The sequence below is a fragment of the Dromaius novaehollandiae genome, chromosome 2 (assembly GCF_036370855.1).
Source record: "Dromaius novaehollandiae isolate bDroNov1 chromosome 2, bDroNov1.hap1, whole genome shotgun sequence".
Classification (NCBI taxonomy): domain Eukaryota; kingdom Metazoa; phylum Chordata; class Aves; order Casuariiformes; family Dromaiidae; genus Dromaius; species Dromaius novaehollandiae.
Window position 1 is genome coordinate 93,263,893 of NC_088099.1, and position 72,089 is coordinate 93,335,981.

The window sequence follows — 72,089 nt, forward strand, 5'->3', positions numbered from 1 at the left end:
TTTAGCTTGAAATCTAGCAAGGACTGAGAGGGAAACAGCATCCTAGTTTTCACACCAGCAACAGCTGCTTTGGTTAGGCAATACACTAAATATAGTAATTTGCCATGTAGCCAACAACAGTGATAGCACATCAAAAAGAGATTCTGTGACATAGCAGGGATCCCTAATGTGCTAGGGATGATAGATGGGCTGTTCATGCACCTCACAGAATGATGCTGCTTTTCAGAATGGAAAGCGGCGTGTGTGACCATCAATATCTTACACTGAATTATTGGCTTCTGTCATGATGCCTGTATTTTAGCCAACTCGTGTGGTGGAAAATTATTTTATTCTAGTGACATTTCTGATAAAAGAGCTATCAGTAAATATTATCCCTGAGAAATGTGTTCTAAAAGTTTACAGGTATTGGCAACAGTCTTTTGAAGAGCCATCTGTGACTGATAATAAGTAAAATAAAAACATAATTGAACAAAGATTGAAACATGAATATGCTTGTGTTTAGTGAGTCTCTTGCACAAGCGTTTTATTTGCCAAGTGTCAAGATGGATGGCTGTTGTACCTGTGTAGTATGCTGCCTGACTAAATGTTACTGTTGCCTTCTGTGCCTTTATTATTGGTGGGAATAAAGTGCCTCCAACTAACAAAGGTGATAAGATAAAATACTGCTGTTCCTGTCCTTCAACCCAAGTTGCCAAGAAGATCTGGCCATCATTGCTGCATCAGCCTGTGTGGGTTTTAATGAAACCCCAGCTGACACGACAGCAGCCATGGCAGTAAGCAGGCTTGCATCTCCATAAGCTAGTGAGGAAGTTAAAAATACATTGAGCCTGGGCATTGCTTTATTCTGTCTCTCTTCTTGTACTATCAAGTGCTGTAATACCTGAGGTGCTTTCCAGAATTCATTATGATCGCACAGAATCACAGAATGGTTGAGGTTGGAAGGGGCCTCTGGAGATTATCTAGTCCAACCCCCCTGCTCAAGCGGGGTCACCTAGAGCACGTTGCACAGGATCACGTCCAGGCAGGTTTTGAATATCTCCAGAGAAGGAGACTCCACAACCTCTCAGGGCAACCTGTTCCAGTGCTCTGTCACCCTCACAGTAAAGAGGCTTTTCCTCATGTTCAGAGGGAACTTCCTATGTTTCAGTTTGTGCCCGTTGCCTCCTGTCCTGTCGCTGGGCACCACTGAAGATAGACTGGCCCCATCCTCTTGACACCCTCCCTTTAGATATTTGTATCCATTGATAAGATCCCCTCTCAGTCTTCTCTTCTCCAGGCTAACCAGGCCCAGCTCTCTCAGCCTTTCCTCATGAGAGAGATGCTCCAGTCCCCTAATCATCTTCGTAGCCCTCCACCGGACTCTCTCCAGTAGTGCCATGCCTCTCTTGTACTGGGGAGCCCAGAACTGGACACCATACTTGGGATGTCGCCTCACCAGGGCTGAGAAGAGGGGGAGGATCACCTCCCTCGACCCTGCTGGCAACACTCTTTCTAATGCACCCCAGGATACCATTGGCCTTCTTGGCCACAAGGGCACATTGCTGGCTCCCGGTCAACTTGTTGTCCACCAGGACTCCCAGGTCCTTCTCCGCAGAGCTGCTTTCCAGCAGGTCAACCCCCAACCTGTAGTGGTGCATGGGGTTATTCCTCCCTAGGTGCAGGACCCTGCCCTTGCCTTTGTTGACCTTCATGAGGTTTCTCTCCACCCAACACTCCAGCCTGTCCAGGTCTCTGAATGGCAGCACAGCCTTCTGGTGTATCAGCCACTCCTGCCAGTTTTGTGTCATCAGCAGACTTGCTGAGGGGGCACTCTCTCCATTCAGGTCATTGATGAGTAAGTTGAACAAGACTGGACCCAGTACTGACCCCGTGGGGGACACCACTCACTACACGCCTCCGCCGCTGATCACAACCCTCTGAACTCTGCCATTCAGCCAGTTCTCAGTCCACCTCACTGTCCACTCATCTCACCCATGCTCCCTGAGCTTACCTATGAGGATGTATGGGAGACAGTGTCGAAAGCCTTGCTGTAGTCAAGGTAGACAACATCCACTGCTCTCCCTTCATCTACCCAGCCAGTCATTCCATCAGAGAAGGCTGTCAGATTCGTTAAGCGTGATTTCCCCTTGGTGAATCCATGCTGACTATTCCTGATCACCTTCTTTTCCTTCACGTGCTAAGAGATGACATCCAGGATGAGCTGTTCCATCATCTTTCCAGGGATGGGGGTGAGGCTGAGTGGCCTGCAGTTTCCTGGGTCCTCCTTCTTGCCCTTTTTGAAGGCTGGAGTGACACTGGCTTTCTTCCAGCCCTCAGGCACCAATCCTGTTCTCCAGGACCTTTCAAAGATGATTGAGAGTGGCCTAGCAATAACATCCACCAGCTCCCTCAGCACTCATGGGTGCATCCCTTTGGGGCTCATGGATTTGTGGGTGTCAGGTTTGCCTGAATGATCGCTAAGCCGATGCTGCTCAACCAAGGGAAAGTCTTCCTTTCTCCAGACTTTCTCTCTTGCCTCCAGGGTCTGGGATTTCTGAGGGCTGGCCTTAGCAGTAAAGACTGAAGTAAAAAAAAGGTATTCAGTAACTCTGCCTTCTCTCTGTCCTTCATCACCAGGGCACCTACCCCATTCAGCAGCGGGCCCACATTTTCCCTAGTCTTCCTTTTGCTACAGATGTATTTGAAGAAGCCCTTCTTGTTGTCCTTGACATCCCTTGCCAGATTTAATTCCAAATGGGCCTTAGCCTTCCTCATCGCATCCCTGCATACTCTGAGAATGTTCCTGTGTTCCTCCCAAGTGTCCCCCTTTCTGCATTCTGTATACTTCCTTCTTCTGTTTGAGTTTCACCAGGAGCTTATTGCTTATCCATGCAGGTCTTCTGCTCCCTTTGCTTGACTTCTTACTCATAGGGATGCACCGATCTTGAGCTTGGAGGAAGTGATCCTTGAATATTAACCAGCTCTCTTGGACCCCCCTTCCTTCTAGGGCCCTAAACCATGGGATTCCTCCAAGCAGGTCCCTGAAGAGGCCGAAGTTTGCTCTCCAGGGTTGCGATCCTACTTATTGCCCTGTTCCCTCCTCACAGGATCCTGAGCTCCACCATCTCATGGTCACTGCAGCCAAGGCTGCCCCCAACCTTCACATCTCCAACCAGTCCTTCTTTGTTTCTTAGTGCAAGGTCCAGCAGCACACCTCTCCTTGTTGGCTCCTCCACCCCTGTGTCAAAAAGTTATCATCAGTGCTCTGCAGGAACCTCTTGGACCGTTTGCGCCTCACTGTGTTGTCTTTCCAGTAGATATCAGGGAGGTTGAAGTCCCACATGAGAACCGGGGCCTGTGATCGTGAGGCTACTTCCAGCTGTCTGTAGAAGGCCTCATCAACTTCCTCTTCCTGCTCAGGTGGCCTGTAGTAAACACCCACAACAGTGTCACCCATGTTAGCCTGCCCTTTAGTCCTTACCTATAAGCTCTCAACTCGCTGTTCATCCACCCTTAGGCAGAGCACAATATGTTCCAGTTGCTCTCTCACATAAAGAGCAACTCCAACATCTCACCTTCCTGGCCTGTCCTTCCTAAAAAGCACGTAGCCATCCAAGGCAGCATTCCAGTCATGTGAACTATCCCACTATGTCTCTGTAATTGCAATGACATTATGGCCCTGCAATGGCACATAGATCTCTAATTCTTCCCATTTATTGCCCATGCTGTGTGCATTGGTATATAGGCATTTCAGAGAGATAATCAAGCATGCAGGTTTGCCAGGAGGGGTGCAAGAGGATCCTCCATAGACGTCCCATACGCACTTCCCTGTCTGCTTGCATGCACCCACTGGAGGCATCCCGACCTGAGCCATGTTTTGCTGACTACCCTTTCTCCATAACTCTTCCCTTCTCCCATCTTTCCTAGTTTAAAGCCCTCCTTACCAGGCTGCCAACCTCTTGGCAAAGACACGCGTGCCCTGCTCAGGTAGGTGGATCCCATCTCTCCCCATCAGTTGTCAGTCTTCAAACAGGGTCCCATGGTTGTAGAAACCAAAACCCTGTTGCCAACACCAGTGGTGCAGCTAGTTGTTAACTTGGAAAATCTGTCTAGTCTTCCTCCCATCCTTCCCCCTCACTGGCAGGATTGAGGAGAAAATGAACTGGGCTCCCAGACCCTTGACCACCATCCACAGAGCTCTGAAATCCTATTTGATGGTTTCCAGTTTGCCTTTGGTATCATTAGTGCCCACATGGAAGAGCAGCAGAGGGTAATAGTCTGACACGTGGACAAGTCTTGGCAGTCTTTCCATGACATCTCATATTCGAGCCCCTGGCAGGCAACAAACCTCTCTAGACAAGAGGTCAGGTTGGCAGATAGGTGCCTCTGTCCCCTGCAGCAGGGAGTTACCCACAACAATCACTCGCCGCTTCTTCCGGATGTTACCGCATGGCACAGGGTCTGTTGGCCCAATTGCTTCCGTTGAAGCCATGCCCCGCTCATTCTCAGCCTGGAGGGCACTAAACCAGTTCCTCAATTGCAAGTCTTCAGGAGGAGTAAGAGCCTTTCTCCTCCTACAAGAAGTGACCAGTTTCCAGCCTTCTACTACAGTGTTATGGTGTACCATTTCACACAGCACAGAGCCCTCCGGCAACTTCACTGCTGTGGGGGGTTGGGACTCCTGGAGCTGTATGGTCTCTGAGAACACCCTGTCTCTCTCTTGCTCATCTTCTCGGACACTGTACAGCCTGCTTACTTCCTCCCATAACTCCTTTACCTGATGACACAACTCATCAACAACAGCACACCTTCTGTAGAGCTGACTGTCAGCCCAGGCCTCACGGAGAGGCCCCAAGCACTCCCTGCAGCCTGAGACCTGTAGAGCTGCATCTGCTGTCAGAGGGTCTGTCTGGGTCGAAGCCTCTGACACAGCTGATGCAGCGACTACAGCAGCTACTGGGGAATGTGTGCTCTGCGGCATGTCATGACCACACCTGAGGAAGCGTACACTACTAGGATTGGAAATGAAGGTGCCTTCTTGTGCCCTTCTGCGTGAACTGCTGCGCAAACTGCTGCATCTGTTCGCCGCCTCTGTTAGTTGCGCTCAGTTCTTCAGCTATATAAAATGTAGTATACAGATCTCAGGCTGGTCCAGTAAACCACATCAGTGTTTGCCATGAGGCCAGCTGGACACTATATGTAACTGCCTATACATATCTGTGGTGTGGAGGGAAGATGGTGCAAAACTGAGGCCTGTATGCTGTTTGGCTCAAATCAAAGCTTAGAGGACAGGAGTACAGGATGAAATTTATTCAGAGCGAGTTTAACTTCTTGTTCCTTCAGTTACATTCCAGTATTGGCTTATACTAGCAAATTTGTTTCAGATCAATTATATTGTGATCTTTTCATCTGCTATTCTGCCCTGGCTCTATACCTTCTTCACAGAGATCAGTTCCTCCTGCTCCTTTTCCCTTTGGTGTCCCCCACTGGTAGTAGGCTTTGCAAAGTAATCCCTAGCATTGGGCCATTCTGCAAAGTAACTGCCATTGATAAATAGATTCTGATGCAGCATTGTCTTCTTGTCCTTCCCTTACATTCAGGACTCTAAGCTTAACCTCAGCTGGCAGGGTTGCCAGCCTTCCTGAAACAGTTGCTCTACCAGATGATGAGTATCCATGCCACATATCTGCATCATGAATAAACAAGCTACATGTCATATAGCAGGCAAGCTAAGGAAGCAGACTTGCCTGTGCTCCAGAAGAGAGTAGTGCCTCCGTTGTTCCCAGGTAACGTGCTCTGAGGCAAATGTGCCTATAAAAGTAGGGGGTTTTTTTCTTTGTGTGGACTGTCATGGAATATAGTGGGCACTGTGTCACAGGTTTTATGCAACAAACCGTATTTTGAATGAACTGGCTGCTCTCTCATCTTAAAAACAATAAAACCTCAAAATCTTAGCATTAACTGTTAGAATATTTGGAATTCAAATGAACTTTTGCAGTTTAGAACTCTGAATATTTCACATTGCAAGACACAACAGTACTGGGACTTGTAGGTATGCTCATTTCTGCATGGTTTTTGGTATTTTGGGGGAGGGTTAAGAAGAAAATGGCATTGTGTCTTTGAAATTGGACCATTTTCATAAACTTGCAACAAGATCCAAAATGGTTGCATCTTTCAGTATTTTTAATTTCACTGTAAATAGTTTGGCAAGCACTATTAAAGATCAGCAACTACTACAATCGATAGAGAGAGGTATCTGTCAGCACAGCAGGGATGGCCCAATTTAACAGAGCACATTTCTTCTTTTTTTCTTTTTTTTTTTTTAATTTTGCAGTTTCACAAGCACAAGAGAAACAGCAAATTAAACATAAAAAGCATAAAAAGTGTACTACAAGTAACTTTGTGTTGTATGTTTCTGGGTTTTTATATTTTCATGAACAATTATTAATTATATGAACAATAGTCTTTTAGTTTCGCCTGCAAATTTTTCACTGTGAGCCTCCCTCCTATTGAGCTTAGGTATTTTCCTTTGGCTTATAGGTCTAGAGAATCATGAATAGTGACAGTAAAGTGCAGACCTGCCTGGCCACGTATTCTTTAATAGTAGCAAAAGCTTATACTTATCAGCCTCCTGTCAATGTCCCTTTTGAACTGGACATGGAGGATGACCCTAGAGATTTCTAAAAACTGGTGACTCTGGAGATTTCTGTCCTTTCATCCTAAAACAGATTTTATTCTTTCCTCCTTTGGGTTTGCAATTACCAGTCCACCTTTTCCAGCTGAGGATCTTTGAAAATAACATCACTTCAGAAATTATCTCCCCCATTTAACACAGGTTCTTCTTGAACCTGTTTCTCAGATGTTACTCCTTTTTTAAGAAAAAATCAGCAGAATACAAAGAGCTTATGCCCCTTCATGTAGAAAATCTTCTCAGGAGACAAGGAAATTCATCTTCAGCCTTGCAGACTCAGTATGCCTGTTCCCTTTGGGAAGAAGAGTAAGGTAGCCCTGGGGGATGGACAGGGTTTGCTGGCTAAAACTATGCCACTAAGCCAAAATACTTGAAAAGAAACTCAGGTACATGCTAAGGCATCTGAACAAGGTAATATTTTCTTTGGTGATGGCCTCACTTCCCCTTGGGATGCACTGCTTGCCCTAAAGCTTTCTGTGTCTTGGGAACTGATATGGTCAAAGAACAGAGGCAGTACTAGGGAGTTTCACGAGGACAATTGCAGACCAAATAGTAAAGGTGTGAAGTAATCATTGCCTGTCTGTCATGAAGTTCAAAATTATCAGAAAGCCATATTGAATACTTGTACCCTCTGAATTGGTTCATAAAAAAAATCAGAATTCATATGTTTTAGGCTAGTTCAGCAAAAATAAAGCCTTAATTCATTAGACAAATAATTCACTGTTCTTCATTACTTCTAATAATTAATTGTGCATGCATGTTGAGGGCACTAGACACACATAGCACTCTCTTCGCTGAATTAGCTTCTGATGAAGGGCTCAACTCAGTTTGAGTTGGAGGTATCAAAATCCACTCTCAAACACGTTTTACATAAACCAGTGTGTTTCCCCTAAAATACAGCTAGTAGTGAGATTTTTACAGAATCATTACACAGGGAAGAGGATATGATTGTGATTAAAACATAGCTGATGAAACTCCATGCGTAAAATTTCAACATCCAAAGAATTAGTGCCTGACAATCCTGCTGTGACCATAGCTGCTTATGCCATCCATGACTGTCTCGGTAATGCTTTGTTTTTTTCCTTTTTGGTTGCATCAACCTATTAGGCTGTTGTTATTCAGCTAGCTAGTAGTAAGTTCTTTGGGGACAAGGGTGTTTTTTCCATGTGTACATATAGTGTTTGCTATAGTGGATACAAAATACATGGTCAGGCCTATCATATACTTAAGCTGCTGATTCACATTCAAAAGCGTTTTGTTGGCTTGAGTGGTGTTACATCTACCGGTGTCTTGTTTTCTTTACCTACAGAATGTTTGTCAAGACCCAAACATTCAGAAGTAGTGAGGCCTTTCAAAACTACAAGGCTGGAGTAAAAACAATAAAATTTGGAAAAATGAATACATTTGCTTGTTTATTCTAGTATTTGCCTTCTTGCATTCACTTTTAGGACTCCCATTTTCCAAGTGCATTTCCGTAATAAATCTGCAAAGCTACTAAAGATGGAACAAAATAGAGCTTTTCATGTGTTTCCCATAACTAAGGCTATTGAAAAAATGTCAAATATTGCAAAATTTATGATTTTATCGTAGGGATTGGCAGTAGATCAGCTTTCCTCTTTCATCTGAATCTCAAACACTATTACTATTTCTATGCATTTATGTTCCCCTTTCAATATCTTATATGTAACTGAATGAGTCATGATTGTCTTATTTCAATTATGCTGAAATAAAAATTACATTGATAGCACTGGTGGGTGCACTTGACAATGCTGCCCCCCACAGCTCCTCTGTCTTTTTCTACAGACCGAGAAAACAACTCAGCTGCAAAAGTCCCAAACATGTGCTCTTACTTTGGCTAAATTAAGCCCATTGCCTCCCTCTGAAATTCAAGGCTGCATAAAAGAAGCAAGTAAATCAAAACTTATGTTACAGCATTTAGCCATCCTTCAGCACTGCAAACCATTGCTTGCTTACCTGCTTAAAAAAGGTAACTACTTTTATTCCTAGTGTGCACCAATTCAGGTTGCCCTCCCCTGGAATATTTAGTAAATCCCTAACTACAGCATTGCAACTTGTGGTAAATGGAGTTCAGCATGGGACAAGACAGGTGTATAATTACTTACTTCTAAAAATCTTGGAGCAAATCACAGCACTGTGGTGCTGAGTAGCCAGCCGTGTCATTTGCCGTACAAATGCTTTCCAGATACTGCACTATCTATGTTCCAGTTTTCACTAGTATTAGCAGGTTCTCCTTTTCTCTCCACTGCTTCATCTCTGAACAGGAATTCCTAGGTGGTGTGCTCTCTTTAGTTTGATTATGGGGTTTTTTTTTTGTTTGTTTGTTTTTTTAACAAGGGACAGGTAAGAGATACAAAAAGAGTTTAATTACATTCTTTTTTTAAGTAATCAGATGCTTTACTAGAAAAGTAATTTGTTTCTTTTTGTCTAGAATGGACTTATGATTTCATTTCAGGTTATTTAGTATTATTTGACAAAATCAAGTATTTTGAAGTATTTTGGTGATGCCTGAAAATTCAGTGTTAAGTGCTGTACTAGCATGAAGATGAAAAGTTGGACTGCATCCTAAAGCACGTGTGGCTTAGGTAATGAAAAGTAAGTTTATTTTGGAAGATGATTTGCTTCTGAGAGGCAGACATTCCATACCAGTTGTTTCCATTAGTGGTACTCCTGTAAACCAGTGACTGGTATTCTTCTGCTGTTTCAGGCCCTGTTACCATGTAGTTCGAGTGTAGGAAAAGTGCAGGCTTTAGGACAACTTGTGCTATACGGGATTGCATTCAGAGAGACTTGGTGGACTGATGCAGTGAAGGCTGCCTTTTCTGTCTCAGTTTTACCTTTGCAAGACCTGAAAAAGTAAAGATGGCAAAAGTACAGAACAAATTGCTTGCACCTTTGGAAATGGAATGGAAATGGTTAGTCTACAAGAATGCACTAATATTTCATTTGTCTTTAAAAAAAGAAAAAAATCTGTACTGATATCCATTAAGTGACTTCAGGAAACGTAGAAGGGCGCTAACAATGATGTTGAGTCCATAACAGAAATAACTTACCCGAATAACACACTTGAAGTTAACTTTATAGAGAGAGAAAAATACGAAGTATGTAACAGCCTGCAATAGCACACATTCTCTCTGTCTCTCTCCTGCCTTTCCCCTCCCCCTTTTTAAAGCTTGTTAATTCAGATCAATCCTTCAGTAGTAATATTGCCTTTGGGTTACATGCCAGCCTATGGAATTATGTTTGAACACAGGGCCAAACTAGCAGTTATTCCCTTGCCACTAAAGGTGAAAAGGTTCCCAGTAAATCAGGTTACTTTTCCACAGGGTAAGCGGTGTTAAATACAGTCTCTCTGGGTCTACTTCATCAATATGATTAACCTATTGGCATTATAGTTATCAAATTACAGTATGAAAAGTCATACAGTTAAAAATAAATCTGTTTTCCATTGAGAAAATCTATGTATGTGGAGACTGCTATATTAAAAGCTTACAGAGTGTATATATAATAGAATCATAGTTCATGGGGAATCATTACCACGATGGAGGTTTTAAAAATTAAGCTTCCAAGAATGTCTTACAGATAAGTAAAAAGCTCTCAAGGGACTCAAGGTACATACCATATAAGACCATCATCTTATTAGTGTTGTACCACTAACTCTATTAGAAGTCCTCAAGCTGAGAAAGATTACAGCATGCGGGTTGTAGAGATATTTTGTAGACACTTTGCAACTCACCACAAAATGTTCACCTTGGGATCTGGGACCCTGTAGCTGAGTTAAATGGCTGCCCTAATTCCACAAACATGGCTGCGGCAGTCTCTTAATGTACCATAAATCCAGTCAAGTACTTTGACCTCTTTATTCATTGTCACTATAGCTCCTGAAATTGTCCATTCTAGCAAAGGGCCCGCAGGAGTTTGGTTCTTTTGACAAATGTGGGAGGGAAATCAAGTTGGTTTCCTGTAAAACGTGGCTGTGCTGTTACTGCAGAGAAAATAGAAACAGTGAGGAGGAACTGGGACACTAAGGCACATCCAATGAGATGGTTGTTACGGCCTTCTACAGGCAAATTATTCATATGGTTTAATTAATTACATTACAATGCATTAAGTATCTGACATTTCTGTTTACATAATCAGCGGTGCTTATGGATTCTGTTTTTCATTTATGGGAAGTGTTAGAATAAACAAGTGATGCAAAAAAAGTTACTCAGGATGAAAAAAACATGATGCTTGTGTAGATGTTTGTAAGCCTGCTTTATATATATCTAACGCGTTTTCAGGGAAATGTGGTTTTTGACTGTGGTATTTGTGGTGTATTTGTGTGTGGTTTAGTCTTTCACTAAAATACTTTTCAGACAATGGGGGAGCCTCAGATCACCTTTGCAATCAGAGTAGTGTTATTAAATTAATAATACTACTCTTAAACATAGGGGAAGAGGTGGGTTCCTAGCAGGACCTGATTTCATGCAATGAGTTACTGGTTAAACAGGTGCCAAAACCTATATATCAGGACCTGCAAATTTAATTGCTATTAAAAAGGACAAATTTAGCAATACATCTAAATATACTGGGAGATTAGACTCTTAGGGGTCTTTTCAGTCCCTTTAAAATGTATGTTGCATTGTACGATGACCCTTCATGTCTAGCATAGAGAAAAAAAAGAGTAATCTGTTCTCTGTTACGTTGGTGGATATCATTTGATGTCTAGAGTTGCCTGGATGTTTCTAAAAGAATATTTTTCTTTCTTAGCTTAAATTGTCAGAATTTATATTTAGCAACATGAAAATAGTATGTAGGACTATTCACATCTCCCTTCAAATGGCCATAATTGTTGCTGATTTAATGTCGCTAGATTTTTTTTACTGTTACATGCAAGCGTGCATTATAGTCTTGATTTCTGTGTGCATAATGTTTAAGATATGGTGTGATCCCAAACCATGTGCTTTCCCATACTAGTAAATACTGAATTTATGCAGGGAAATAAACAGTGACTTAGCTAAAAATACCTTTTCTCTTATTATGCATTAAAACAACATTCTCCTGTGCCACCAAAGTTCCAAGTCTCTGAATTATTTGCAGATGATTTTTCCATTCTTCCAGACACATGATGCTCCCACAGAAAACTTGCAAAAGTTGGGATTATATTTATTGGCTAAATTGCTTTTATCATCTAAAAATGTTCTTAAAAGCTGCTGGAGAAAATATTAGAAAATGGAAAGCTGTTCCATCATATTGTGAGAAGGACAAAAAAAGTGTGAGTTGAAGAAAAATCAACTAAATTGAAATTGCTCAATTAGTGATGTTAATGCAATGTTGAAATTACAAGACATGGTTCCGTACCAGAATAGAAAATTTGCCCATCTTATCTGTTGTCCTAGCTGTAGCTGATAACAGGTGCATACAAAGGAAACTGTTCACTCATCCTCTGTCAGATTGGTAGAAAGTATTGTGTGTCTCTTTATCTGAGGGGAATGCTTTTGCACTCCTTGAGTACTGTGGTTTAGGCACTGATGTTTTCCAGCATCTTGGAGCATTTGGTCAAACTTCCCAACTTTCTGGAGATCTCCATGTTAAAGTTATCCATTGCTGCTTCCAAATTGTCTTTGAACTGTTTTAAATTGCTTGCAGCCTTATTTTTATGGTAATAAATGTGCCACTGCATAGTGTTCTGTATAGAATAAAAATTTATATATGATCCCAAGAGCCACTCCAACTCTAATAATTAGGACCATTAGAAAACCAAGGAAGAACTAAAGTAATACTAGGTTTAACTTAACTGACTTATTCCCAAATCCCTGGACTATAAACTGCTCTGTTCTTCTGCTTGGATTTTGTAGTTGCCTTCTACTCTGTAGTATTCAATGACTCAGTACTCAGGCTAAGATATAAAAAGGTAAGATGACATTTACAGTATCTAGACTTTTGTAGCAGAATCTGAGGACTTTCCTCAATTAAACTCTTAGACATCCTTTTGCTGTGGGAATGGTGGAAATTATGTAACCTGAAATGGGCTTTGTAGAGAGTAGCACTCTGAAAACCTTGGTAACCTAGGAAGTGTGATCTCAAATGAAGTTTGGATGCCTTAGGCTACATCTACATTTACTGGTAAGGCACAATGGGAGCAGCTGGTACAAAGACATCCACCCTATGTGCATGTCAGGTGCCTTTTATAGCTCTGTTCTTTTCTCTCTGAATTTGCTCCCTCTGCCCCAATTTTTGGGGGGAGAACCTCCACAGGGAAGGATAACCTTGTGATTGGGAGAGTGGAGATTCGTGGTAATGGAAAGAAACTGAAAAAACTGACCATGTTTAGCCAGGCAAAACAAAGCTGAGCAAGGAAATGATTGTCTCTGTAAATGGATCAGAAAGGTAAACACTGGTAGGGGAAGAGTTCTTTAAGCTTAAAGGTAATGTTGACATACAACCAGTAGGCATATCCCACTTATGAATACATTTAAAATGGAAATTAGCAGGTGGCATAATTATCAGAGGAATGAGACTGTGAAACAGGTTTCCATTGGAGTAACGGGTACAAAGAATCACACTCGTTTAGTATCGACCTTCATGATCCTATGATGACATTTAGGACTGTATGATGTCATTATCTGAAAGGGTGACGCAGATGATCACTTAGTTTTATATGCATGGAAGTATGTCTTTAGTTCTGTATAATTCTGAATGATAGTTTGTGGAGAGAAAAAAACACTAGAGAAAATCCCCCTGACTCCTAACAAATGTAAGTCCCTGGTCTTACTCCTGCGATCCTTTTGTCATCTCAGTACTGGTGTGAGGAAGGCTCATTTGTCTGGTGCTTGCCTTGCATCCAGAATTTGACCCTTGTTTTGCTGCTTGTTTGCCACCAATTGCATTGAGATTGTTATTTCTTTTTGAAGTATTGCGTTCTAGAATTGAACTCCTGATCTGAATTCTGCAGTGCTGTTTCATTCTGCTGTTAGTAAAAGTGGATAATACGGCTTTTGGGTGGACTCGGTAGGAGTTGAAAATAATATAGTTGTTAACTATTGCATATCAAATTTTATGACACATGTGAATAGCTTTTTGTGTTATATACAACAGAGAGAAGAAATAATTATGGGCAAAAGAGATTTGAAAAAGCTGAGTTGTGAATATGTAGCGCATAAGATAAATATTACCTGAAATTGATTATCCTTTGATTATCCTATGAATCTGCTGGGGGGAGGAGGGGGAAGCAAGAGAATATTTAATGTGTTTATAAGCTACTGGCCAAATACCATATTTTATATTTTATGGCACAGATTACATATACTAGCGCTGAAGGTTCCAATAAAGATTTCTGCTACCCAGCCTGTAGTTTTCATCCATGATTATGCTTTTAGGTGCTGAAGTATTTTATAGAATAACTAAATACGGATGGAAAAAGTCAATAATGTCTTAGTATTTTCACTTTGCAGCAAGGTTAATTCTGCCTCTGTTTACTCAGTAAGGTGGAGAACCCTAAACCTTGACAGAGCAAGCAGAGCCAGAGCCGCATGCTACATCTGTGCTGCCCAGAAAGACTTCTCAGCACATTGGTGTGCTTTGCCGCTCATCCACGTGACAGCCTGGGAACGGTCCCTCTAAGCCCGCACGATACGCTGCTTCCATAGCACATGCATTTACAAGTTGGCTTCTTGCAGGCTCTGGAGAGCCCATCTACCAGCTCCCTGAGCCCATGCTTCCAGCCCATGTCTGCACGGCTGTCTGTGAGCAAGTGTTGGGACTTGCCATCTCCAGGCAGAATAGATCTAAGCGCTACAGCTATTCAGCTGAACAGTTTCTGTCCACTGCTTTTTTGGTAAGCTGGGCTGGGAAGAGGCAAAAAGGAAGAAGGAATTGGCCTTTTCCCATCTGCGAGATCCAATTGTAAAATCAGGAAACAGAATAATAATTTCTTTTGCTGTTTAATAGGGTTTATATATAACTCTAAAGTGAAGTTCCAAAAACACTTTGTAATGCATCATACCTCACTTGTGTTATACAAGTTTGGGAGAGAAAATTATTTTTAACAACGTTTGACCCAAAGGGATGGTTAGTATATAGCACCTGAGTCTGTGTGTCTGAGAGTGTAAAGAGCGCAGTTCAGTAAAGCTGTGGAGCTGCTTGGCACAGTGGGATGTGGATATATTCAGGGCCAGAAAGACAAGCTGCAATGGAAGAGCAATCCACCAAAGACTCCTGAACCAGTAGAAATTTCAGGTACTAAGTAGTCCTCAAAACTTCAAATGGTGGTGAGCTGGGAAGTGGAGGGGAGAAACAGCTGAGTGCTGCATGTATTTGCCTTGGGTTTGCATCCTTCCCCAGCAGCTGCTTTTGGCAGCTGCCAGAGATGGGATATCATGCTTGCTGGACCTTTAGTCCCACAGTCTCTCATGTTGTTGTTTAGCATCATTTAGGGAGAAAAGGGGGTGGCTCCAGACTTTCTTTTTTCATGGTATGTTCTTCAGTATGCCTGAAACTGTGAAGCAACTTGCAGAGGTTAATGAAGTGAGTTCAGAGCTAAGCATAGCAAAGTTTGTGACTTAGGCCCCACTCGCTGAAGATTTAAAAAAACTTATACCTAAATGTAAAGAATATGTAGGAAAAACAACAGATAAGAATTACATAGGTTACTTTCTCTTGCACTGAGATCCACTTTATGTGAAAGTGGGAAAAAAAGTGGCTTATTTAAAAAAAAAAAAAAAAAAAAAAGGCGGGGGAGTGTGTGGTGAAGAGGGATGGGAAGGGTTGTGATTTCCTTCCTGCACACTGACAGAATCACAGTAGTTATGCCACAAATGCCCTACAAACAAGTTGTGCTGATAACAATAAATATAGTGGCATGAGATTTATATGCACTAAAGACTGGCTCAGCTTTGCCTCACAGGCTTAGGCTCTGTGGGGTGGGTTTGTGGTGGGTAGTTGACCAACAAAAATATTGGTAGATTTGCCCCCTTTTTTTTTTCTTTTTTTCTCCCCTTACTTAACCAGATGAAGAGCAAGTAGGAGGTTTGTGTGCTTCTCCTCTTAAATTGTGCAAGGCTGGAAAACCTCAGAGTTCAATATTGTTCAAGTAAGACACCCAGATTTCCAGAAAGTTCTCTGACATCATCTGCATTCTCAAAGTCTCTTGAGACAGCTTTAACTAACTAAGTATAATTTTTTTTCCTCAAAGCCTTTTTATACCACCTTTCTAGTGGCATGAGGGTCTGTCCAGGCTCTTGAAATGGGGAGGAAATGGCAAGTAGCTGAAAGAAACTAAGGTTCGACTTGGACCCTGAGTGACAGTTCGGGTCAACATTTTGCTGCACATTTTGCCAATGGCTGTTAATCGTGTGCCAAAAAGGAACGATGTATTCGGATGGCTAAAGTTCACATGCCAGCTCTCTCTCCCTTAGAAAAAGCCAAGTGAGGTCAAGTGGTGGTTGAGTAATGTCTTCCTCCTAGCCGAAGTGGCCGTTTAGTATCATTTTTATTCTTATCTTACCTTAGGTCAGAGTAGAGAGCAGAGTCCAAGTAAAAAGAACTCGAGCCAAAATTCAGGCCACCTCCAGAAAGTCATTTGTGGAGAGAAGACAGCAAACCAATCAAAATGTCTCATCAGCAAAATTAGTATTTATGAAATTAGTGATGGAGCAGAACTGGCAGAGTGATTGCATTATAAACACTCAAAATGTAGGGGGAGGGAACAGGGATTTTGCTCATTTTCCCTCCCACTGCTAAAGCACTGTATTTAATTGACTTACAATTTTTCCCCTAATATATTTCTTTATGAAACCTGCCTTGAGCAACGGATACATGATTGTTCACTGAGGGTTGTGCCTCATTTGTTCCTGTAGATTGTGCCTAATTAACGCTAACTTGTCTGTACATAAAAAGTACAATAGGCTGTCCTTTCCAATTTAATTCCGACAGTTTAATCGAATCTGTATTCTTTCAAAAATAATTAGATCATTTACACTTCATTAACATGTAATGTAATGTTGAGGCATTCATCATAATGATTTCTTATTTTTCTTGTGCAATATTATCTCCTCTAATGAAACTGTTAACACCATGCATGTCTTAATTAGCTTTATCATATCACTGACAATTGCAGGGAGAGCTACATTTTTACAAATGAAATTAAATTAGTTCAGTAGGTATATTTGAAGAAGAATCTGTTCTATTAATACAGAAATATTAGAAACAGGCTTACCTTTATATACCATCTAGCAGTTTCTAGCCATCTTTTTTTTCCATCTCTGTCTCACCAGTGTGATGCCCAGTGTGCATGGATCACTTTTTTTCCTTCCTTGGCGCTAAACAAAGTGATACTAGACTTCTCTCAGATATGTTAAGCTGACATAGACAACACTGATGATAAGAATACAGAGACACTGGTGCACACTTACACCTCATAGTTGAATCCCTATGAGTCATGGAGGAGTTCATATGCAGATCTCAACTTCCTATCTCAGAACGCCTCCAAAAAATGTTGTTTGTGGATTAAAGCTGTTAAATAATTCTCTGGTCCACTTCATGGAGGATATATTCACTGTATCAGTGTTTGTAAACCTTTGCAAAAATGAGTGGTGCTGAGGTCTAATCCTGCATATTGCTAAGAAGCCACTACTCCCATGGGCCTGGAAACCTTTGTGTTAACACACATCTTTCAGCAAGTATTTACAAGCTATTCACATTCTGGAAACATTCTTACAGTCAAGATGTGTTTGTAAATGTGAATAGAAAGCAAACTGCCATGAAGCATCTCCTGAAAGATACTGAGTACTCGCAGCTTCAGAGGAAGCCAGTAAGTGTTACGCTCAGTATCTCATAAGAAGCATTCGGCACCTGTCTGGATTGAGCTTGTTACTAGCTGAGCATCCTAAAATGTTTTCAGAGACAGATAAGCTTCTTTCCCTCAGTGCTCTCAGTCTTGCCAATACAAGGAGTGTGCCATGTTCCTGTGTACTACAGCTGAGTGAATATTGCAAAATTCAAAAAACTGCAAACAATTGTTAGAATAAAATGCACAGATTTGTTCCTGTCAGTAGTCATGACCTCTTTAATTTTGTTCTGCATGAACACTTGAACATTGTTTTGTTCAAAGAATTTCTCCTGAGGTGTGAAAATCTTGCGAGTATGTGTGTAAAGCTTGAGAAAAGTCAGTAGTAGTATTTTTGAAATCTAGCTTCAACCATCCCATCGGAAATACCATGTTTCATGTGACCAATCCCATACAATGTCCATAAGTCACCAATGGCAGATAGTAACCATGGCAGAGCCGACAGGTGTGGTTCATAAACCATAGGTGGAACACTGAAGTAAAGTTTTTGTTGAACAATTTTGAATAAGAAACAATTCTATAAATATGAGTGTCTACCTAAGAACAATTTATAAGCAAACTAGAAGGCTAAATGAATAAAATTATTCACTATAAATAGATTCACCAGCACTAACTACTTCTACTCAGTTTGCAAACCAAAGCAGAGCTAATTGTATTCATTTCTCCTTATTTATGTACTGTCAAAGGCTGTTGTTCAAAGACTGTTGGAGCATTACTGATAAAATTAATAATGATAGTATCCTTTAGTCCCAGAGGTCTCATAAGCCATTTAAAAGAAAATGCTACAGATCACTTTTATTAAATGTTAACACACCTTACTAAAATCCATGGACATAATATAGATCAGAAGTCAAATTCTGACCCTTTGATGCTAAACTGCAATAGATTTTAATTTCTCTAGTCCTATTTTGCATTTTAAGGAGTTACAGAATGTACTGAACCCTTATAAAATATCATTGATTTTTTTTGTAGCCTTCTCACTACCATTTTAATTGGTGTTTTTCAAAGTTTTCTTGATTCTTCTTTTCTTATACTAGTAGCATAACCTATTCAAGGCTCAGTTATGCCACAGCAGTATGTCAGTGAAACAGGTTTCCAAAATGGCAAATGCTATGTCTCCCTCCAAGTTTAGGGTTTTGTTTGGGTTAGGCTTTTTTAATTCTCACTTGACAATGCAGAGTTTTTAAATGATAGAGGAAAAAACAAAGTCATTTGGGCTATTTGTTGGGGGGGTTTTCAGTAGCACCAGAATGTTAACAGAGGTGTTCCAGCACTCTAAAATAGCCCGAACCATTAACACCAAATGTTCTTTCTTTTGTTGGTTGTGCATGATAGACCACCTTTGGAGTTTTTGGTTTAGTTTGTTTTGTTTAACTACGGAGTTAGGGAAGGCTGGAGGGTTGATCAAAATAGGCAAAATGGGCAATTTATCCTAGTTTATTACAGACAGGAAACTTCACCTGCCATGGTGATGGTATAGCCACCTCTTTCAGTATTGTGGGATGGCTTTCTTTAGGTCTTTTGACGTTCCCAAAAGATGTCATGTCCTGGGTGAGTAGATCTCCAGATCAGAAAGCTTTGGGAGACCCTTTTTCATCAATTTTGGCAAATGTAAGAGGGGAAAAAAAAAACCCTTTCCTGACCTATTTCTAAGCGTAGATTGAATTGTAGACAAACCTGTTTAAATGAAAACCTTATTAATTTGCTAAACACATGCATTAGAGAACATTTTGTAGAATGGGTTTATGTTGGTTAATATGCTTTTTTTATGTTTTTGAGATCCTGATTTGCTGTTTTAGATAAGTTTGCTAACTTCTAATGGCTTTGGTTTCATATACCTCCAATTGACCATCTGTTTCATGTATTCTACTAGCATACTTAGTGGTAAAAGTGTGAGTATGACAGGCAACAACAGGCCTTTAACCTATGGTTACCTGCTGGCAGATTTATAGGGATAGCACTAATCCAATCTCCCAAAATACTTCCTAATATAAGAAGCCCCCCAAAATAATGAGAGTCTTGCCTAGAATCCTGTTCCTGGATATAGCAACTCAAACTAAATTAATTAGTGGGATGATTGCTGACAAAGGTGAAGGATATTCTTACATTTATTTTATATTGTATTCTGACAGCATCCACTGGAACCATCGTTCACTACTCGATTTCTATTCCAGAGTTTTTCAAATTTTAACGAAGCACGCAGTCCCAAGTGGGTTAGTTTGCAGAAGTGGAGCTCGTACACACAGTCCTTATTCTCTAAAGTGGTGTAACTGCCCCTCTTCCAACCTCACATTTAAATAGGCTCATTTTACAGCAGTGAAAACTGAAACAAACATTAAGAGCCATTTTCAGACAGAACTTAGGCTAGATGTAATAAATGTTGCCCACAGGCTGACTGTGGGCTGCCATTTTTCCACCTGGGAAATGGCAAAGCTAGGGACACTGAAGGAATTTAGGCCAGCATCATGAATGTATATATGAATGAAATATGAATGAAAGAGTATATACTCTTACAGCATGATGTGCAAAACATGGAGCATCCAGAAGTGAACTGATTTCAATAGGAATTACAGATTTACCTGATGTCTGACAAGTTTTACCTTTACAATGGAATTGGCATTAGAACGTAAAGTATTGATGTTCTTGATTTTGGACCAGTCTTTATTCTTTCTCAGCATAAGTAGTATGGTAATTGAGAAAGCTAAAATAATAGTAAAAATAATAATTAAGTAAAATTAATTGCAAATCAGCAAATACCATTTAATGGTATGCTATGATAATATATTCTTAAAGGTAAGAGGCTCAAGTGGAACAACCACCAGATTATTCCATGTGTAATTGAATTACAATTTTTCCCAGTAATGTAAAAAAAGTTTCTTAAAAGAACAGTTTAGACTTAATACTTTGATTTACTATTAACTGTATTTTTTTCCATCTTCTTTAACTGAGGGAAAGAAGTCTCTTGAACTAAGAGAGAAAATGTTAATGTTGACTTCCACAAAGGCGTTTCTCACATGACGTAATTGAGCGCTGGAAATGAAATTAGATTGCAGCAGTTGTCTACAACATGGACTCACCAGTGGAAGACAAAATACCTAATATCATATTACTTACACTTTTCAGTAATTATATTTATTTATCCCGTGAATAGGATTATTTAGTGTTATTTTTGGTGCTGGACTTGTGCAGTTAAGGCTTGATCCTCTCTTATCAATGGGGTTATAAATGATTAGCACCTCTGAAAAATCAAACTCATATTAATATGCTGAAGAATGAATTTAGAGCTGTATATTCAGGTAATCAAGCTTGGCTTTCATAATATTGTGTCAGTTTACTGGTATTTGGTATATTTGTGTTTGAATTAAAATTTCTTTTTTAGTATCATTATTCTCTTCCAATGATTATCTTTCAGATTCTCTGTTACTTGGGTGTATGCCATGTCAGGTATTCTTGCATAATGATTTCTATGGGCAAGCTAAATTAAGTTCAATTGTTTATACAGTATCTATTTGATTTATGTCTGTATTTGTTTGTAATTGTCTTGATGGTTGTTAGTGTTAATTAGAGAATCAATATAAAAGATTTTTAAATGAAATGAATATATAGAAAAACAGTCTATTATAATATGAAGTGTTATTTCTGTAATCCAATATCAATATCCAATATACTTCATCTTTGGATTTTCAAAGTCTTACTGTAAAAATCTACCAGAAGACATTTCAGAGATACGTTTCAGAGATACATTTCAGAGAAAGGAGCCCTGAGCTTGTCTTCTGAAATAACGCATGGGAACATTTTTAAGTTTTGCAACATAATCATTATGCCTTATGGAGCTACAAATCTGGGGAAAAGAACTTGTTGCTGTGCTCTTAAATATATTCTGGTTCTTTTTCTTTTTTCCCTTACTCAATTCATCTTTCAGGCTTTTGGCATCATGGAGCTTTTCCTAAGGTCACCTGATAATAATAATGTCCCTATTCTGCATCTCCTCATTTATGCGTTTAGACACCAATTCAGGAAACCATTGTAGGTTCCACCAGCAAACCATGTAGGACATGCTGAAGGACATGCTTAATGCCATCTTCCTTCATCGATACACTTAAAGTTCAGCACCTTCTTTAGTGGTCAGTTCAGTTCCCTCTTCTCCAGTGTTTGCTCACATGTCCATCACAGCACTGATGTGGCTGCTCCTGCTGCTTATCATGTCCTGCCACCCCTATAAATCTTCCACTCGACTCTGTCCTTCCCATCATGACCTTTGAGGTGCCTCTCCCCTGGGATCCAGGCCTATCAGCAGCAACTTCTCTGCTTATTTCAGTGCTCACAACTGGTATTGCTGCTTCTTGGCCCCTCTTTGTTCAAAACAGTTCAGTGTTTGACAGCTTGGATTCCTCTCCTACCCATCCTGAAGCATCTGCGTAGTTGAAGCAACTTAGAGTAGGGAGAAAAGCCCTCCTGGTCAAGAAGAAAACTGTGATCTCATTCCACTTTTAATCTCTACCCATTGCCTGATGTTTTCCAGTATGGAATAAAAAATTTGGACCCTCAAATCAGTTTCAGCAGTCAGAGCCCAGAGACGTTCAAAACAGCTCTCAATATAATAGCAGTTTGTTTGAAGGACATCTCTTTCTTAAGTGCTAAATGGTCTGTAAACCCGACCCAGTTTGGAGCCTGTAAGACAAGTTTTGATGAGATAGCTAAGCCATAATTCATCCCAATATATTTCTGCTGTGTATAGAAACTTCCAGTCTCTGCCTTCCCTTGCAGGCTCCTAGGTATTCAATCAAATGCAATCAAATGTTTTGTTACTGTTTTTTTTTTTTTGCTTTTTTTTTTTTTTTTTTTTTTTGGCAAGCTTTTTACATCATGGAGTACTGCAGACTTATTACATGACATTACAAAGGCAGATGAGCTTTCCTGTGGTCCTGAGTGGCAGCTGCAGCTCATTGAGACATAGCTGAGCTCGGTTCAGACCAAGCCTCTCACTGATGGACAAAGCTCATGGTGTCTCAGCTCCTGCAATAGGAGTACTTAAGGTAGCCAGAATAAAGCATGGCAATGTCAGCGTCTCCTGGTGTAACAAACCTGGGTAACGCGATGGGCACTGCTGAACACCATAGTGAAGCTCTCAGTAAGGACACAGGGAATCAGCAGTGTAAAATTTAGGGAATGTCCTTTCCAGAGGGGCTATCTTCACACTATTAGTTCTGCTATGTGCAAAATAAAATTTCAGAATCTTTAAGAACAGCCACTGATGTTATAAAATGTCCTCTTTAACAACAGAAAGCACAGTTTGTAAATAACCCAGAGTATGACAAGGGCTGAATGAATCAGTTTGCTGAAGCTCCTTTTAACCCTCTCTGGAATGTCACTGGACTTTCTCAGCCAATGCTTGCTCTTAGCACCACGTCGTCACCTGTCATGACAGTGAAAGTTTGAAGTAAACCATAGTGATGTTACTGCAGTTTTGTATCTGTCTGAGTGACAGCAGAGTCTAGCCTGTTCGTGGTGGGGTATTAAGGGCACATGGACTGTGGTACTATCTGCCTGGTAGGAGTTATTAAACCCTAGACAGGATTTGTTTAAGTGGTTAGAAAAAAAGCTTGAAAATACTTGCCCCGCTCCTGCCCCCACCACATTCCTATTCAAGTCGCCTCCCAAAGTTTTCCTTCTCCGGTTGGAGGTGTCTGTCAGTTGTGAGCCCACCGTGCCATCCACAAGGAAGGAGCCAGGAGCAACCTGATGGGAGCAGTTACCTGGAACTAAAGGGGCATTCACTGCTGAAAAATATGCCAGGGGGCTTGGAAGGCTGAATTGGCTGCCATCAGAAGGGATGGCTTCACAGCCTGTTTACACACATTGTTGAATCCAGAGCATTGATTCTATGTTTGATGTGAAAAGAAATTAAAGCCCTGGTCTCATTAGATAACCGGTTATGGTTAAAGATCACAGGGAGACTCTCTCTTCTTTTGTATGACACTGAATGGGTCTCAGCAGGCAGCTCCTTGTGCACAATTGATTTCAAGCAGAGTTTTGTCTGAAAGATGCTTCTAGATTATGGCAAGAAAGCATTCTATAATCCTTCTGCCAATGTAGTTATGTTTAACAGACATTCGACTCTTATCACTGATTGATAACACTTAACTCAAAACATATTTAAGCTTTAGGAATGTCAATATTTTGCCGCCAAGTGAAGGTGACCCTTGCTCTTCTTGTTTGCTAAGTGTGCGCAGTGGTTTGCTGGTAAATTTGTAAGGGTGGTTATGTGGGCAGGCTGTTATGGATTTGCTATCTTAGCCTGAAGTGTTTGCTGCTGATTATGTGATTAAATCAATAATAATTTCTGTTTGGCTCCTGTGCTTCTGGATTCATCTTCTTTTCCATGCTGTGGAGCAGAACAATGGGCTCCTGCACTTGAGGCTGGAGTGCTCTGTTGTTAAAAAAATGCCAAAGGTATGGCAGGTGGCTTCCAAATCTCTTTAGAAAGCAAAATATTATAACAGCTCTACAGGTAAATAAACAAGTGGGGCCTTTGTGGCAAAGGAGGTGAACATGACAGGTGCAGAATAGGGGGCTCATTTTAATCAATGTTACTGTTTATTCTGGCTTACCTGAAGTAGTACAGATCCTGCCAAACTGCCTTCATTCCGTATTAAACAGATATTCTTTTATTCTGATAAAGGGGTAATTTACATTTAAACAGGCACAGCACTCACATTCACAGCATATGGTCATTCTAGCCACCCTGGCGGTTTTACATTACAACACAGGAGGTCTGTGTGATGCACTTCACAGGACAAAGAGGATTTCCTCTCTCCCTTTTTCTCCCTCTCTCTTTTTCCTTCCCATTTCCCCTCCTCCTTTACCCCTTATATACACACAGACACAGAAATCACCATGGAACAAAGTGTACCAAGAATTCCTCGGAGTTCTGCGTATAGCGTGAGCAATAGATCTACAGCAGGGAAAAGCAGTCTGTTTTCCTGAAGTTGCCCCAGGCTGCTTTCTGTCTAATTTCCCTTTTTTCTGTAGCTTTCTGGCAAAGGACACCAACACAGTAATTTATAATAACTCATGTATTAATCTGAGCCACAGAGGATGAATCTTCAACTCTTGGAGGGGGATCCTCTCTTAATCCTTCTTTCCAAACTCCTTAGTGGCTAAAGGGGCTTTACCTTGCAAGCAACTTTTGTGCTGCTCCAGCTCTCAGCAGGAAAATCTGGGACAATTCAATGTCCCAGCGGAAATCACTGGGACACCAACAGATCTTTTAAAATCAGAACATCTGGTCAGTCACCTTATCCCATATGGGTAAACAGAACTTTGTTAATCAGGCTGTGTTAGAAAACTGATTGAAACTGAAGGTAGTTTAATGGTTATAGGATAGCACTTGGCTAATGTTTTAACACTGGGAGTGTAGCATACTGTGATGGACAACAACTGTGCTAATCAGTTCTTTTAAACAACAAATTGCTTGTAGCAATGTTAAATATCGCTTTTTAAAAATGGCAAGGCAACCTCAGGGAATGTGTTCATCGTTTGTAAAAGAAGAGTTTCCTAAGGTGACTGTTCTTGCATTAAAAGCAAAAGGCAGTGTTCATTCAATGTATATAGTTAATATTGGAACTGAGGCTGGACAAATGCATTTTGACTCATTTCAAAACCTCTTCGGAATTCTCTACCAAGCTCTCATGCCAGGGTCAGAAGCCACTCGTGGCACACTGGCAAGGAAGGGAAAAGGAGCTAGGAGATGGAGGAGAGATGGAAAACAAAACCAAGGGTTTTTTAAAAAAAAAGTATAGATAAAGAGAGCTCAGAGAAGTAGCAATATCCTAAGTTTCTGAGGAAGAAAAACATGTAACATTGTCTTCAGCAATGTGGAATACTACCAGGATGAGCACTGTAGAAATATAAAGCATAAAAATAATACTGTAAAGCAAAGGCTTTAGTAAGTAGGAAAATTCAGCACTGGGATAAGTGGAAGCCTGAAAGACAGAAAGAGAAGGTTCAATAATCTTATGCAAGTTTTGTAAACCCCCAATAGCATAGCATTTTTTTCCCATTTCTAAATGTATAAAAAAACTACTTCTCTGTGCAGAATACTATCTTTGAAAATGTTTGTAGGTAGGAAGTTCTGTGCTATAGATTTCTACTCTAAGACTATAACTTATCTGCAATACAGAACTTTCTCTGTTTATCTGTTACACCTAAGGATCTGAATTAAATGTGTCCTTCAGCAGTCAGTGGTGTGTGACCTTTGTTAAACAAGAGGCACTTCAGGTGTAACTGGAATGCAGGGCTACGTCTGCAACTGGGGAGGATGATGCTTGCCCTGGCAAGCACATTTTGTAAGTTTCTCTCAAATCGTCCTAGTTGCAATGAAAATGCAAGGAGGGTTACTACAGGCAAAGAGGCACTATTCATAACTTTAAAAGCTACTCCACTGTGAAAATAGTAAAATCAACCAACCCTGGGGCAGATAGAGGAAAATTCATCATTTCACATTCTGGGTAAGATCAATGTTTACAGCGGGAAAAAAAAAGTGAGGAGAGAGGAAAAAAGGGTAGAAAGGAATGCTTGTCCTGGCTCTTTTCACTGTAATTCAGGAGCAACTCCAGTGAAGACAATGGATTTACACCAGCGTATGATCAAAATTGATCCTACTGACTTCAGTTATGCAAATATTTCGAAAGGACCTTACCCACAAATTTTAAGGGAACTGATAGTAATTGCCAGCTCCGAAGAAGAATGATCGTGACGTGGTAGTTTCCTACTGCTCCAGCTATGATGTTTTTCAGTGACTTTGTAATTCGACCAGGATAACAACAAGAAGGTTTTAATGCAGTCTCCAAGGGAAAACTCACAGAGCAAAGTGGGCAGAATCTGGCCCCAGTGATGAAACCACCCTAATATATTGTTAGCACAGTGTCCTCAAGGAAATGTGAAATGCGATAAGCAAGCTGATGAAAAGTAACTGTATATCATACTTGGTGAGCAAAAATGTTTCAGAATCTAGAGGAAGGGCTTGGAATTCATACGGAGCACCTAGTTTTTATGAAACTGGCAGTATTCCTTTTGTGTCCATGTTGCTCAGCTGGTGGTTGACATCTGTCTGTCTGAAACCCACACAACCTCAGAAAAAGAAATAGAAGGAAGGCATATGTAACATGCACAAAGTCCCTTCATTGTCTTGGTTTGTCAGCCAAGAAATCCAGTCATGCTATTCGTTTAATTTGCACATTTAGGCACAAGACACACTGTGTAGAGGAGGGTTCATACAACAGAGAAGGATGCATTTGGGCTACCGTTGTAGGCTATACTGTATCTTCCATTCATGTTCATTAGGTCTTCAGCAGAAGCTTTTAGAGAGGAATAATGGGAACTAAGAGAGCTCGCATCCTTCCAAATCTGCTGATACTTTAGATTCCTGCAAAGGAACGGATGCTTTATAGCTGCTGGCAGGATATCCACAGTCTTCGCATTGTGCATTGCCATGAAGGGAACAGTTTAGGCTGAAACTGGTTTTGAAAAGCCCTCTGTGTATGCGTTTTCAGGGTGACAGGGCAGCATGAGGTGACAGTCTATATTGTATTTTTGAAAAAAATCTCCTCAGTTAAACTTATTTTGGGATATATGCACTAGAGAGTTTCCTTGCTTGCTTTCTTTCAAGTTTTTTGGTGCTTAATTGATATCTCTAGCCACTGCTAGTCTAACATAAATATAGATGGGAAGATTAGTGCAACATTAGGGGCATGCTACTTCATAATCTGCCTCACCCCTAATTTGGACTGCCTGTTTTTAGGTAAAGGGCAAACTGTGCTTGTTCTTTCTCTGTCCATTTGTTCTTGAAAGTACAGTGTCACAACAGTGACTTTTGTAAAGCGGATATCATCACTCACTGCAGAATCACTCACTGCAGTACTGGATTCATTAACTGATATCAGAAACCATGGGCATGTTTGGTCATTGGTGGCCTGTGTACTAGTGTCCCTCAGTCATCCATGTAGACTTGACACAATGCTCCTGGAAGGGTGCGATCTCAGGCACACTGATGGTGGCTCTCCAGAACGGAGTTGTCCTTTCACTGACACAGTGCACTAGAGAAAAAGAGCTCTGGGCTTTGCTGGATGATGGCCAGATGATTTAATATGTGGGAATTACTCATGCAGGTGAATGGGAATTCCAGGAACCTCCCTTTTGCAGCTGTCCCCTCTCTTCTGTTTCTTCTGAAGGGAAAATCACTCATCCTCCCCAAACAAAGCTTTTGGCCCTGAAAAGAGTGGATCACCTAAATCTTTGCTGATCATAGAGACTTTGTCAGCCACTTCCTAGCTTCCATAGTATCTGTGGGGGATTTGAAGCATGCTTCCTGTAGGAAATGTTCCTCTCTGATAAATAGAAAAAAGGATAACTTTGGCTTTCCAGCAGCCCTATTCTTTCGCAGTAAATGTCTCCAACTTGCATAGCCGTTGGATTCAAGGGTACAGGGCCTGTACTGTTGAAACACACTGTCTGTGCATTGTCACATCTGACTGCCTCTGAGGGCGAAAAGGGACTTTGAAGGGTTCTGCTTCATACTTCACTGTATTTAGAGTGGGTCATAATGTGTATCTCTACACATATGCACATGCAGATGTTTGGACATTCTTATGTGCACAGTTTTCACAACTCATGCCCTCCAAATAATTTTTTGCCTTGCATTTTTGTCTGTTCAAATACAGGCTCACCACTCTAAATAATCATCCCCCACTTTTGCTTATTCGTTGATGTTATACTCATTTTACTCTGAGCAAGCTAGTTTGTTCCTGTCCTCTGAGGAAGTTCAAGGTATAATGAGCAAAGCATCTGGATTAGTTAATCAACTTGGTGCAATTCCCTCCCACCTCCTCCTAGCATGGACTAGATTGGATCTAATCCAAACCAAGGCAGTCCTCAAAGTTAGTCTTCAGCCAAAAGTCAGTCCATTCTGCTGACATCCAAAGAATGGTTTTACTATATAAATGATAAGAAATACCCTTGCTAAGACAAGAAGCCCTTTAAAGGCATTAGTGTCACCTTCTCAAATGTTTGCAGTGACTCCAGGCTCTTTCCAAATACTGTACAACATTTGCAAACTTCTCTGTTGCCAAGCCTCCCAGTGGAACATGATGCTTCAGAGCATATGAACTAGATGCCCACAGCATCTGACTCTTCCGAATGCCTCGGCACCACACACACAGCAGCGTAGACATACTGTTTCCCTTTTATTTATAGTAACTTAAACTTAGGCAGCACCAGGTATGTCAAATTACCTTGCTCATGAATCTTCAGGAAATTATTGCTCTCTCCACATAGTTCCACGTCCTTTAAAATGTGAAAGGGGGAGGGCATTAGGCTCCCAATTGGGAAGCTGGTGTTTTAATGCATGTAACTGATACTGATTTATACTAGGGACAGAATTTATAGCAAGATGGAAAAGGTTATATTTTCATTGAAAATTTACTTCCATCATTTTCTTCAGCCGTGTATCTTTATGCAATCTCAGCAACTCTCTGCGTCAACCAAGTGAGTCATTGGGCTCTGAATGAGAGGATTGTTGTAGGCTGTGTGCCTCCCTTTTGGAAGAGCATTGCCATTTACTGCAGAGAAATCATTTAAAACAGCACAAATATATCCCTATGTTATTTATGCTTTATGTATAATTTAGGTTAGCATATTAGTATATTGTACTTTCAAGTTTTCTGCCTGTTATACAAATGTCTGTGTATTTTCTTCTATAGGCAGTAGGTGAGATATATAGCCAGCTCAGATGGACAAAGTATCAATGCTTTGTTCACCTGAGGTTACTCACTTTACTGATGTGACAGAATAGTTCTGGATTGAGCGAGTGTGTCCTGGATGCAGGAGGGCAGATAATGTGTTTCTTGTTTTGCATAGTGGAACCATATCACTTTATGTCACGGGGAGGCAGAAAAGCCCTAAAGAAAAGTTTGAACAGAGGGAAAGCGTAAGATTTATTTATTGCTATTTTCTAAAAGAAGAGTATGCAGAATTAAGGGACCTGGGGATCCATTCTCTAGCTAAAATCATTAGAATCTTCAATAAGCATCTGCTATTTGGCACTCTCTGCGTGCCTCCTACACAGCAGTGACTCTCTGGTCAGATGACTTCTGCACAGACTTTTGAGGCTATTGATTGGTAGAAGAACATCAAGCCATATTGTCCTGTGTCATCCCACTTCATCTCATGTGACAGTTATGGGGAGGGAGGATGTTAAAAATCTCCAGCGACGGCAACTGCCTGAGGGCAAAATGGCAAAATGACCCGTTCTTATCGCTGTCTACATAAACAAGCTAGGCTGAATGCTGGACTGAGTGCTTTGCGTGGCAGAGCTCTGCTCTGCCCTCTCCTCAGAGCAGTCAGTGTGCTGTGACAAAGTGGTTCAAGAGGTGTGGGCTACATATGAAAATCTTCTTGCAAAATATCATCAGCTGGGAAATTTTAATGGGAGAGAAATGCTTTACAGCAGTAACTACAACACTAAGGCTGATGAAGTGTAAAATTGCAGTGGTCCACAGCATACTGACTTCTGAATAAATATTTTTTGAAAAACACACTTTTCCATGTTAAAACTCCTTAACATATTTTAAGTTTCATAAGGGACTTGGTAACAGAAAACTCACCATCTGCAGGTTGCTAGATGGGGAGATGCACGTGACTATAGCAGAAGAGCACATCTGGCAGGAATGAAGATTTTAGACTTGGAAGGGCCTTCTCTTGATTTAGACTGATATTCTGACAACAGGGAAAGCTGCATTTTTCGAAAGGGACGTACAAAAGAACTCATAACCTGAGAGACGTTTCTGGCACTTGCAGTTTCTCCATAGTTCAGTGGGAGCTTAGAGCACTCTAGGAAGCACTGGGCCACATGGCCAATAAATACAGGTTCCAGAGTTTAGCTTACTGACCTTGAAAATTTTGACCATGAATTCTTTGCAAAGGTGCCGCAGAACAAGGATTTTTATATATGAAATGTAGCAGTTCTCAGAAGTTTATTGAAAGGAATAGCTCTTTCTGATCATCAGCGTAGACCTCCTTGAGTATGCATCTGTGCTCCTCATAGCTCTTTTTTTAAATCTCATACATGGACAAGATCTTGGACAGTGCCTCTCTGCAATGGAGAAGCGCCCAGTAGGTGCACAGGTGAGTTCACAGTGATAGCTAGAAAGGGTTGATATTAGAGTGACTGTTACCGATCCTGACCAGCGTGGACCTGAACTCTGCGCTGTGAGATGAAAGATTGCAACATAAGAACTGAGTCGCTTTATTTTTCTTTTACTATTGCGTACTCATTCTAGGATGAGCTTCCTTTGAAAGTCACAACAGAGATGTCACTCATCTGGTTCCCTTTTGTAGAATGGTCTATGATTTTAAACTGTTTTACATCAGATTCCAATTAAACAAAGCTTCGTTATATTAATAGTTCTCCTATGTGATCTTTAAAATGATCAGTATGTGCAAGGTTATGAAAACAAGGTTCCTGTGTGAGGTTCTGTTAGGTCCTCTCTAGTGGGGAGCAGCAAGTAGCACAGCAAAACCTCACCGACTAGAATTCTTTTAGCGTTGATACCTGTTCATTGCAGTTCTCTGTACCTTTTAGTATAAGCCATTTTTCAACACTTCGGTACCATAGTGTCACTCTCTTAAGCTTCAGTAAAAGCTAAATTATACTGGGTGAAATCCTAATGTTTTTTATTGCTTTAAATCAGCAGGACTTTTTTTGTTTTAACAATGAGTATCAAAATAGCCTCCGCAAAAATACTTGCAGATGAGGGATGAAACAAATGGAGAGGAAAGATTCTTTAGTGAAAATTCAGTCTGCATATTGCTTTATGCTTCAGCGTATTCTCTTCAAAATCAATACAGCCAGCTCTGCAATAGCTAACTACAGACCAGAATTAGTGTAATCAAATGGTTAAAAGTTAATTGAAACCAATGTGTGTTGAGATCATAGTGTATTTTGTTTAGTTTCTTTTTTTTTTCCCCCCCAAGCAAAGTGCTATGTGTTATTCAGTCACAGAGCATAAAACAGGTCAAAGTCAGCAAGTCGTACAGAGAACAGGATTAATCCACTACGGTGCTAGTGGGCTAACGCGCTGCAGCAGCACACTGGTGGCTAAATATTTAAATTATATGTATGTCAGTGTGCAGAACAACTTGAAAGAAACCTGCCTTTTCCATCGTATCGTCCGGCTGTGAATTCTGAATAACATTCGAGTTCAGTGCAGCCACCCCCTCTGATTATCACAGAGCTAACTGGCCTATTGTGGTGCTGCTGCTGCCATTTTGCCCTCTTCATTTTTTCTCCCAGCATACTGGGGGTATTTTCAATTAAGACGAATTCAGTTTTGAATCACAGTTTTGCAAAGGGTTCAATGCTAATGAGTAAACATAGGAGGACTCGGCAATAATAATTCATAAGCAGCAGGAAGAAAAGTGCGTGCCTTTGTTGTTGGACTGGTTGGAGCCAGTTCATTTTACAGAATTTCATGCCAGCTACACTCCATAAATTTTTCACAATGATCATAAAATACCTTTTTATTTTATTTTTTTACTTTTGTTGCTCTCCAGAGTTTATTCATTACACATGAAGCATATCTGTGCTGTGAAATCCGTTACTAAATACCTCAGGATCTGTCATGCCACTGTAATTTAAATTGAATGTAACAATAATCCAGCCTGATTGCCCAGCTCACTAGTTAATGTGAGGATATTTGACTCTGTTAATCACCACAATAGCCAGGTCACATTTCCACCATTGCATAAGTAAACAGATTAACCGGCATGCAGTGCAGCCCTAACAAACGGCTCGCTGGTGACATTTGCAGCACAGCAAGCCGTAGCCTAACCAAGAGAACAAGAAATTGCTCCTTGCATTATAAATGACAATTTTAATTATATATATAAAAAACAAAAAACTTTTTTAAATGGGCTTGGGTAAAACATACATGTATTAGAGAATTAGACATTCTGAGCATGACACGAGGCAGTCGGGTTATTTGTCATATGCATAATATACAGGCAGTGAGTTCAGTGTATCTCGTGCTGAAGCTTAGTTGCTTCTCTCAGAAATAACTCATGCTACAAGGAGATTTAGGTGGATTGATTTTATATTATGTAAGATCTGTCTCTTGCTGTGCCAAGTGTTAAAATAATCAGATTTTACTATGTTTTGGTTTTTTCTTTGGTCTTACACTAAGCAGAGCTCTAAGCAACTTTTAGATTCTAGTGTTAGTTGCCTTTCAGGCTCCAACCTTTGAATCTGCATGTTGTGGTGGGGAAGAATTTACAATAAATGGTATGGTAAGATTTTTGCCTCCTTGGTTTAGTATATGTCAAAAAAAAAAAAGAAGAAAAGAAAAGGGAGAGAAAGAAAAACAAAGAGCACCAGTGATGTTTAGAGCTGATAAGATTCAATCAGGTGAGATCACAGTCTTGCTTTGTACCACAATTTTTCAAAATTGCCCTTCCCCCTCTTAATCCACCCTATGTACCAGGCAGCCCGGATAAGAGCCCGGAGTGGATAATATCGTTTTATTTTGTCCCAGCAATATGATGCTATCAAGAATTGGCTGTGCTTTTAATTAAGGGAGAGAACCCTAACATGCTGGGCAAATATACGTAATAAATCTATTTCTGTACTATCTGGAGAGCAGTATTGTACAAGCTAAGATCTTGAAGCCAAATCTAGGCCTTTGTGATCTGTTTTGTACCCAGGTGTCTCGCATGCTGAGGAAATGCTCTCTTTTAACAAAAAGAGGTTATATATCTGCAGTGAATTCTGTTTTGTGCATTTTATTGGGGGTCCGAAGTCATCACGGTCTCATCACATTAAACCTGCCACCATTCAACCTTAGTGGCTGATATGTATTTTTGACATAGAGTATTCTAAGTAGGGTTATAGCCTAGCAACAGCAACTCTCATTGTATTTTTGTCTCCTGCTGTCTACTTTTTCTCCTCCTGTTGTTTATTATGAGGGACAGCAAAACAGGAAGAAAAAAGGACATTACTGCTCAGCTAGTAGTAAAACTTCTTTTATGGGCTGGCCTTGTAGTCTAGCACTACTGACACCAAGGATTTGAGAGAGGATCCCAGTGAAGTAATACACACAGCGTTCTCTAGCCTATTCTGGCTCATGACCCGAGAGAAGCACCGAAGGAGCTCTCTCCATCTTTTTGCTGCCAGAAAAATGATTGGCTCAACACAGGTTCAAGGATGAGAGACACCAAGCCAGGGAATAGCAGAAGCTTCAGTTACTAAGTGGGGCAAGGAGAACAAAACAATTCCTGTTGCAGAGAAAGAGGGGCAAAAAATTGAAAACAAACCTTATAATATGGCAAGAGAATACACCATCAGCAGTCAGGCAGGTACCCAAACAGAAAGTTATGGCATGTTTTCCCCCCAAGAAAATGTTTACAGTTCACATCATGTCTAAACCACTGCCACTGTTGTATGAGGGTGAAATACAAAGCTAACTTAGTGATTTCACATGCTTTTATATAACCCTATAATTTTTTAAAGGCTTTTGTTTCATAAAATGAAATTATGTAGGCAATTAGTCTATACTGTGCACCAACCCCTGTTATGCCTTGGCTAGGAAAAGGAGTTTAAAAGAACAGAGTTATTTCATTTTAGAAATAGGTTATTGTGTATGCCCTGTAAGTTTTTCATTAAAAAGCATTATATTTATTATACAAATGAACTATTTTGTTGGTCTTCCCTGTTAATGCTTTAAAAAACATGAAATGATAGCATATGTTTGGTCATATCTGAATCCAGAGCAGGAAAACTCTATCTATCACTTGGGGAAATAGGTAGAAGAGGGTGGTGACTCGGACAGCTGGAGCCTTTTACCTGGATGCTGAGGGCTGTTGCAGGCTGGAAACTCACTGAGGTGCAACTGGTCTAGTATCGCTTTGCTATGGCTCTCCGAGCTCCTAGTTCACTGTCATCCTTGTTGGCAGTCCAAGGAAAGAAGCTACAAACAGAACTGACGTGGACCAAGAGCGTCCTCTCAGGCCAAAGTAACCTGCCTGTAACCTGCTTTTTCTCAGATAGAGAGATGCCAGCAGGGAGAGGGCTGCCTGCCTTTGACAGACTCGGAGGGGAAGGGAGAGGAAGTAGAGGTGTTTGAACATAAAGGACTGACAAATCCCAGCATCACAATGGGATGTTTTCATTTCATTTGTTATAGTTACCTGCTCCTGTCTTTTTTATTTTTATTTGCTAGTCTGCTGTACCAGCTCCAATAGGTCTGAGCAAGGATTGTTTAAAGGGCAAATAAAACACGCCAGCTGGCTCTGGCCTTCAGGCTTGCTCCTGGATTATGCCAAAGGAGTCCAATAGACCTAATTCTTCAATAAAATCAATGTCCTCAGAATTGCTTGGAATTTCTTGGTTTGCATGATTTGATACAACATTAAAAAGTGTCCCAATATTTTTCTATTCTTTTTCAGAACTAGAAGAGGCCTCACAGAGGAGCCTTTCAGATGGCTACAGAAGTTTAAATCCTGATGTAAATTCCACTATGATACTCCAGAGAGAATGCCAGTGTATCACACTGCCAGAAGGCATACAAGAGAGAGAAAAGAGATCTGCTGGATATTTCACGACTAAGAATACACCACTAAGAAGACACTAAAGGTAAGAAGTTTGCTGGAGCAAGATACAAGGATGTGAAGCATATGTGAACAGGAATCTGAGAGCATTAGTGGTCTTCTGGCAAATCTTATTCAAGCTTTTGGTTCACATAAAAGCTTGATACTGGTAAATTACATGTGTTTTGAATGATGTCTTTTAACACTGCTTTTGAGCTAAGGCATACCGGCCAGGTTATTGGGGACATTTTGCACTACTGCAGGTTCTGTGGTAACATGTAAGCTCCTAACAACTAAGAAAATGTCTGCATTTGATATGGCATTGCAGCATTAAAGATATTCAGACTAGCTCCACATGGTCTGGGATGTCCAAACAGCCCCTTGCAAATGCCGGCTTAGGTCCTTAATGATATATTGATGTATGTCTTAGTATGGCACAACATTTGGGCTATTTGGCTTTCACACTCTGTATTCTGCTGAAGCAGCTAGACTGCTTCCATTTTTGCCTGGTTCACTGGCTATCTCTGTTCTGCATAGAATAGCCATAGCACAAGTGTGCCTGTCCTTTGACAGTAAAATAAAAATAGTAAAGAAAACGATAGCTAAATGCTATCCTTTTTTTGGCCACTGGTTGATAATCAAGAATTCAAATAACTTTGACTTCTAGGAAATGGAGAAAAATCACTCTGACTTATTTCCTCAAACATTTTGAATTATTTTTATCACAGGCTCTGTTTTGTTGTCCAGTACAGTTTGTCCTCATCAGAAAACAGTTAAAGAGTTCCCTTTATATTGTCACCCAGTATACTGGCATTTTAGATTCTTAAATGCTTCTGTTTCAACCAGGATAAGGTATATTAAACAAGCTTTCTCTGAAAATGTTAATACTCCTCAAATACCTCTCATACCACTTCAAATCAAGCATTAAATGACACACTTTTACAGAGCTATGCAGGGTTTAACTTGCTCTATGTGTTTTTCTAAGTATTGAAGAAGAAAAGAATCCGTGAAATAATAACACAGTAGAGTAGATCAGGTGGAAGGAATCAAAATGCATGGAGAGCTCTTCAGTCTATTCATGGTTTCAGGTTCTGCCAATGACACCTGACATTCCAATAGCAAAATGCACCTTGATAATTATAGGCATCAGTGAAGGGCAGAACTCTGGAGAGCTGCTCACTGAAACATTACCCACTGATTTTCCTCTTCAGCTTATAACTACTTGCCTGCTTTCTTTAAACTTCCCCGACAAAGAGCCAGTTGGTTTCCAATTGAACAGAAATCACTGAGAGTGATGAAATGGTAGGTATTGCCAGCCAATTTTTGTTTATCCCAGCTGTTTTTCTCTGCTGCCCTTTTAGATATAGAGAACTTCTAGAGAGAGAAGGTAGGTAAGTGCACAGGTTCCAAAGCTGCCTAAGTCATGCAGATGGTGGCAGGCCTGAGCATACGGAGAGTTCTTACTTCCCCTTGTATTCTTAAAAGCATTAGCAAAATTAACTGAATCACTGGAATGATTACAAGGTAGTGGTCTCATGCTGCAAAAATGGAAATTGACCTGCTTTTATTCTCTTAGCTTTCCCCAAAGTTGGTTTTCTTGTTCCCTGTTGCAATCACAGACGACCTTCTAGATCGCTGTTTTCCAAGATTTGATGAAAGCCAGATGTACTTGGTAAACTTTATGATGTGGTCAGCAAGAAAATATGCAGCATACATATTCTTTTATCACAGTCCCCTAACACTGGGCTGTGTTACATACCACCAGGGGGTATGTTTGTTTTGCCAAGATGGTGTATAAGTATATTTTGCGATTACAATATAATCTTCTTGTAAAGATATAACATTGTGCAGGGTTGTGAGACATTCTGGTGGAGGGCCACATGCACCACAGAGCTCAACTGAGATAGGACTCGAGAAAGAGTATTTGGAATGCACTTGCTTTGTGTCAACCATGCACATGAATTTGCTTTTGTATTTGATGTTTTTACAGAAGAAGCAAGAATTTGTGTTTTAATGGCAATGGGTCTGCCTGAATCTCCTTGATTTCCTAAGTTACAGATTGTATATGATGTTATTTTAAAGTAACTGTATATGTATAGACTTGCAATGGTATTTCAAAAGAGAGTCTTTGTAGTCTTTGTGTTCTCAACTCTGCTCACTGATCATCCAAAAAGGGAAGGATGGAAATGGATTTACAGCCATGCCATTCTTTCCACTGCAGGTAGGTGTGAGCAGCACACAAAAAGGCACCTGAGTTGCCAGCATGAGTAAGGTGGCACAGCAGTGGTATAGACAGTCAACTCTATTCAGTGGAATAGTTTCTTGCTAATCCTTCTAACGCTTGCCATCTCCCACAAAACACTCCTCCCCTTCCATGCCGCTCCATGGCTCATCTTCTTCCCCAAGTTGTCTTCAAACTCCTAATGTGGTAGTACTTCCCCGCAGTTTCCCAAATGTGAGACTGTGCTAATAAGGCACAGTTCAGCCCACTCAGTAAAAAGTGTCCCAAAAGAAAGGGATGTGAAAGTCACATTAACTTGGTGAAAGCCATTGTTTAAAAACAATCACATTTTAGTTATGTGATATATGTCACATAGGACAGGTGCTCTAGTTATTTAAGGTGGAAGTCTTGACTGATTTCATTTCTGGTCAGATCTCCTGGAAGAAGTATTAACAGGAGCACCCTCGAGTCTCGAGTCTTTACATAGAAAGATCAAAATTTACCTAAAGGGTTTGTTCTATGAAGGATTGTATTACTCGGAGAACAGATCCTGCCAAATTCAGGTAGTTTGTCTGTGTAGTTTATTTAATTCAAAACTGAAGCCTGTTTTCAGGAATTCAGCTGATCTGCAGTCTGCACAGAATCTGAGGATTAGGAGGCCCACTGTGGCTCTTTGTGTGTCATTATGTCCCTCTGATCTTGGAACAGTTGGCATCTGCTTAACCTTCGGGCTGTGCTGACTTGTGCCTGATTGTCCATTGCAGTCCCCGGTGAGCTATTTCAGAAGCTAAGTACTGCCAGAGTGCAAAGACAATCTGCCCATGTCCTGTTTTTCTAGGTAATATCCCTCCTAGTGAGGAGCTGGTAATACAACGTAGTCTGGCACTGCATTTCTGCATTTCTGAGGCAGTTAGCATTGTGTCTGCTTTGAGACAGCAAGTGGACATCATGAAACAGTTGCAATGAGACTCCTGTTTTGACCTCAAATCCAAACAAAAAATATCTCTGGCATGCAAGTTTTCACTTCCATGAAGAAGAATCAAACCTATTTAGCTTTACCGAAAACAAGCTAACAGGACTTTCTGGGTATGAAGTTTCCAGAAGGCTTAGTGCAATACTTGCGTAACACTGACATGGGAGCTGAACACCAGAGCTCAACTGAGTTAAGATGACTTTACTATCTTGTGTCTGGATATGTCTTAGACTAACATAATTGATATCTGCTTATGTCTTTTTGAATGCTACCGGACATTCCTAGTCTTACTGAAACTGCTGCAATGTGTGAACTCTGTACACAGCTCTTGCCACTGTCCTAAAATAACAATAAAATACCAAAAAACAGTGGTTTATGTTTACTATCTCCTCAACATAGAGACCAGAATTTGGGGATCCAGTTATCCTAGCTGGTGTTGTTCATTATTTCTTTACTTTTGTTGCTGTTTTCTTACGCATTTTGATGAGAGGGCAGTAAATTGGTGCAAGATGAGCAGCATCCTTCTATAAAGAAAGTCACCATATCAGTGAGCTATTACAATATAGGTTATTAAAAATAGCCATCTCACTCAGTTGCCACACATACTTGTTTCTTTTTATCAACTGCAAAATCTATCTGTAGGTTGTCCACAGCTTGTTGGTCTTAATCATATTCTTTGAAAGGGGGAATTCTCCTGAACTGGCAGACAGTGAATGTTTGGATAGAATCTGCTTACTTTATCTGTGAAATGAACTCTTAGTTCTTGATAGTTTCTATATATAACTGCATACAAGGATCTACAAACAATCCAATATGCTCGTTCTGAGGCCAAAAAATACGGTGCTCTTTATTTAGAAGTCTCAACAATTTCACAGACAAAACAGAGACAGATAATCCAAACAGGAACCATGAAATGCCACAGCCATGAAAGGGAACATTTTCATTCCCAGTCACGTTACTTGCAAACACAGTCACCACCAACAAATCCTATAACTAGCTACGGTACAGCAACAGTGTTCCCTGAAGACACTACTAAATTCTACTTTTCAGTATGCTTATTCAGGACTCCAGTACAGCCTTACCAAGTTTTATGATTTTAATGCAGGTTGCAGGATAGGAGACATGTAATTAGGGGAATGTGGGGTATTTTTTCTGTATTATTTATATGCAGACTATTTTTCCTACCTCTTTGCCCACTTTGCTATAGACGTTTAATTTTAAATAGTACTATAAGGAAAGCTTGATTTTATTCCAGAAAAGTATGAACAATTATAAGTATAGTACAAAGCAGTATTATTTTTACTTATCAAAAAAGGGGGAAAAAGCCTGAAAGCTACACTTCCACATTTTCCATGTGGAAGGCCTGATATTCACTGAAATGGGCAGAAAGGATCCCATTGATTTTAGTGTTTGGTGAGGCCTGTGAAAACCTGATTGGTAAAAATGTTAGTGAAAATACCTCAATATCACTGCCACTTATAATGACTATTATAAAAAGCACTAGAAAAGGGCATCTGCTGTGAATGCTTGATTTTATCGCAGCTGCGTGTTTGAGTTTTGTTTTTTGTTTTTTTATTAGTGAGCCCTCACTTTAGGGCTGGTATGTTCCGTATTTCATCTGTGCTTAAAATGATTATTGATATATACAGTTTTGCAAGAATCTTTCTGTATTATGAAAGAATGGGGAAAATAACTTATTCCCATTAGGAAAAAAAAAAGAGGTCTATCCACATTTCCTCAGAGTCTGGATACAAAAACAATGGCTACACTTGGCAATGTGGTGCAGATCAGTGATTCCCCACAGCCATGCTCTGAAACCACATGTCTCAGCACTTTCAGTTAAAAAATTTTATCACAGAGGAGCCTCCCAGACCACAGGGAGTTCTGACAGTTGACACTGGTATATAATAATAATTAAAAAAGAAAGAAAATCTAAGTGCTGTTGTTGACATATTCCTCACTGCAATCTTAGTAGTGTTTCTTATTAGTATTCCGATTTACAGAAATTGTGATTATTTTTGTAAGACACACTAAGACTGGGAGAAGGGATGCATGAACTGATGCACTCTCCACAGTGTACACGTACTGTTAATTAAGTACACACCACTGAGACTGTGGAACACTGCTTTCAATGCTTAATATAGCTTGTAAAAATAATCGATCATCGGTTTTTAAGCAAGGATCCAGCAGACAGTGGTCAGGAAGAAGAAATATCAGCTTTGCTAGATGTACCGTTTATAGCCACCCGGTCTTGGAGCATACATATGAAGGGACAGAGAAATATAGGAGAGCAGTCCACAAAGTGACCTTTCCTGGATCTGACTCTGTTCCTTATCTACTCTCAAGTGACTTGGATGGCACTTATGCCTTCACTCAAGGGTTAGTGCTGAACGCCAGCATCTTTACCAATTTTGGTCAGCGTTCTAAGGCACTCATCTTTGGACAAATAGAGCCTGATTTACAGAAGAATGAGTATCCCAAACTCTAAATAAAGATGCTAGGAACACCTTAGGAGAAACAGACCACTGATCTAAAATCCATAATCATACCTGTTTTTATTCTAGAGTGAATGAGAAATACTGTGTCCCTAGGATTGCAAATATGGCTTTCAGTCCTGATTATGTCTCTGTCTTTACAAAATCAGTGTCACATCCCTGTGTTTGGCTCTCCCTTATACTTCAGAACGTGCTTTGGAGAACCCATCTGGCATGCAGACTTTCTGTGCTGACTTTGCCCAGTTGAGTATTAGAGGAAGCTTAAAGCAGTGTTAACCTGCAGCAGTGTCCCCATTTTCAGTAAGAGCTTCTTCTGACCCAGCTTCAGTTTTTCACTGCCAGTTATGTCTGATGTGAAGAAAACCAAACCTTTTTCTAATGTCACTTCTCCCTTGTAAATTGATGAAGTTCTTGTGCTTCAGAGGGGAAAGGACTAACCCAATATCCAGCCACGGGATAGCTTTGATAACATGTTTGTGTTTATGATGTGTCTCTCTTAAAATTTGGGTTAAAAAAATAGTTTTAAAATAATTACAACTTATGATATACATGATTGTGGTGGGAAGCTCACTAGACAGTTGAAGAAGGTGAACATCTCATGAATTTTTGTCATGAATAATTAACTAATCTTGAGGTACAAAGACTTATTTTATTATTTAATATTCTCTTGCTTTGTGAATGCTCATTTTAATATACCTCTAGAAATATCTGTAGCATTTTCATTTGAGGGCTACATTAAATAACATTCATTTATAACACAAAAAAATGGTGCTAATGTGGTCACACAGTAAATCCAAGTTTGGATTTAATTCCTGAAAAAAATAAAATAAAATTTCAATTGCAAAGTAAAGCTTTCCAATATGGAAAAACAGATCTGCTACAAAAGACACCATGTTTAAAATAGCTTGTTTACTTTATATTTTATTTTCAAAATAAAAGAGTACAAATCTGTTACAAGAAAAGAGGGCTGGTTATGTTCACTGTCTTTACCTTCAAAGCCCTTTTCCACATGATCCAGAATGTGGTCTATATTGTAGTTTGGCATGCTCTAGTTTGCCATTTGTAAGAGGGCAACACACCCATCAACATCTGTGGAATACTGCGATCAGGTCCACAGTTAAATCCTCTGCTACATGCACTTTTTCTGAATAACACTGTACTCCAAATTGCATAAATATTGTGTAATCCCCTAGTAGGTCCTGATTCCACAGAGCACATATGCTGCTTCTTAAGTATGTGCTTAAATACTTTGAATTTGGTAATACTGGTAGCCGCAGTCATATTTGCTTAAGCTCCCAGGCTTCCTTAGTGTGTTAGAATTCAGAACCTGAACTCACATAAGAGAGAGGCTCAAACATGAGCTGGTGGGGGAGAACCCACTTCTCTTGTGAATGTGTAAGTCAGACTATATATTTTGCCCCTCTGCAGTATAGGTTTTTATTTTCTATCCAGCTCTTCCTAAAGAGCTGGCTGGCTGTAAAAAGGTGATAACCTCTGTACAGAGTGTCAGCAGGCTGTTTTAGCAACTCCTTGAAGCAAAATATTCCCTTGTCCTTGTTGTGGGGTGGTATAGTTTCGTATTTCTCTCTCACTTTTACCCCCAACCTGTCATCCTCCCTTTGAGACACAATCAGACCATGCAGTAGACCTTGAGATGAGGCACATAACTGGTTTTGTTTTGGGTCTGGTGGTTTGTTTGGTTTGGGGTTTTTTTTATATGCTGTTTAGGAGAGCTGAAAATGTCTAGAAATTCCATTGCATATCCAGCACGACTTTTCCTCATCACTTGCAACTCAGTGCTTTGAAATGCATTCAGGTTTTTTCCACCACTTCACCCATGAAGTCAGTAAGCTTGGTGCCTGTTATCTCCCTTGTTGGGGCAAAGAATGTGTGGTAACGGTGACAGCAGTATTTTAAGTTACAAAATTAAAATATTCATTTACAGGGTATTTCAAAGTGATGGAGAGAATGCAGTGAGAGATTAGATAAGGCAAACATATGTATTGGGAGAATCAGCTGGAGTTAATTTACACTGATGGCCAACAGTAAAGGAGACGTGAGTGTATGAATTTCTGTGAGCATGTATGTGAAGTGCTTTCAACCTGCTGATGGAGAGGTGAGAGCACAGTAGTCAGGAAAAAGGGATCCTCAGGAGAGGAAAAAGAACCTAGGATCCAATAACTACCGAAAGAAGAACACAGTGTAGGAACAGGAAGATGTTAAAGAATTGAAAGGAAAAGAAACATTAGACACACCAAGATATCTGATTTTTTTTATTAGGAGAGAGAGAGAAGATAATGAATAATTGCAAAATAAGTTACAACCTGACAAAAGGATGTACAAGACAGAAGGATTTTTTGATCAACTATTGAATAGCAAATTTACAGTATATCATACTACAATAAAAGGCACGTGAATATTTCTGTATGTGGGTGTACAACTGGAAAGCCCCTAAGGTAAATGAAAGTTGTGTCCCTGTGGGGATTCGTCTACTCCTCTGTAGGGCAGGGATTCGCCCTGTCTAAAAGCACAGTGTTCTGGCCATGGAACTGTCCATGGTCCTTGGAACAATATTTTGGTGATAACTTTTACTTGTCTAGACAACCAGAAATACGTGATTAACTCTTCAACTTGATTGCTTGCCTCCTTTTGACAGAAAACAGGTTAGTAGAGTTGGACAAAAGTTAAGGATATTTTCTCATGAAATTTCACACGACAATTTTAATCATTTTACCCTGGGTTTGTTCTTACAACCAGAGAAGTATTTCTTAAAATACTACGAAATGCTTATTTCACATAAAAAAATCATCCAGTGCTGGAAATACTTTTCTTTTTCTTTTCTTTTCTTTTTTTTTTCTTTCTTTTTCTTTTTTTTTTTTTTTTGTGGAGATTTACTTCTGTTTATACAGGCTTTTCTTTCTTATTGAAGGGCTATTCTGTGACAATGACAGCCTACTGTTTCTCAAAATAAGGCTATGCTTAACAAGAAACTTGGACTAAAACTGAAACCAAGTAGAGTAATTTTGATATGATAAGCTCTATTCTTCCTTTAATATTTGGACATTTTTACTTACCCTTATTCTAGAATACACATTTTATTGGTAGATTTTCTCCAGCTTACACATCTAGTGCATTGAACTACTGCATTCAGGTTTACTCTCAAATTTTTTTTCAGTTCCATATTCAAAATGACAAGAAAGTCTTGTTTAACATTGTTGCTTACCAAAAAGAAAAAAAAAGGCTACGCAAGAAGGAAATAGAAAGTTACTACTAAAGTCACTTAGATTGAAACATTCCAGACTGCTTCTAGGCCTATGCTATCTGGTAGTTAGACAAGTGTAGAAAATCTCATAACAAGTTATTCAAAGATGACTTATAGCACAATGCTCTCTCCAGCTCTTTAAGGATCAGCTATATTCATTTGAGACAGCTTCCCTGAGGAAAACTGCAGCTGAAACCAATCTGTGGAAGTCTTTCTTGAGTGAGGAATTGTTGTCCTTTCACCCAAAGCAGAAACTTTGAGGAGTGCAGGGGTATAAAAATAGGGTCACAACAAAAATAGCGCAAATAGGATTTCTGACAGTAAGGTGCCAAGTATGTAAAATCTGGATACGTTTTACTCACCTCGGTGCTCAGTGAAGAATCACATGAAAGGACAAAGTGGTTGGCACCATCTTCCATATAGACCTGCCGCAGTTTCTAAATCAAACACATAGTTAGAACAAGGTGTTTAACAATCCACATCGGATGTACTGCAATGAAAAGGGATACTTAGGATTCATAATCAGGGCCCTTGGATCTAGTTGTTGACCTTGCTAGAACCACAGCCTCAGGAAGACCAAGCGGCACCATAAATGATTGATCGATCATATCTATTTACGTTCACAGGATGCATTTTGTTTTTTCTTACTGAGTTACATTTGATATTATTCCTTTCATTTGATCTCTTATACTTTAGCAACTGTCATAGCTTTTAATTTACAGTATTTACACTTTCATTTGTATTGTAGTCATTGATCAAGAAAAGAAAACAATCCTTTCCTTTTTAACTCTTGACACTGGAAACTCCTCTAAATGCAATCCTAGCACAGAGAAGCGGGTTCTGATGTCCATTTTCAGCTAAGTTGCACAGGGCAGCAGAGTTCTCAAGGAACTGTATAGCCAAGGAATAATGCAGAAGACTTGACTAAGACTATTTCTTAGCTATTTGAAGATCTATGGGTCAACCAAAGGAACTCTCAAGTGCCCTTTTAATATTACCTTTCCAGTATTACTGATCATGGATTTTCTTTTTGTCTGCCTTTTAAATTGCAGTAGTTTCAAATGTTTAGAGGAATTTTTTGCTTGGGATGCTGAAATGTCTGCTATATACTCCCTCCACTTTGGGTTTCAGGTGTAATTTATCCTTGGGTTTAATGTATTTTTCAGTGGAGAAAATTATGGTGCACCCACTGTTTCCTTCAAGAATCGGTTTGCTTAGTGCAAGTCTGAGGTCATCACATGTGGTTTTCCTTTCACGTGATTTTCGGCTTGTTTACTTAGTTTTTATTTCGGTAGAATAATTAAGAAAATAACAGCAAGCTTAGCTCAATTCTGAAAGCTGTTTGTATATTTAGTGTTTTGCATAGTTGCTGGATTTTGCATCTGTTTTTGATAAAGTCTTACTCCTAATGTAATTGGACAGACATCTTCCTGTAATACTATTTAAACTCTATAATCCAAAGTTTTCAGAGTTGCTCATATATAGACAATGTGACTTCATGTAAAGTAAAAATGAAGGCATCTACAAATGAACAGTTAGATATTTAACTAGAAAGAACTCGAGAAATGTAAAAACTGAAAAATGTGGTTGCAGAGTCATGCTGAGTGATCCATAGCTGGGCTTCAGAACTATACTGTGTGTCACAGAGGTCACCTTTATTGTGTTACCAATTAAAAGTTTGATCAGGAGATAATTGTTACAGAAAAGACATTTTGAGAATTAGGAGTGGCTTTCTACCTGACCAAGTTTGGGGAAACCCTTCTTTTAAGAAGGGGTTTTCCAAAGAAAATACTTGTTCCTAATTTAAAGAATATATATTCTTTCTTTAATGTTATTTGATATTCTCAGCCTTTTTTCCAATAGAACATAGATGTCTTTAAACTTGAAGTATTAGCTTTGTGGTATAATAAAAAGTTAGCAATGATTAAATTGAACACTCAGTATTTCAATAGCATTTTTCCCTTCTTGTGAAGTATTCCTTCCACTAGCTTCAGCAGTACTAGAAGAACGTATTGTTGATATATCATCAGTAGCATGTTATAATATGTCTATTTTCTTTTAGACAAAGACGAAACCAGTTTTACTCAGTTTTGTACATTTTATTTTTAATATTCAGTTGTGGCTATTCTAGCATCATTCTATGTATAAAGGGAACACAGGTTTTTTTGATTGTGTTGCAGACCTGTGACAATCTTCAAGTATGTGTGTTGATGCTCAGAACAGAATTGAACACAGACTATCTGTGTGTGGAGTAGCTCATAAACTTTTGCTCTTGTGTAAGCAGTGATAGAAATGCCTTTTACTTGGCTATGCCTCTTTGTATCACTTTATTGCTCTGGACTGTTGCAGGATTTTGCCTGCTCTTTTAGTTCTATGATGATCCATATCTTGGAAATGTTTCAAAACTTCATTAATGCCTGGAATCATGACATTCACAATGCTTACGTTCATTTTGAACCATCAAATGAGTTATACCTTGCTTAAACATTATTTATATCTACCAATGACTAAAGCAGAAAGAAAATCAACATCTGATATTCAGATTTCCTGGCTACATCTGGAGTTATTTATGAGATATACAAACACACACACACAGACATGAGTTCATCCCTTTAGCTGCAGGAATCTAAAAAGTTCAGGAGAGAAACCACAGGAGCATAACCAACCTGTAGCCCTATTCTGAAGTTTCCATTATCATCTATGGCATGAATAAGAAAAAGGCATCTTTCTGAGGTGATGCTGTGACTCATTCTCCATCCGTGGTGAGCTTGAAATGTAAACCTGAGCTCTTGCCGGGAGATCTGCCCCCCAAAGTGTTTTGCAGGTATTAATATTCCCAGTTCAGCAACGCTATGCTTTGAGAATATTATACTGTGGCTATCTTGCAGTGTTTTCCATATATTGTTAAGATACATCTCAACTGTTCTCAGAATCATCTGTGCTATAAATTTAGGAGCTAAGGCCATATTACAAGCAGCAGCTAATCAGAGGATCAGACTTCTGCTATTTCCAAAGTCCTGGGGCAAGTAACAGCTTGACTAGACATGGATTCTGTGGTTTAACCCTGGCAAACAATCTGTGAGGAAACCTTTTAAAATACTGTGAATCCAAGAAATATTTTTCTTTGAACAAAATCTGGATACTTTTTATGCATTTCCACAAGTGAATGCTGCTCCAGGAAAAGATAGTAGTGCAAATCCAGAGATGCTAAATCTCTTGAAATGTAAACTCAAGGTCCATACAAGCCATTTGTACCATTTAAAAAAGACCTTCCTCTGCAGCAGCATGACATCACACCAGTATTTGTATGGATGCATATGCAGCTAGCAGCAGTATGTGCATCACATACCCCCAAAAAACAGAAGAAATCTTAGCATACTGTTCGGCCCAAATTATAGATGAGACTTGATCAGAATTCTCTATACAATTGATACTGTTGTATTCCTGTCCACTCCTATCCTTATACTTTTTCCAGTTAATCCCAGCTGCATTTCAGCAGTAAGATGGTTCCTAGCTGGGCAACGAGATCAATAGAGGTGCTTTTTAGATGATTTTATGCTTTACAAAATGAAAGGTTGAGGTGTAAACTTTGCAGAATCCCTACAGCATACTGATGAAACTTGCAGAGTTGTCAGCTCTTTGGATCATGACCTTACCTACTTCCATCTTCTGTAAAATAATAGGCATAATCATTATAAAACAATAGTAAACCCACCAGTTCCTGGGCTCTGCAGCTTCACAAATAATTAAGAACTTTCCTTTTATTGTAGGCATTCTGTAGAGTAAAGAGGGAAGAGACCATGCCTTGACTTATTTCTAGCATATCACATTGAACTGGAAAATTGTCTATAGTGCAAAAATACTAATACTTGCAGTCCAATAATGCAATCAGTTTCAGTAATTCTCAATTTAAGTCTGTTACCTGTTAAATCTGTAAAATAATCCTTTATCTAGAATAGATTACAGCAAAATGGTGGATTTTTTTTTCCTAAATGAGCAATTTTTACAGTTCAGCAATACGAAGGGAAATCAGTTCAATAGAGAAGCAATCTATTAAGCACTAATTATGAACAACAGTAATTTGGGGGCATCTAACAAGATAATATAAAAGAAAAAATAGAGCCTATAATATTGATACTAATAGCTTATGAAAGATAATTAATGAGTGCCTGCTCCAATTATGTGTGTGTTCATATTATTACTAAAATGAAAGTATCCTTCAATATTTTTACAAAGCATAGTGCTCTGCTGAGGGTCTATAAGATCCCATTGATTCTTGTGTGGCTAGCCTATGCAATTCACAGCAATATGTGTGTCACATAATAGAAAGGAGAAAAAGAAATAAAGGATTTCAGTGTTCAGTAAGCTTTTGGTGTGCATACATTATGCAGAGTCAGTGTTTAACAAATATGCATCTTAATTCAGAAGGGATATTTTTGCTGGGTGGAATATCTTTAGCTCACGGGTAGTGACAGAATATGCCACTGAAGGAACTACAGAGGAGCTGGACCCAGTTTCTTTCTTTTCTTTCCCCCTTTCCCCCTTTTCTCTTTTTTCTTTTCATCCTAGCAGTTCAAATTAATGGTTGACATAACCAAGGATGGAGTTACACTGTTTTTCTTGTTGAACTCTGCAAGCATATCTTAGTTCTTACTTGTAATACGCACCGCATCGTTGAAAAAAAGTCACACACAACTATAATTTACTTCGTTACAGGGGAAAAAAACAGGGAGATTCACTTCAGAATTTGTAAGGTAAATGCAAGTAATATAAGGAGCTCTGTATACGTATCAAAGGAACCTATCGGATTAAGTTATGTTTGGAAGAGCTATGTTGTGGGAAACAGCTGATAGTTTAGAATGAACTGAAAAAACAGAGGAAGAGCTACTTGAAAAGGAGGTTCCTAAAAGTATCAGAAATATCAGATATTGATGCTTAGTACAAATGTATCAGCCTGTGCCATGTATTCTATAGAAAGATACAAGAAAGTGGCTGTGGGTAAATCCCATGATATACTTCTGGAACAAATCAGCATATTATTGTTTGACCATGCTATGGTTCCTGTTGGAAGCTATAAGACCTTTCTCTTTTCCTAATTTAAACCTGAGTCAAGAATAGCTCTGTGTGTTGGCTCTGTCAGCTGCTGTCAGGAAGCAGAGAAATCATTGAAGCTGTATGAAGTGGAAAGCCCACTGTGCCCATCAGATGTTTTCTTAAGAAGCAAAGTGGAGAACCTCCTCATGGCTGCAGGCTTCTTCTTGGTTAATTTAGGCAAAAAAAGCTAACAAAAAGCATCATCAAGACAAGAAGGCATGAGACAGGAAGGCTGTGAGAGCACAGTGTTCAGTGTCTTCTCCTGCCACAGATTTCAGTGTGGCCCCAAGAAAGTCATGTAGACCATCTCTATCTCAATTACCCACTTGTAAAATTTAGGTGATATGTCATCTCTACTTAACAAGGTGGTTCTGGGGATGAATCTCTTGACAATGTGAGATACTCTGAGGGTCTAATGCTCTTAAATGTATGAATATCATAGTCTGCAGGATCTTTCTACCTTGTTGGTGAGGCTTTTTTTTGTTTGGGTTTTTTTGTTGTTGTTTTGTTTTTCTTTTTTATTTCAAAGGGATTTCTGATGCATCTGTAAGCTGGATAGGGATTGATTTGAAAAACTTGTCAAATAGAACCTAAGAGCACAACTGCAAGTTCATTTTCTGGTCATACACTTATGCTATATGTGCTACTGTGTAACCATTCGCTGGTAAACAGCTTTGGCAAAATGACAAAGCAAATGAAAATGAAACTCCTTAACTCTGTGCCTAGCACTTTTAAATGTAAAATATACCAAAGCTCTTCATTAAGCAAACAAAAAATGCTCTCTGGAAAGTAGCTACATCCTGACACTCCGATCTGCTCTGAAAAGTAGCTACATCGTTTGCTCATGCAATGCAAACATGGCCTTAGTCTTCAAGCGTACCTTACACATTATCCATCCTGTTCTTTCAACATTCAGGTGTAACTCTCATTAATAGCAATTGGATTTATACCTATCTGTCACAAATGGAGTCTTTCATACTGCAAAAACATGACTGTGTACTGTAGCTGATATCTACTCAAAGGACATGAAGCAGATGCAAGTTGTCTCAGGTGCTCAGTCAGGCTTCAAAACTTTGAAGCTGTTCTTCTTAGGGAGTCCAGGCATTTCCACCTTGCCATTTGCTCCAGCAGCTATTTCTTCAGCCCTAGGTAATAAAGACTTCTCATACACAAAAATCACCCTTACACTGATATAGTATCTGAAGATATTTTAAGACTGATTTATGGAATGGAAAGGATTGTTATTGTATGAGCACAAACATGGAGGGGATACTCCCCCTACAAAGGGTGCATTGTAAAACAACATATATTTTTTTTAAGAAGAGAAGAATAGCTGTAAATTCTGTTCCTGTGTTCCACTTGCCCTCAGTGGAGAACAATAGAAGCTGTAGTTAGCCATTGCAGATCTTTTTTCTCTTTTTGATAATGCTGCCTTACAAATGCTTGTAGAATCTGAAGAGCCATGGGCTTTTTGCACCTATGGGCATTCATAGGAGAAGGGGAATTAAATAACATCTGTTTCATGGTCTGCACAGATTTTTCTCTTTCCAGTGGATACTATTATGAACATAAGAGAAGCACTTAAACAATTTCCATGCAGCTGGATGGATTGTTTCAAGTTATTCCATGTCATCCTGGCATCCTACTCAATTGTCATTCTGACATGACAAAGCAGATGCCCCAAGTTTCATGTGTGATGAAACCTTTCTTAGCAGCTGTGAATCAAATGCTTACAAGAAATGTAAGTCTATTAAGTGCCTCCAGGTTATTTTCAAATTAAGACATTCAAATCAAATGACTTCAGTATTATCAATCTTTGCACAAATAACTGTTTGATTTCAACACAGACAGAAAGGATTTCCCCACACATTCAAGAACACTCCAGGAAGGCCGAAGTATCCTGAGAAAAAAAAAAGTGTAAAAAAGTCTCAGTAACTGCTGCCTCTTTAAAAAAAAACAAAATTCTATCGAGCTACCAGTGAAAAAGTTGGCCCAGCTTAATTGCATTGCCCAGATTCTTCTAGCCTGACATCACACACTGCCCACCTGAGTGTAGGTTTTCCTCAACCAGTGGTATATCCCTCTTGCAAACACTAACACTGCAGTACAGCAACTTCTAATCCCTCTTTAGGCAGGAAAGAAAACACCAGCAATGACTGAAGATGTTCATCAACAGGGGTGGCATGGAGCCTTTCTGTCCATCAGTCAGTCAGTGAACAGACGTGAGACGTGTGCAAGGTCTTGCAGAGACAGGCTTGATCATTTGTACGGAAACACAGGCAGGGGAAAAAGATGCAATTTGGCTTGGCATGGAAAAGTTTGCTTGCAGGTAGGCAGTAGCCACTTAGCAGCTCTGAATTTGAAAATCTCACCGTTGTGCTGCATAGGTATTCTCTTTGCAAATGTGCCTTGAATATTGTAGTCAATGAACGCAGGAAATACAGTACTGAATGAGACTATATCTCTTTGATGGGAAACAGTATTTTTCCTCAGAAGTTCATGATACCTTGTTTGCCAGACATCCCAAAATGGTCATTAGAAAAAAAAAATATGCACTGTCCCTCAACAGACGAATGGATTGCAATCTAATTTTCTAAGACTGGCTGCTATTGCAGCATGAGGGAAAAAAAATTGCAATTGCATGTATTCATTTACATATGCACAAAGGTGTGGAAGGGAAAGGGTATGTGTGTGAGAGAGAGAGATGGAATATATTCTTCTTCTCAACTTTCAAAGCACAACTGTTAGTTGCTGACTTAAGAAATCAGTTTGACTGGAGAGAAAGAGAATATACTTTATTACGCTTGTCAGTGTTGTATCTGACAAATGCTTTCTAAGAATATGGATAGCTGGTGTACACAGTCATCTAAAGATGATAACGTTATGTTGACTACAGGCTGTAAAAGATGAGGATTTTTTCAAAGAAAGCCTAAAGATCTGATGAGCCTTACCTGAAAACTCTGGGGAAAAAAATGTGTCCATAGTCTGGAGACTTGCAAACAAGCTTGAATGACATTCACTTCACCCCTGTTGAGTGAATATTTTTTGGAGTTTGGTATTGCAAATACTCCATAAACAGAACCAGGTATTTCATGTGTGGAAATACATTGGATTGGAATACAGCTGAAGTATTGGCCCTACAGCTTATGAAAGGGAGAGAGAGAATGTCATTGCTTGGGTTACAGAAGACAGTAGATGCTACTGATTTTTTTCTTGCCATATGTTTAGGATGATGATATGACTAACTCTGAAGTCACAATTGAATTCTATAGTCCCTCCCAAAGGATAATAAAATTTAATTGCACCCTATATCATCACATAAGGAGCAAAATAATGTTTCTGTGCCTGTTTGTTTACTTCTTTCAGTTGATTGTGGGGTTCCTCTAGTTCTCACAGTACACTGCAATAGTAACTGACAGAAGCTATTGCAACATTGGTATGAGCTGAGCTTTGAAGACCTGCCAGAAGTTGCATGGACCACAGATGACAAGCTACCTTACTAGCTAACTTGCTCTTACTCCATTATATGTAACTACAAAATGAAAACTAATTTGAGGGTAAAAATTCAACTTTTTTTGAACATAAGGTAGTAAGTAAAACTGCTGACTTTTAAAAAATATTTTTCTCCTTTATTCTTTTTCTCATTTTATTTCAGACTGAGAAGACTTGTTTTATAATCTGCTCGAGGCAGGGAAATTCCAGTCTTGGATTAACTGTTCTTCAGTATTTTAATACAGGACTTACTGAATGAAGTGTTTTAGCTTTTATTATTCAGGCAAAGTAGATGATTATAACATGCCATTTCAATCTTAAAACATATGTATTTATTTCTGGGTATCTTAAGTTGTGTTGTACACTGCAGATTTTTGGAAAATTGATCTTCAGCCTTTCTCAACCATGAATGCATTATATAAAGGTGGTAATTAGGAAACAAGCTCTTGGAGAGCATAGAGATCATAATTAAAAAATACATGTTTTGCACTTTGTTTTGTTGATCTCTGTTGTCATTATAGTATTTAAAATATTCTGTCTCATCCTAAAGCAGGATAAGCATATGCTGAAAATTTTGCCATATCATTAATGTTCGTGGTAACAAAAAAGAAAAAAAAGGAAATTGTCAGTAATTAAATGTGTTCTAATGGGCAAAGGGTTTCCCCCCCGTCCTGTTTCTTCCACCTGCAAAATCTTACGTGAATGGAAATTCAGTAGGTTTTATACATCTCTTTAGGATTTCTTGACATCTAAGAGAGACTTACTCTGGGTACAGCCCAGACCTTGAAAACCTGAACACATCCTCTGTGCCAACCATGCAATTTTTACAGAGGATTCAGGTGCCTCTGCAAAGCATCAGATTTAACGTGCACATGCTGACTATCTATGTAGTGCGTGATTCTTCTCAGAATCATCAAAGTGAATACAAGGAGCATATGGGCACCTACTGGTCCAAAAAATTCCAGGTCAAGTATGGCAAACCTTAGTCAGGAGCCAGTTTGACGATAAAGCTACTAATGAGGCTGCATATAGAGGAAAAATCTGAGTCCTCCACAAAGTGTCAGAGATTTTGTGCACCAATATAGAGGAAGATGATCTGGGACATGTTGGTGTGTTCAGTGTTTCTACTCATGGTAAGCTTCCAAGAGTTGCATATTCACATTACTAAGAAGACTGGGACCTCATAAGCCCAAAAGCTCCTTTTCAGCTTCTACTCTCAGATGCAGAGGGAAAAGGCCCCCAAGCTTTTCCCCTTCCTCTTTAAACCTGTGTGGAGAAGGACATGATCTGACTCTATATCATGTTATGTGGCTTACTGCTTTAGCAGTCTCAGTCTGTGACCTGTTTTAATTTGGTTGCTAGGTGGCTTTTTTACTCATTCTGATTATTCTTGTTCACAGTGCAGGTGAAAAGCAGAGGAAAAAAGCTATTTTCACTTTACCATAGCTCTGGAGAAAAGCTTGTTTCTTCTCAGCCATAGTTGTTAACATTAGACATTCAGTGCTGACATGAAGTAGTATGCATTAAAGCTTCTGCCAGAGATTGTGAACGTGAATGATTTTCCTTCTGAATTATTTTATTCCGTTGAGTTTCCAAACCATTCTTCCATTCCAAGGACACTGAAAAAGCCGACATTCAGTAATTTTCTGAGTAGTGTCAAAATAAGTGCACTATCCTATTACGATGTGGCACACTGTATCCTTGCATATGTCCCTAGAAGTCCTTTCAGAGAAAGATGGGGATGAGTAGTCCTGCCTCAGGCAGGTCCATGTGGATAGAGCATGTGTGTGTAGACAGTGAATGTGAGGCCCCACCGAAATCAATGCATCCTCCTGAGGGGCTCTAATTTCAGAAAACAGGACTTCAGTGCTGAAGCCTGAAGGAATGGCTCTGTGTTTGAGTAGCCAGGGCAATGCTTTTTATTTTATAAAAGGCTGGATGAAATCTCACCAGTGATAAAATAAATGAAAACAATTAACAAATACAGAAATATTGTTGTCACTTGCACATTCAAATCTTGTGTAGTTTATCAGATCTTACAAAAAAATACAGAGCCAGAGTATAACATTCACCCAGACCCTGATCTTAAGGAGACGTAAGCCTGTGCTTAATTAAGCACTACGAGTAGCTCATAGTGCATTAAAATGAAGTATATGTTTAAGACTTTGTATTACGACATCCTGGGGCAGAGGACCATTCTCTCTCAAATGATCCAAAGAGGTTAGAGTGAACATGGAAGAAAATGAACTGTGCATTTTCCCTTCGCTTTGTAATCACATTTGCGCATTGGTTTGTGTTGGAATTAGATACTGTATGAAATAACAGAGGAGACGGTAAATTGACAATAAAAATGTATGTCTCTGAAACTGACGGAGTAAAAGGGGTATGATATCACTGGCAAGTCAGTCTTATTGCATACAAGCAGACAGAATGCAAACATTACAAAGACAAGAAACTTTCTCCTACCAGGAAGTGCTGTCTGGCTGCCTCTCCTCTTAACACTATTGATTATGCTCCCCAAAGGTCATAAATTACTGAAAGAGTTATTTTTAAGAATATTTGCTGAGCCTGACCTGTCAGGAGAGGTTAATCTAATGACTTTCCTAGCTCCAGCCTGCGGTAGAATAAAGCTGGATTTCTTCCTGACTGCTGTTAAAAGCCTCCTTGTCTGCCAGGTTCATCCCAACTTGTTATTAAAAAATATAAATGAGTCAGATGACAAAATGGATAAACTATGTTGCACAGAGGCCAGAACAAGGAGACTGTGCATCCCTTTCTGCAAATACAAAGTGGCTGTCTCACACTAGGAAAGCAGTGTCATTTCTTTGCATGTAGCACTTTTCCACAAAAAGAGGTGTATGAAACATAACAACAAAGGGTTCAAATGTTTGTTTTTACCCAGAGTACTGTTTTTTAACAAATATCTTTGAGGAAAACCTCTACTGAAATAAAAGGGAAAAAAAATCCTCTAATAATTGTAAAGGAATGAGTTAGTATGCATATTTTCCCCAGCTATTTTAATTTTTAGACATTTTAAATGTACATAAATGGTGGTTGATGCAACTGATATTCTCATATTCTTTCATTATCTTTGCTGCTCCATAAAAAGTATGAAAGAACAAGCAAAGAAAAATATGAATAGCAAAAAAATAGAGAAGGGGTTATTTGCTCTTGGCTCTTTTAGTACAAACAGGTAATATTCCACTAACTCTAATGGCTTTACTTGATATTTCTACTTTTGTAACCATGACAGCACATAGTACTTCACAAAGAGAAGGGGAGATTTGTGAAGGAGGGAGAGAGGATGAAGTGACTCTTTTGTAGAAGGAATTTGTATAGATGTGGAATAATGTCAGATTTGGGTACAGTATTTACTCTAGAGGCAAAAAGAAGGAAAATAATCTAGAAAAATACCTTATTGCACTAACCTCCTTACATACCCAGAGCTACTATAGTATCAGAAAGGTCCTGTCAACATGACCATGGCACAGCTTTGGTGAGTGCTGGACACAACACGGAAATGTTTAAATGCATTTGCTTGGTCCAGTTTTGTAAGAATCACTGAGTTCAATAAACAGTGTGGTGGTATTCAGAAAATAGAAGAGTACAACTTTAAAGCCTGCACGAGGTTCTATTTGCACTTTGATTTTTTTTTCTTTCGTACTTGGAGGCAGCTCAGATTAATTTTACTGCAGTTGAAAATCATGCAAATATAGTTTAGAAAGAGGCATTTAATTCTTTATTGCTCTTGCACACAACACAAATAGCACCTCCAGTACTAACACAGCTAAGTGTTTTTAGTGTTATTCCACTATACAGTACATCACAATGTTAATTTTCCACATTACTTTATTCCTTCTCTAGCCCATATTTTACAACAGAGAAAACAAACTGCTTGTAATTACACTGCATGCCAGGACAAATTAAGTAAACACGCATTTTTAATGCTTTTGGCTGTTAGGGTGAGAAAGAAAGGGCTCTGGTTAAGGTCAATATTAGAGTTATGCAATTGCTCTGGGATACAAAAGACAAATGCCAGTGATTGAACACTGGTGAAATGGAAACTGTCCATTCCGTGCAGTGTTTCTGAACTCCTGAAAATAATATGCTGCTTTGAGTTGAGGTCAGTTCTCTATTTTCATTTTCTTTCAGAATAACGCTAATACCAACAGTAAATAATAATAATAAACTAATGGGAAAATCTATTGTGTCATTGGTGAAGTGATAAATCAGCAAAAAGTAAATGAGAGAATGGATATTGAAGATCAGCCTTGTGTTGTATTTGTTAATGCTCTCATCTCAGTACTACTGGGTGATGCTGATAAAGGTTAACAACAACTATAGGGGAAACGTAATTTTGCTCTTGCTGATACTGGTGTAAATCTGACTTCACTGGAATTATACCACTCTAACTAGAAAGCAGACAATGGCCTGATGATTATATTGTTTGGTCATAGACAGTGAGGAGTTTTACGTGTTTTTGCCTTTAATGGTATGGATTAGGCCAGAGGCACAACATTCAGAGGCAGATGAAAACTTGTTGGAGTGGATGCTCAGATCCAACACCTTTGCTCAGCCAGTTACAGCTACTGGGCTGCTCATTTATGTGCATCGCTATTTCAGTGATAAATTCATCTCTCTCCCAGGCAAGGAACAGATTTCTTAGATCTTGCCTTTGTTAGCAAAGATGCTTAGCAAAAGAGCTAGAGGAAATAAGGAAAAAAAAATCCACACAATATTTTTCCTTGGGAGAAGATCGTGGAAAGAAATAACAGTAAGTGAGAGGTAGTAGACAATTCCCTAGAGAGTGACACTCTCAGCCCTTATAGTGATGGATGCATGTTCAGAACATGGAAAGAAAAAAAGGGGGTTGGATTTCCAATTCTTAAATTTGGTGGAAGACTCCAGCCAAATTTCAGCAGAAGGTCAAGCATAAATCCTTAAGAAATGGAGAAGAGGAATTAAGGAAATCAAGAACTTCTCTGCCTGTGTCTCAGATCTGTGACCAAGTGGGATGCTGAGGGCCAGGCTGTGGCAGGACACTCAGTGTGGGTGGAGAGTTGTGAAGGCCCACGCAGTCATTTAGATTCCCACCTCTTGACAGGGAAAAGCATTTCCCTTCCGTGTAAGATCTTCCCTGGCTGGAGTCTCTTCTTTCTGTTAGGACAAGGACTGCTCTCTGCTTGAGCACATGCAACCCACACAGAAGTGATGGGGGGGGGAGGAGGCAGGCCTTGGCCATGGCCTGGCCTTGCCCCACATGGTACCAAGTGTCAAGGAAGAGCTCTGGCAGGCGAGTGTCTAGAATAGCCCTCCGCCTTGCAGCAGGTCTGTGCCCCTGCCAGGATGTGATGCAGAGGGTAAACCATGGCCAAAACTGGATGGACTCACTCAGGGCGAGGCTGCGTTACTTTTAACTGGTTCTTTTTCACTACTGTGCTACAAACTTTGTGGTATTTGGGACTGTATAGGCAGAGCCAATAAACTCTGGATGAGATCCAGTTCCCAGTCAAGCCCAGAAAGGAGCTGGAGCAGGCATACAGCTCTGAAATATGTATTTTCATCCTGCTGGTGAGGATAGATGTGCTTCTCTCTCTTACCTTCTCTATGAGACCTAGCACTTCATGGGATTGATCCGTGTGAACTAGACAATATATCTCAACAGCAATAGGAGAAGGAAAATGGATTTAGAATGATAGAAGTAAAGCTACTATGAGATAAAGGTATGAAAAATACCTAGCTGAAAAGAGATTCAATAAGAAAGCTTAATCTTGCCAAGGAGCTGTTCATGAGTGGTACAAAAAAGATACTGAATGACACCATAATGGCCCTGATCTTGTCTATGTTTCATACTGCTGTTAAGCACAGACAAAGTATTATTATGTTGCACCAAAACATTACAGGACATACACACTCCAAAATAAGGGACAGCTCTCCACATTTTGAAGGAGCTCTATACTGAATAGTTACTATAATATTTTAGACGTATGTATAGCATCCCTGAATAGTTTTGCTTAATTTATGTGAATCCTTTTGCTCACTGCTGAAAAGCAGCTACCTCTGCTTATATCCACGCACAATAAAAATGTTCACTCACCATGATATAGTTTGCAATTTAGCAAGTGAGTTTACTTCCAAGAAAGAATCTTGAGTTTGCTGCCCATATTTCAGGGCCCAGCATATTTTCTGCTAATGGAGTTGTCATGCCATTCATTCCTATTGTAATGTAATTCTAAATCAAATATTATTTTGTCTTTCTGTAGACTAGCTAGTAATACTTGCTCTTCAGTAGTGTTCATATGCATGCATGCCTGTATATTTTATTTTTCAAAAGTCTTTATTGTTCATTTGAGAGAGCTTATTGACCTGCTCATTTGTTCTCAGTGCAGTTGGAGAATTTCCATCACATAGCGTTAGCCTGTGCTGAATATGAAAAGTGAAAATTTGCAATGCTGCATTCCCAGTTTTTTGAATGGAGAAGCTCTGTTTTCTAGAATCAAAGGTTCATAAAGGGCTTGTAAAAGTTTAGTGAACAGGGCCCATAACCTATTGATCCCCTTGTATTCAATCCAATTCACTTTAGTCAATGAGCTCAGTAAATAATGATACTACTGTTATGAGCATCTTTCCTTCCTCATAAACAGCTATTCATTTGTGTCCTGTTATAATGATAATGTCACTGATTCACAGAGGTTGCCCAAGTTACCTTATTAATGAGAAGATGCATTATGCCTATTGCAAAACATTGTTCCGACTGTGAGCTATCACTGCCCAAGGACCGCTAAAAGACAAAGAATTCCATTTTGCAAAATCTAGTTAACATATCAAAGAGCAGCAAACGTGCAAATTGCTGTCATAAGGAATCCTTTATTGCTTTTCCTTTTCATGATGGCACCCCTCCCCCGTCTCTCCATTCTGCCCACTTTGACAAGGTTACTCATTGGAAAGAAGAGCAGCTATTTATGTTCTTCAGATGTTTACCTTCAGCAAAAGACACTTCAAAGACTGCTTATGGGACTCTCCTCTCACCCAGCAAACACTTAAAACCCATTGTTGTGATTGATGGGCTCTTCCTGCAGATTTAATAAATATAAGCAGAAGCCAGATCCCTTTTTTAGGCCAGCTGTCTTGAATAATAGGCGAAGAGCTCATGGGTGGCCAAGGTAGACAGGGCACTTCAGGAAATGCCTAATGATTGTTTGATAATGCTCTTTTTTTGTGTGTGTTCTACAAGTTTATTGTTTGAGTATCCTCAATACTCGGTTATGTTTTCTGCTGCTGTGAATGGCAGTTACTTAAATACATCCTACAGGCTTTTATTGAGAAATTTGTGTATCGGAGTTGCATAAGAGACAGGACAGCCTCATGTTTATTTAGATTTAGAGCTAGGCTGAACTGGTTTAATGAACGGTGAGAGCCTCCAAACATAAGATATTATCAGATTGAAAGTATGTAAAGAATTTCAGAATTGGAACCAACAAACCAGTCAGCGTGCTGGTACTTAGAAAAAGCATCACTTCTAGCTAAGTAGCTGATGTTACAGCATCACAGTTCCATGAAACATTTACAGAGAGACTGATAATTTGATTGCTTTTTTGTTCAGCTCTCTCTGCCTTGATTTCAGATTGAATTGCACCAATGTGAAATAGTCAGGAACAGCTGGGATTTCTGTGTGTGTGTGTGAGAGAGAGAGAGACATGGCAATGGGTCACCTGAAATTTGTGTTAGCATCTTAGTGAAAGGAGGTTAACTTGCAGAAAAAGGAAGGACTGCAAACACTGATTTAAGTCTTCCCTAGGATACCTGCAGTGCATCTCAGTCAGGACCTGCAAAACTGCTAGTGGCTTATGGAAATAAAAGGTCTCCTGGGTAGAAGATCTGTGTGGTCTCCCCAGAGAAGATCTGTGAGGGCATGGAAGCTTAATTATTAGGAAAGGCTCAAAGCTGAGAGTTAAGTTTTTCAATCGATGCCTTTAAATGATGCCTTATGTTTTCGAATCAAATGCAAAATAAAGCTTCACATTAAAATGAAGTGATTATGTTTTGCTGGTTCCATGAGCAGAATTTACCTCAGCTCTCAGTACAGTGGTGGAAAAATGTAAAGATCTTTGAGGGAATCCTTATTCCTTCCATTAAAAATTCTTAAAATGCCATGCAGAGGCAATGAGGAAAGCTTTGTGGCTGGATCAGTACGCTCTCAGGGTGCTAAGACAGGGAAGACCTGGAGACTCACCAAGTAAAAAAAATCAGTTCTCTCTCACGTAACGGATAGAGTAGGAGGCAGAATAAATGCACTGCCAGAGGGAGCTGGGTAGCGAAGGGCCTGAAGGGAGTGTTTGTAGGGCAGGGAGCCAGAAGTGCCAGCTGCTTCCTGGCCTAGGCTATACCTTAATAGCTTCTTCACCTGCCTAATTCGGGTCCTGCCTGCTCTTAGGCAAACAGCAACAGCTGCATTACAAGTTTGAGTGCTGCCTGCAGAATGAATGCAGAAATGCCAACAGAGAGCAGCTGTCCTCTTCATCCCTGCCCAGCCCAACACACTGGTGTCTCCCACCCATTTTTATTCTACGGAATGCCACAAAAATGGGCCAGGCAAAGGAAGAAAAGGAGAGTGTGCCCTGCAGGCTCCCCACCAGCTTCTGTACCCTGACAGAAGCCTTGGGAAGCCTCAGCATGCTTCTGTAAGGAAGTGCATCAAGCCAGCCCTGAGTGACAGATCCTGGCAACGGTAGGGTCCCAGCACGTGCAGTAGTGTCTCAGCACTACTCATGCTCAGCCAAAGGGAACCAGGCAGCTGTAAAATGCTAAGCTGTCTGTGTCACTGTATAGCCTGTGGCTGGTGTTTTCCCATGACACTTTTAACACCAACCTCCCCAGATTTTACAGTTTCTTCAGGTGATGGAAGCTTGTTTGACTGGTGGCACAATGTTGATTATAGCCTTTGCAACTCCATGAGGAAAGGACATGTTAGAACAGTGAACATCTGCTCATCCAGTGTTTACCACTTCTTGTTCTGTATGTCAGCTGCCCACTCGATGGAGAGCACCTGTATCATATAAGTCCAAGATCCCTGAATATGAAGGAATATATGTAGGTCCAATGTCCTACCTTTTCCTCAGCAAAAGTTCTTTAAATCTTCCAGGTTTCTCACCCGTTTCCTGTAATACATTGTAGAAATGATTCCCTCCCTTCCATTATTTGCTCTTTGTTAGAAATGCTGTGACTTGACATATCAACTCATGGCTATTTTCATCCAGCCAGATAAGCACTTTCCCTGTACATGAAGGTGTTTCCATTATTATTTTGCACTCTATGCTATGCACAAGCATTCAACTGTCTGACAGAAGTATCAAAGAGTCCAGAACTAAAATAGATTAGATTAGTTCAGTGTAGTTCAGCATTTAGACAGGAAAGCACTGTGTTTCAAATCTTTGGAAGGTTAATGTAGCTCACATGAAAATTTTGATAGAAAATTATAAGTTTTAAAAATTCGGTGAGAATTCAATGGGACTTCTTCCTTAGTTTCTAAGAATTGAGGTGCCATGACTATGTAATCTGTCTTTCTAGAGGAAAGACCCCAGAGACTGGGCAGACTAGATACACCATGTTCAGTACCTCTGTCTGTTACAGACACTAGCCACTGCATGTTCTACCTAAAGGAATTTTTGGTCCTTGGTAGGTGCAGGACTTGCATAGCTGGTGTGCCCTGCTCCCAGAAGAGATCCTAAATTTGGTTTAAGCCATAAAAAAGAGATTTCTATGAGCCTCAGGGGAACTGGGTGAATTTTGCCTTCCGAGAGTGAGCTGCGAAACTTAACATTAGCAACTGGGCTCATCTTACATGTAAGCTACGAACCTGTTCAACAAAACTTTCCCTAAGACATGAGCCTGTTTTTCTTTTGTCACTAGCAGGAAAATAAAAGAGGATGAAGTCAGTCTTTAAATGCGTCCTAACACCTCTTAAATAAATGGAACCGGATGGAAAGCGTTAAAGATGTCTGCAAGCTTCATTCAACACTGCTGATGTGTATTGTCTACCTCTTCTGTCATCCAACACTCCTCTTACGGAAAAGTCCTAAAGAGTTTAACAAATAATTTAAAAAATCCTTTCAAATATTTTAAGTAACATACACAATTTTATAGCTAGGTTATTGTTCTCTATTGACTAATACAGATTATTTTCCAATTTCTCTAAAAAGGATAGAACCGGGGTTAGAATTGTAGTTAATTTTAAGTGCTATTTGTTATGCAGATACTTTACAGGTTCTGTGTCTGTTAAATGCAACAAGACCTTTTTTAAAAAGGTTTAAAGAAAAAATACTCTGTTTGAAAAGGGACTTAGTGATCTACAGCACTCTCTCTTTGTAGACCTTACATCAACCTTTGATTTCATCAGGACTCAGCTACCATAGGCCATGATCACCTGCAGTTCCTAGAAAATCATCTGAGATTTCTAGCCTGATCTCCATCCCATTAGACAGACATTCTTTTAGCAAAATTTCTTGAATTACCTGTTACAGATGCATTTCTTTAAAAGCATAGCTGCATTAAAATGTGTTCTTTTCATACCTACAAGCTGAGAACAGTAGACCGTATCTGCAGAAAAATTAAATAACAACCTAAGAAGTTGATTGCTTCTCCAGTGAAAGTATAGTACATTTCTTAAAGGTACAATAATAATTCCTAAACATATTCTGTTCAGTTAAGGGGAAATCTAATGGAATCAAAAAAAAAAAAAAAAAAAAAAAAAGCTTTGGATTCACCTTCAGACTTCTCTGACATGTTTTCTTTTCCTTTTTTCCATATGTTTTCTTGTAAATGCAGTATTTTCAAAATAGCTTAAATGAAACATTTACTCCAGTGACTGCAGGCTTCCTGTGAAAAAGCATTTTCTTCTAGTTGGGAGACATGATATGTTTATCTATTGCAGAGAATGTGAACCTTGTTCAAGGGTCTCCAGCCAGTTTTATAATGTTACAATACTACATTTCCTTTTCAATTTGCTGAATCCACAATTAGCATAAGAAGTGATGAAGGCCATAAGCATATAATATAATCTCGTAGGCCTGACACTAACTTTCTGGTTTGTTATCCCACTGTAAGATTTTTTGTATGTCACTTTTTACATTTTCAATTGTGTCTTTATTTAGAATACATCTTAAGTTAAGCGACAACACTCATGGTTGTTCCCTACCCCATTTTGAAGGTTTAGTTGGTACTGCAAATCAAAATTGAACATCGTCAATGTAAAACCTCAGGAATATCAAATATATCACAATAAGATCTTTTCATTTTATTTTCAGACTACCTAACCAGAAATAAATTCATGGAATAATTCCATTGAAGGTTTTTTCTTAGATATATTTATACCACCCAGCATACAGTATCTCACAGAATGCCTCACAAATAAAAAGTTTTTACTGCTTTAGGAACAGGAAGTGCATTAATAAAGCTGATTAGAACTCAAGTATTATGTAAATATCGGTTTCAGAAAAGTTTTAGTCAGGAAGAAAATTAGTCCAATTCTGGTTCTTAACAGTCACATAGATGAAGACATTGTCCTAAATATCTGTATTCAAACCCCCAATCTGCTTGCTCCATAGGAATCTGGGATGAGAATTTGTTGATTTTGGAGGCAGATTAGGGGTTTGGACAATGGTATCCCATGTGTCTGAAAAATACCCTCATCTGAAGATGACTTTCCTACTTCCCTCAGACTAAAATGTAGAGTTTTCTGTTTGAAAATAGATATTTTGACATAATTCCACTTTATAGGAACATTTGCAAAGCTTTTTGTGCAATGCAAAATAAAGACAAATCTTCAAACTTCAGAGAGAGCTGTAGAGCTGAGTTGTAATCCTGTGCCTCATGTTGTCTGAAATGTTAATTTTTAAAATATTTTTTAAAAAATACACAGCTAGAGTAAAAGAAATAATCCTCTACAATTTGTAGCTTTATGATCTAGTGGGTCTTTTCTGTTTCCAGGTCTACCCATTCCCATGATGAATCACTGCCAATGCGACTACTGGCTTTCACCACTATGAAACATTTGAGGCATGTAACAGTCTTACTGAGCAATGGCATCTGGGAAGGAGATCGTTTTGACTCAGTTTCCTTTGTCCATTTGACCACTCATCAGTCTGTGCAAGAAATCCTCCAGGCAAGTAAAACGAGATTCCTTGAAAAGTGGTAGAAAAGCTTGGAAAACATCAAATGAACACAAAGAAAACATCTTCCAAGATCTTTACTTTGGTTCCAGACATGATTTGATAGAAATTTTCTGACCACTTGTATGCCCAATGAAATTTATATTCATTAATGATGAAATCTTATTTCAGGCTCTGATATAAAACTTAACAACCACTGGAAAGGCCTAGGCCCCAAGTGATGGTTTATCCTAGCCTTCTATTAGGTCCATAAGCCTGAATCCAGGGCTGACTAGAATTTTAGGAAAGTTTGGACTGTCTTCACATCTGAAGTTTGAGTCTTTAACTCATGCCTACAACTGAAGAAAAGTACATCCGTTACTGCAAGTCACTTTCATCTTTTTTTCCAAGATACTGAGATCCCACAGCAAAACCATTAGCTAATCGAGGCAGACGAGGCCCTGTTTTCAAAAGATGGCACTTCTGTGCATGCAGACAATATTGCTCACAGTAGCAATATGCAAATCCTATCAGGCCAGGTTCTGGTGTTTGGACTCAGACTGTGTAATATTTCCTTATTAATCTCATTGAAGCAGTGCCATAAAAAATACACTCTGTCCAATGGAAGAGGGTAAAAATCAGTCCTCTAGCATTTGCATATGAAAGTGCTTCAGGAACGGGACAGAAAAGATCCATGTGCAGTACTTTGCAGAGTATATTAGCTTCAGTGCAGCAATGTGCTTACATTCTTAATGCAGCCTTTTTTCAGCATTAAGCCTAAGCAGAGTCAGTTTACTCCTGCCTGCAGAATGCCGTGTTAACATAACTTGATGTGCTTTGCACCTAACCTGTCTCCAGTAGAGGCCTGACCTCTCTGAAAATTAGGTCCATTCTGTTTTTATTTTACTGCAGCTCAGTATAAAAGGTCATCTTTGTGAAAACCCTGCCATTTAAACACAGGGCCTCTTGCAGTTCTGCTGATGGCTTATGAACAAGTTAAGTAATGGGAACTGCAAAAACAACCTAGGACATATTTGGTAACACTCTTTACCCCCATCACTCTCCATCTTCTCTTTCCCATCCTTTACTTCCCCAGCAGCTGATGACAATTAAATCTATGGATGCAAGGAACTCACCCCACACCACTCTGCTGTAATTATAACTTTGCTGCCGACTTCCAGATCTGACAGGCTCCGTCTTGTCTGCCCCTTGATGCTGAGGCATTTATTTACAATCTCAATAACATCTTGTGGAAAATGAATTGTACTAGTGCCAAGGATCAGAGATTGATATATTGTGAAATGTTAGGAGGAGCAGATATTGGAAGGCAGAGAATAAGTGACTAAGATAATGGACAATTATGCTAATTTTCCCAAAAACCTTAAGGAGGTGACATCCTTTGCACATCACAGAAAAGAAGTTTAACAATATAGCAAGAGATGCACAGAGAGAAAATAAACAGTCAGAAGAGCTGAATGGACTTTTTTCTACATCCAAAGGTATTCTCTGAACAAAATTTCTGAGGACCCTGTTTTGCATGAAAACCCATTTATAGGAAAATCAAATATAGAGGATCATACTCGGAGGAGCCTAAGGTATGGGCTCAGTGTTCTAACAGCAAATTGCAAATCGGTCTGAGACAGAGTGCCATTTGCCCCATGACCATACTGCGAAGGCTACATTTGTCTAATCTGTGAGACTGACAGTGCTTGCACTCTCGATTCCCTGTGTACATCCTTACCGCATCTCAATCCCATGTCAAGGCAAGCTCCAAAAGACACCACACACATGTCCTTGCCCCTCCTCAAACCTCCCTAGCTCGCCTAGTGCCCTGATTTCTGGGAGAAGGAAAACCAGCTGTGTGGAGAGGAAGGCACCCACAGCACACTGCTTTTGCACCATCTGCAGGCCCTAACCGAAGGCCAAAATACTGCCTCCTCTGTCCTCCCTTCCTTCCCTTTCTCAACAGGACAGCGGAGAGGCTGCTGTGTGAGGTGTGAGGCTGCAGGTAGGGAGGCCGCTTCTCCATGTTGGAACTGTATTCCGATAAGTCTCCAGACGAATGAGTGTTTTGCGGGGAGAGGTTGATGGACTACTCTCATTCCACAAATCCACACACAGGTTTCAAACCATATCTTCTTGAAGAGATCAGTAGAGGCTAAGAAGCTGTATTGGTGGCTAGTGTTCAGCCCAAAGGCCGACATCCCTTTCTTTAGGTCTCTTTAGCACCACAGTGTGCAACCCACTTAACCAGCAGTGTAGATAAATGAAGATAATCTGTCCTTTTCAAACACAACTGCAATGTTTGTTTCATTTGGAGCTTGTATGTTGTGCGTGTAACTAGCGAGCTGTCAAAATCGCTTTGTTAATAACTAGACAAAACCTGTAAGTAAAGCCTGGCCTGTCTACATCATTCCCGGGGTGCAGTAGGAAGTGTTTTGCCTTGCCTAACACCAGAAGTTCTGGAAGTGCCGCTGCTGGAGTGTAGTAATCTCCACATTTCTTACTCACTTGGCAAGAACAATGAACTCTGAAGCAGAGTGTAAGCTAAAAGGAGAAGTTTCCAGTTCTCCAAGTGAAAAAAAAGAGGAATTTCTAAAAGATACCAGCTTGTGCCATTTTCTCTTTGCTAAAGTTCTTTGATGTATTCAGTGAATGCTCCAGATCCTGAGGCTGGGCTCAGTTATGATACTGTAAATCAGGGTAAATTCATTGTCGGCATCAGAGGACTTGAAGCAGTTAGTGTGCACCATAGTGGTCACAGTTCTGTTGGTCAGATTCCCTCCTTATTTATGCCAGTTCAAATACTACTTTCTTTTGGGGTTTAAAACCTCTTTGGTGGTTGTGTTACTGATGGGAGCACAGTGAATTTTGTGTTTAATTGTAGAAAGCTAAAGAGTAATTTCCTGTTCCCCGTACTTGACAGGAAGTTTAGTGCAATCCCATGCAAATATAGTAATCAGTGACCTGTGAGAGACTCCACCATTGGTTGGAAGAATAATTCTGGGGGAAGAGAAGTGTAGCTCAAAGGAGGAAAGAGGGATATTTCTCAAAGCCAGCTCACAAGACAGATAGAGTTGCCAGCTATTACAGGACCAGTCTGTGCGCAGAATCTCGCTCAGTGCTTTCAGCCACTGCTGCTTGCTATGAATACACACAGACAAAGAGGAAATAGAAAAGAATCAAGGAAACTGAAAGTGCTAACGTATGCAGAAAGAGTGCAATGTTCCCAAACAAGACACAGCACCACTGATCTTCTAAGCAGGCTCACCCGCTGGACTGAGGCCAGTATAATCCCCCCTTAGGTTTGTATTTTTCTCATAAAGTGACTGCAGTTTTGAAGACAAAGCCCATGAAAAGCAAATCCTGTTCAGATTTTGGAAATTGATTAATGATTAAACATATTTAGATTAGTCCCTTGCGAAGTAGTAAAGATTTGCTGATGACACAGTTGCATTCTTAAGGGAAATGGATGTTAATTGCTGTCTAGACATTTTATTACTACAGTGGGGCACTAGCCATTGACCATCTCTCTTTCTTTCTTTCTTTCTTTCTTTTTTCTTTTTACACATTAAACTATAGGTCAGGCTAAATTGTTTGTTTGTTTCTGTGGAAGATAACAATATGGTTTCAGGGTGGTATGTAACTGAGAACTTTGAGATACAAATCACATCTGTTCTAAAAGCAGTGCAACAGGAAAGTATCCAAATGACAAATACTCCATCATTTTTCAAGATATGTTTTCCTAATTCAAAAATGCTAGTGTATCCACTACAATTTTTACAAATACCACTTCTTGGTATAATGCAAACGTTTGGCAAGTCCTCTCTCCTCCATCTTTGTCGCTCTTAGAACATAGTGGAGTAATCGTTTAACCAGTTTCAGCACTGGGTAAGATGCTTTGACTTTGTATACATAAAATGTTACAGTAAATCTTTTAAAATTCAAGCCAGCGTCATATTTTGCTGAGATGACAAGACTAATGACTATTTGTTCTGCTCGTCTAGCAAGCAAGCAGTTAAAGATTAATTCAGATGAAATGTAAAACTCTGCATCAATAGCCCTCAGCACAGAAGAATATATTTTAACTCAGTTGGCCCGATTCTGATCTTACCTCAGTATTGCATCAGTATAAATCTGTTGCTGTCAGCCAGCTTGATCCTGATTTACTCAGAGTAAGCAAAACAAGACCATTGTTTTTACAAGCTTCACTTACGCTGCTAAGTGATGCTGATTTACTCTAATCAGAATGTATCTGCACTTCGCAAGGTAGGTGAGAGGATTCACAGTTGTGGTTTTTCCTAGAGAAAAAGTGAGCAACTGATAGGAAGAAAAGTATGTTGATTTGAAAAAAAACCCAAAAGACACAACAATAATGCCCACATTTTTATGTTCAGCACTGAGCAGTGAGAGCGGCAGCAGATGCCACATCACACACCTATTCCAAATGCCCGATTACATGGTTTTGACCTGTTAGGCTTCATGTATGAAAAATAACATTTCCACAACTGCCCCTCATGCTCTTCACAGCTAGGGCTTTATGTCCTGTGTATGCAGCCCAGTTCTACAGTCCCTCTCTTGCACCATCAATGTAGTGACAACAGATCTCCTGGTTTGGGAGAAGATTTGCTTGTCTGACTGACTGCCTGACCCAGGTATAGGTATAGGAGGCCACACATCCAAGAAGAGTCTGTGACATTGTGGTGCTGTAGAAAACTCTAGTAGGGGTCATACTCTCTAGTCATAGCCCCACCTCCTTCCTGTAACTCAACATGGCACCTTCACCTGCAGCAAAACAGAGGGACCTTGAGAGGTCAAAGGCTCCATTTTTTAAAAAATGGTAAACTTTAAATTGTCTTTAGATAGTTCTTTGCTAGTTCTTTTCAGCAATAGAGCTTAAACTGCTTCAAAAAAATAGTATCACCTTGCAAGAATGCAGAATGAGTAGAAAAACAGAGAATCTTGACGGAAAAATAGCTTTTCTCTGAGGAAATCCCAATGAGAAGAAAGCTTAACCAAAAAAAATTGAAAACCCGTGCTTCAAAACTATCATCTCAGATGTTCATTTCTGACTTTGCGTGGAGTTCATCCTTATACTGTGGCATAGTGGAATACTGTGGGATACAAAGTCAGACTTTGTACATGTCTGACTGATGTAGAAAAAGTGACTAAAAAGGACCACAGGATAAAGCCCTAGTGCCCACAAATTTAATCAGCCTCTCATTTGTCTCTGCAGCTTCCTCATGAGTTGCTCATCGATACTGCAGGTGCTGGTCTGTCACTGTTGCCTTCTGTGTGCCTGTTCTCACAATCACAAGGCCTTTTCAAGGCCAAAACTTTCATGAGAAGTCCTAAGGAGAAATTTTATTTGTCTGGAAATTATAACTTCGACTCCTTAGGCTATTCAGTTGACTCACACTGAGATCTCCAGCAGGGTACTTGCCATTACTTTAGCTGCTTTTGAAATGACCAGAACCACAATTCCCAACTTCAGCAGGTCATTGTGAAGTCAAACTGCTATCTAGCGGTAAAACAATTTATGAAATTGCATATGGAAGCTACCATACAAATGTGAAGGGCGATGGCATTGTTAGCATTGTTGTGATAAAAACCATATAAAAATAGTGGTGTTAGCAAATTACAGAAGGCTGAAAATAAATAAGTGCCATTTATAAGTATATTTAAGAGCAGGATCCTTCTCAGTGACAGGGATCTCCAACTTCAGCATGCATTGTGGGGATTTGCCTGCACTAGCAAACAGTAAGCACTGCAGGTAAATTATTGCAAACCCCTACTCTAAACACAGCTAAACAAGTTGACCATGGTCTAAATTTTGTCAGTAGTCAGCACAAGCTGAAGAGGCTGTCTTCCCTCTCCCTCCTTTCCTCGGGGTTGCCAGCCTTTGCCATGTTTCTATCCGATGGGCTGCCAGACCCCAGATGGACAGTAACAAGGAGCTGGGCAAGGTATTCACCTCTTCAGTAGGCACAGATAGATGTCAATGTCTGTCTACAGCCTAAGACTATAGGTAGAAGCTACTTTCATAAACATGTGTGCAGATAGTTATTGTGTTCTTTCCCCCCTGTCCAGCACCATTATTGCACCTCTCAGAGATCACCATCAGCTTGTTTTTGCTGACAGAGCTGTCCATATCAGAGCTCTAAAACCCACTTGTAAAATCAACTAGGTTAGCAGTGACCAGGGGAGCTGAGCTCAGCCCATTGATTTTTCCTGAAGTATATGAGGAAGCACCCACACGAATGCATTGGTAACCTTCATCTAGGGAGGAATGACAGCCCCTGGGGCAGTACTGTCTTCAACCAGAAAATTTATACCTGGAGAAGCCTTAGTAGAAGAGACAAACATTACAGGTTTGCCTTGTTTTAGTTAGACAAATCTAATATACGTCTATGTTAAATTGTAAAACTTTACGGGCCTTGATTCCATTCTCTAGGTTTCAAAAAGGACTAATTTCTAGGGAGAGAGGAAGGGGAGGAAGGCAGAGTAAGGAAGAGGAGGGGTAAATTCTTTATGCTGTAAATAAGTGGTAAATTTAATTATTTGCTGTGCTAATTAAACAGCCATCCTAGGCCTCTCTGTTTCAATACCCATATAATCACATCAGAGCTGCTGGTGCTAACCAGTCACCTTGTTGAATGTTAAACAGGATGTCTATGTCATTAAAGGAGCCCTTTCAGGCAAGAGCGAAGCATGTTTTGACTGGAAAATGCCAATCATTTGAAGGGGGGGGCAGCGAGGGGAAGGATGGTGGCGAGGGTGATGGATAATAATATTTCTCGGATTATCTAAGAAGTGAGGTTTTCTCCCTGACTGAGAAGAAGGCAAAGAGGAAGTCACAATCTCAGACAGTTTGCACAGATGGTGACCACCCTCAGTCAACATTCTCGTAAAAATGGCTGTGTACCTTTTTTTCCCCTCAGTATATACAGAGAGAAATAAAAAAAGGGAAAGGGAAAAAAAAGGTCAGTGGAAAAGTGCTTAAGAAGGCAAAATCTGTGTGTGTGTGTGAAGGGAGGAGGAGAGGGAGAAAGAATGTCATTTGACTTCCACTGTTTTTTATGCTTTTTGAAACTTCTCTTTCTTCTAAGTCTTGCAGTATTCAGCTTTTCAGTCACTTGCATCCTGAAGGCTCAGCAGTTGAAACTCTGTCTGTAAATATTAAGTCACAATCAGCACAAGACCAAAGGGGATTAGAAGGGATGTGGTTTTAGGCTACTTTTATGGTCTCTGGA